Below are 62,879 nucleotides of genomic sequence, written 5' to 3'. Positions count from 1 at the left end.
TACTCCCCGACATTAATAGCTTGGATCCAGATAAATGAGCCATGGGCAAAGCAAGAAGTGGAATCTTAAGGTTTCAAAAGCTTCCAATTATATAACACTTGTGTATCTTCTCTATGGAAACAGAGGACAGGAACCGCACCTTGTTGAACACAAACTGAATTAGCCTTGTTTTTGTGCAATTAACAGTGACAACATAGGCCACTTGATGCAGCTGGACCAAGCAAGCCGGATTCATAGAGGCCAAAGTGGGAAATGTTTAAATTGATGTCTGGGGCAGTGTGAGATTAAGATGGGGGATGTTCAAAGGCCACATTTAATATTGGAAGGAGGTCGAGGGGTTTTTTTTTCTCTTCCCTCTGGCAGCATTCAATGGTTGTCTTGTGTTTCAAGCTCTTATTCTTAGAGAAGATTTGCATGATAATGTCAATGCATTTGCACCCCAACATGGCAGCAAACTGTCAGTGAAGACTCCAAGACCCCAACCAAAGTAGAGGGCTAAAGTTTGCTCCAGAAGTTCCTAGTTTATACTTTTGTCTTGGGCGATCCTGAGCAGGCGGCCTTAACCTGATCTACATGTCTATGGAGATTCTCAGTCCTCTAGGTCATGGTTGTCCCAAAGGTGCTTTTTCAAGAGGCAACTGGACTTTCTGGGGGTTTTTTTTGAAGATATTTTGCTTCTCCTCCAAGAAGCTTCTTCAGCTCTGACTGGATGGTGGGGGAATGGAAGGATTTAGACTCTTTGCAGATAGCTGGTCATTTACATTCTTTTTAGTGAGGCCACTTGGAGGTTTGTCTGTGTCCTCAGATAAATGGGTCCTTCCACACTTATTTACACTCCTCAGGTGACCCTGAGGACACAGATAAACCTCCAAGTGGCCTCAACGACCCTCTAAAAGGATGCAAATGACCAGCTGTCTGCAAGGAATATCAATCCTTCTATTCCCACCATCCTGTCAGAGTTGAGGAAGCTTCTTGGATGAGGAGCGAAATGTCTTTAAAGAAAAACCAGAAAGTCCAGTTGCCTCTTGAAAAAGCATCTTTGGGTTGACCGAATCTACTTCACAATGTTGCTGTGATGGAGAAAGCAGTTGGGTCCATTATCATTCTAACTCCCTGGGAAGAAAACCGGAAACAAAATGAAGCATGCAAACGCAGGATGGAACACAGACTGATGTCAATCTTCTCCAAATCTTTCTTACAATCTCACGAATTAGGGATGCTTTATTCCACCCTGCAGATTTGCAGCCTAGAAGGAAAGGCAACAATGGTTTACAAGCAGAGGTCTCCAAAACGTGACTAACTTTACGACTCGTGGCCTTCAACTCCCAGAATTCTGCTGCCTGGGGAATTCTGGGATTTGAAGTCCACGTGTCTTCAAGTTGCTTTACAGGGTTTTCTGGCAGTGCTACCATTTGGTTATCCATGTAAACAGTTCTCAGATCTAGGTGACCATAACACTGGGGAACAACACAGAGCAGGGGAGGAAATTAATGCCTTTTTAAAAAATTCCTTCCAGGTGATAAACAACCATTCTCTGTTAGCAAATCACTGGCTAATGAAAAATGTTGTGGGATATCGCTGCTAAGGAAGGAGAGCCTTTATCTAAACTTTAATAACTCATGGTGCTTAATTGTGCCAATGATGTCAAAGAAAGTCTGGAGTATGCAAACATAAGCTCTGAGCAATTACCCGTTGAGTCCGTTTTATTGTCCCTTGATTATGTTTGCCCTTACAAAAACAAGCTTATGGAGGAGTGAACGATGGCTGAAAAAAACACAAAAGGAGGAATATTAGCGAAAGAGCCGGAGCCGGGGAGGGGGCGTGGGAATCGAGCTGAAATGCCAGTCATCTTATCGACAGCAGTTGGGTGTGTTGTCCCAAAAGCGTGACAAAGATGTCTGTCCAACTCCAGTGTGGGTGGAGACTGTTGTGACTGGGAAAACTTCCAGTGCCAATTCTGCAAACCGCTTCCGATGGACCAAGGAAGTCGAGAGGGATCATTCCAACTCTATACATTTGCTAGATTATGGTGACCGGTATTGTGGAGATCCTGGGTTATGCACGGAACTGTCACACACGTTTCTGCTTGCTTGAAGGGCTGAAGAATCCATCAGGCTGAAGCCCTGTTCTCTTTTCTTTCATCGTAGTAACACCCCCCGCCCCGCCTCCCCAGGGACATGCTGCATGGCTATTTTTATTGCCCACTGTGTTGTCCTGCACCTGTTGCAGCTGAATTGCATGGTCAGGGATTCGTTGTCTTTTGCTAGTGACATCTCTTTCCGTAACCGTGACTTGCATAGCCACGATTCTAAAAAGCTACTTTTATCTGCTCAATGCTAAATGGTGATGGGAAATGTAAGGTTCTTTGTAGGAAAGGAGCCACGTTGGTTGATTGTAGCCAAAAATAATAATAATAATAAATCAGGCTTAGGTTCCAGTAGCATCCACTAACTGATTTTATTAAAAGGCACAAGCTTTTAGGAGCTGCTAAAATTCAGGCTCTTTCTGATTTTTTTTTGTTATCAGGCGTGTTTTCCTGCAGTTAACCAGAAACTTACAATTCACTGGATGAATTTTGACGATTACCCAGGTGGATCCTTTCTCTGGATTTGAACTGGTTTGCAACAGTACCAGATCAGGATTCTGGGATATTAATTTAAGCCTGGCGGGTGTATACATCACATAGCTGGACAGGCAGTTCTAATTTCCTCCTTTGAAAAAGAGACCCATTTAAACAGGCAGCCGCCTGCCGTCACTGAAGAAAACTTTAATATTTGCAGAAATACAAAAGGCACACGCACCACAGGATTGGGTTCCAATAAATAGTTTAATGGGGTTTTTATGGCAATGAAAGGAGGCCTGCAGCAGCACCCTTCTTTCCCGCTTTCCTCTGGCACGGGCCAAAGGGGGAAGAGGAATTGCCTGCTGCAAAAGCCACATGGCAACGAAAAGGGTTTTTAACTCACAGCTCTCTTCATGGAAGATACAAACACAGACCTAAGTGCTCTCCCTCCGTGTTCCACCGTCTCCCTTGCGGGGCGGGGAAAAGCACGCGCACCAGGCTCTGAATACTGTATTTGTGGACCCATCCTCCCCTTCCCCCCTTAAGCCGCCCTCCCAATACTGAGCACTCAGCACATGGGAGGGCGAAACGAAGTCCATGGAGACCAAAATAAAAATAAAAATACATGAAGATGCAGGAACGGAGGGGGACGGGAAGGGCAGCTGGATGACCAATCCAAACCGGCATCTTAAAAAGGGAGCCTCTTCAGCTGCTCGTAGGTGATAAAAAACTGCCCTTCGGTTAAAGAAACAACTTTCAAAGGAGGAATTTCTAATCTTTCCCTCCCTCCTCCGGGTCTCATTCCCAGCTAAGTAACATGCCTAGATTTGCATTTCAGCAATCCTAAGAGCCCAAGCAGACTTAAAGGGTTAGAACTGCAGAAATCAAGGGAATACATTAGCGTGAAAAGAAGGCAAAAATTAAAAGCAATAAACAAATCCCGCCCCACACACACACAATTTGGAATTATAATGGCTAATCATCACCTATGATACTAATCCTGGAGAACCATGATAGGAAAAGAGGGGATATTTTATATAGCTTCCATAGAAGGAACAGCTCTGGATAGCTACCCAAAGATGAGCTACAAACCCAAGTGCATCATGAATATCAAATTTGGCAGGGTTCTCCTGTCACTTGAACAGGTGTCTTTCTCAGGCCTTAATGATCCAGCAACCAGATCGGATAAGGATAGAATCTATTCAGTAGCTCGTCTCTGCTCCCCGAAGTATGTAGAATTATTCAGCTCCCAAATACATCAGCACACCTTGAACAAAATGCACTGTTCAGATGTCTCTGCAGAACAAATCGCTTGGGAAAACTAAATTGCTCCTTCATCATATCAGTTAAAAATTCAGAAACTCCCTTTGCACAGCAGTTCAAGGGTGCCTCAAGTTGGCCCTAGCTTTCTTCGTTTTTGTGATTCAGCTAGTGGTGTGAATCAAACACGATCGATTAACCACTCAAAACACTGTCTAAACCCGTGAGTTGATACAGCAATCCAAATTAAGTGCATAGAGCAAATGTTGTTTAACATGCAAGGCTCACCTAGCTCAGTAAAAAATGAGTCATTGTTCTGGTATATAATAACAAACAGGTCCACACAACACACTAAATTAGATCAGAATAGGTTTGGGTAACTTCAGCCTTTGCAGGAAACTTGCCACATCTACAAAACTCTTGGCTGTGATGGATAATTGCTTCAAAAACCTTCCCCAGCTTTCCCTGCACGATGGGGCCTTTGCCCGGCGTACAAAAGGATACAATGATATTCCAGGGACCAAGTCTCAACCAATTTGGCCAGAAGCCTTTGTAAAGTGCAAAGAAACCCTCACTCTTCCAAGTCTGTACAGGCGATAAGAAACCACATTCAAAATACATCCTGATTTACACCTTCTGTGTTGCCCCAACATTTCTTAGTTTTACATCCTGCTTTTGTTTAGGAGCTTGGAGCACCCCATCAGGGGATTCCCATTTCACCCCCATATACTGCTCCCACCACAGCAAGAAAAGTAGGCTGTAGAGAAGGAGATAGGGACCAAGTCGACCAAGGCATTTCCATCGCTTAGGGTGGGAATGAACCAGGTGCCCCTACTATTTAGTCCAGCATCCCTGAATCGCTCCCCTCCACTCCCTCAAGATGGTTACCCCGTAGTTCTTACCTTTACCAGGCCATCTACTGTTCCCCTATACAGCTCCACGCTTCCCACTATGGCCCGCTGGTTCATCATCCGGGTTCGAACCACGTCCACCGGATTCGAAGCTATGGCACCAGCTAATCCACAGGTAAAACTGGAACTGGACAGACAAGCATAGAAGAAACCTGTTTAAAAGCATCTCACAGAGTAACTAGAGACTGAATTCCTTCCTTCTAATGTGGCACTGATTTCAGGAACAGGCTCAGGGTAATTCTTGGAAGAAAATGTGCGAAGGGAACCACAAGTTTTAATTGCGTGTGGCAGAACGACCGATTCGTCCTCTTGAGTTTTCCACAATTCACGTAAATTTTTAAGAACAGTAATGCCAGTGCTTCCCTAGAAGATGGCTTTGATCGAGGTGTTAAATCTCTTTGCTCCTTACAGTTTCTAACATGCATTCACGTTTGTTCTTGCTATATTTAAATGCTACAAGCTCTAGATTATGCATAATACTGAACCATAAACCTTGGTTTATAGAGCTGGGTTCACATGTCACACTGAATCAGAACTAAACTAGTCCATAATGTGGCTTAGTGGAACGCCAGTAGCCACCCACTGGAAGGATGTATGATTTCCAGAAGTCACAGGGAAAACTCCACAATGCCAAAATGGGAGCTCTTGACTACTTACTCCATGCCCATAATCCATGCTTCGTTTCACAGCCCACAGAACTTGAGAAAAATATATTTAGATTAACTGCCAGTACAGTGGCAGGTACTCACATAAAATGGGTCAGAATTGTGTCTCCCATGAGTCCTGAAAGTATTAAGTGTTTCTTAGTGATGTCATAGACTGGTAACTCAACTCCTACCACAATAGCAGCTCGCTGAGCAGTGGGAACCACACCCTAGCCAAAGAAAAGAAGTTAGAATGGCTTCAACCACGACATCTCAATCAATAACCCACTATCATATAACTTCCATTTTTATCCCATTCTTAACTGTTTTGAAAATTTGGGGGTTGCTTCATTTTTCAGAGGGAAAATAACAGTCCACTGGCTCTTAGATCTGATCTCAAGACAATACTCCTTTAAAAAGACAGATCTGTACACCTGATTGATCAACTTCTCTTTGGGCAAAACCCTGATTTCATATCCAAAATTAAAATCTATTATTTGCTATGCATTATTCTGGGTTACGTTATTTTGCTTGCTTGCTTGCTTTGCCATTCTTGTTCCTCTAGAGAATTAGACTCTTACTGGCAGGTCCCTGAAAATCAAAAATAAGGGGCCCTGATGAAGAAGGACAACACTTCAATTGAGGGAAAGTATTAAAATTATTCCACTATTAGAGATCTCTCTTCCCAAAATTTTTTTTAAATTTTTTGCAATTGCTACCACCACGTTTATAAATTTCTTTCATACAGAACTGTGATTCTAAAAATTCTAGAATCAGCCACATCTGCCTAAGGACCGAATCTTACATTCAACATGTTTAAGCTGATGGACAGCAGGTTCAAGTCTACTGAATAGCCCTTAGATTTATATACTGCTTCCTAGTGCTTTACAGCCCTCTCTAAGCAGTTTACAGAGTCAGCCTCTTGCTCCCAACAATCTGGGTCCTCATTTTACCCACCTCGGAAGGATGGAAGGCTGAGTCAACCTTGAGCCAGTCAGGACCGAACTGCTGGCAGTGAGTTGAATTTAGCCTGCAATGCTGCACTCTAACCACTGTGCCACCCTGGCTCATAAGTTTGAGCCAGTAATACTCTTTTTTTTAGAACTACCAAACTCACAGCATTATGTGACAATGAAATGAGGGGTGATTCTTTTGAGCACTGTCATATGTACTCAGAGGAAAATCAGAGCACTGCTGATGTTACCTAATTGGATAATGAAACACCCATGCAAGAACACAACTAAGCACAGAAACTTCCAAAGACCCCAGAGTCCTCCTCCTCCATTCCACAAACCCCAGCCCCTTCTAGCATTGATGGAGTTATCTAGTTTGGTAATGAAACGCCTGCAAAAAAAACAACAACCCCAATCGCATTCAGAGAGTATTGACACCTGAGCAGAGTCAGAATGTAAACATGATAAAAACCATCTTAAGACAAGCCTTCTCCCCATTTTCCTTTGGAAGCAACAACAAAAGACATGGAGAGTGGGAGGGGATACAAGAAGCCCTTACCCTCCAGAGGCCCCGTGTGCCTTCTTGCTGGTAGATGTCTATGAAGCTTCCGATCATCCCTCCCTGGAACAGGCTGCCCTGAGCTTGCATTCGAATCTGAAAAGGAAGAGAGCAGGGAAGTCGCTGGAAATAGGGGAGCCACCTGTGACCCAACTTTTATTGCTTGGAGTCCAAGGTATTAAGCATGAATATTCATTCCCAGCCTTGCAGGGTAACTCAAACTTTTACAGCTGCTTCCCACTTTCTCTATAACCATTTACTTTACACCAGCCTTCCTCCACCTGGTGCTCTCTAGGTGGATAGAGATCAGAGGTTCTAGAATCCCAGGCTAGCGTAGATTGGGAAAGGCCAGATACCGAATACAAAATAACGGATCTGGAAAAGATATTAGATGAATAGAATAGAATAGAATAGAATAGAATAGAATAGAATAGAATAGAATAGAACGGAATAGGAGTTGGAAGGGACTTTGGAGGTCTTCTAGTCCAGCCCCTGCTCAAGCAGAGAACCTATAACCATCTTAGATAAGTGACTGTCTAGACTCTTAAAAACCTCCAGTGATGGAGCGCCCACGATTTCTGGTGGCAAGCTGTTCCACTGGTTCATTTGTAGGTCATACAAACCCCTTGCTCAAATAGGAGACACTACACCATTGCTGAGAGCTGGCTGTCCAGTCTCTTCATGAAAGCCTCCATTGATGAAGCTCCCACAACTTCTGAAGGCAAATTCTGTTCCATGGGTTGCTTGTTCTCGCTGTCAGAAAATTTCCCCTTATTTCCAGGTTGAATCTCTCCTTGTTCAGTTCCCCTCCATTATTCCTTTTCTGGCTTTTGGGTGCTTTAAAAAATAGCTTGACGCCCCCCTTCCTCTCTGTGGCAGGCCCCTAAATATTGGGACACTGCTATCTTGTCTCCCCTGGTCCTTCTCTTCACTAGGTTAGACATACCCATTGCTAGTCTAGTGAAGAGAAGTGAAGACTTGCCCATTGCTAGTCTTCGATAGCTGGATCCAGTCTGCAAATCAGGCTCTAAAAGTTTTACTAGGCAGATTCCTCAGGATATAGCAAAAGTCCTTGCTAGTCACTTAGCAACGGTTTGAAGTTAGAAAAGATCCCCCCAAAATGGCACGCAGCACACAAACCCCATGGCAACATAGCCACATTTCAGATGTTTGGCAGTCATCTCACCTTTTACAGCTGGTTTCAGCATTGCGTGGTCACATGATATGATTTATGACATTTTTGGCCAGAAACTACCAGCAAAAAATATCCATAGGAGTGCATTGGCTCACTTAACAACTGCTGCATAAAAGGTCATAAAATCGGGTTAGTTATATAGGTGCCTTAATTTATGACATCGTGACTGACGAAGGAAATTCTGTCCTGTTTTAGTCATAAGTCGAGGACTATCTGCAATCTACAGGTAGCCCTCCACATACGACCACAATTGAGCACCAGAATGCCCATTGCTAAGCGAAACATTTGTTCAGTGAATTTTGCCCCGATGTTATCACTTTTCTTGCCCCAGTTGTTAAGTGAATCATTGCAGTTAGTAAATTAGTAGCAGAGTTAAGTGAAACCAGTTTCCCAATTGATTTTGTCTTGTCAGACAGTCACAGTAGGGGAATCACGGGACTGCTGGACACTGCAACCTTCATAAATATGAGTCCGTAGCCAAGCAGATGAATTTTGACCACGTGACCACGGGGATGCTGGGATGGCCATTGAGTGTGAAAACGGCCATAAGTCATTTCTTTCAGGGATGTTGTAACTTTGGACGGTTACTAAATGAACTGTTGTAAGCAGGGGTGGAATTCAAATTTCCTAACAACCGGTTCTGTGGCCATGGTCTAATTTGTGGGTGTCGCTTGGTGGTCATGTGTCTGGCTGGGCATGGCTTGTATGTAAATACTATAAATATTTATGTAAATATTGAATTTTTTATTAAAAAAGAGCAACTTTCACCCAAAAACAGGCAAAGCAGGCAGGCAGATTGAGTTGCTTGCAGAATCACAGATTCACTCAGAGATCTACCTTTCTGCAATCTGCTGCCTGAGTCTGCACTGAAAAATAGAAGCTTCAGTCCTAAGGAAGCTGCTTTTAGATTAGCTCGAAAGCAAGAAACCCAACTATTTCCTGATTTCTAGCTAATCTAAATCTCCCGGCATAGCAGCACAGCTGATGGTCGGGGGAAAAAAATAGCAACTTACGCAGACAAGTTTGATGGCACGCATGCCAGGTAAGGAGTGAGTGGGCGGGATGGGGAGGGGCGGATCCACTACTGATGTAATTTGCTGGTTCTCCGAACTGCACAGAATTGTAACAACCGGTTCTATAGAACTGGTCCAACCAGGTAGAATCCCACCCCTGGTTGTAAGTCGAGAACTACCTGTATTGATAGAGCAAGGCTGCTAAATGTAACCAGACACCGGGTACATACTATCACATGTGGTGGACATGTGTGAAAGCGAAGAAATGTTGGACAAAAATACATACGTGGTTAGAAAAAATGTAAAAGCTACATATAGATTATAAGCCAGAAATATTTTTGCTAGGTATGCCAGAAAAGTACAATAAGGGGAATTTGTATTTAATACTACATGTTGTGACAGCAGCAAGTATTGTATTTGCACAGCACTGGAAAAATGAGGAAATACCGAGAGACGAAGATGTAATTTAAAAAATATTAGATTGTGCCAAAATGGACAGACTGACATTAAAGATAAAAGAAAAAGAAGATAGAATGTTTTCGAACATGGGACTTGTTTCATAAATGGCTGGATAACAGAGGTAGAAATTAGGAGCTGGGAAAGCATTATTATGTAAGCAAATTGACCCAGACAATACACTGTTCCCAAAGCACTTAGGTATGTTAAACCAAAATGTATAAATAAACTGTTAAAAAAAAAGATAGAGCAGGGCTGCTAGAATCATAGTTATAGAATTTTGAAAAATGCCAGGAAGTAAAAAATAAAAAGCATAAACAGACCAGGGATGAGCCCAGAAGCAACCGGTACCCAGCAAGGAAGACTCCTCTTACCTTTAATACATCTGTCGGGTTAGCCAAAGCAGAGGAGATCACCCCTGAAATCACTCCACATATGACATTGATTAATAACGTTTCATCTGCAATTAGGAAGAACATGGTATAGCCCAAAACTCGTCTCAAGAAGAAAAAGCAACAGAGGTAGATTTCAGGAAGGAAAAGTGAAGGTGAACAAGAATATACACACACATAAATTTATTTATTTTTAGGGAAAGACCAGGTGCTCAGATTTTCTAACCATCTCTTTTCTTGTACCTAAAGATATTGCAAATCTTCAGGATTCCATTCAAGCCATTCTTTTTCCAGACCGTTAAAGTCTAAAGCAAGAAGTAGATGAACCAAATTTCCTTGCTTTTTTCCAGAATTGTTCAGATTCTAAAAAAAAGGAATGCCACCCAATCCTTTAAGGTTCCCGGGAGGGTGTATACGCAGAAAGAATTTTGGATAGCAAGCCTGTAGAGATTCTCAGTCATCCAGGTCCTGGTTGTCCCAAAGATGCTTTTTTCAAGAGGCAATTGGACTTTCTTGTTTTTTCTTTTGAAGACGTTTCGCTTCTCATCCAAGAAGCTTCTTCAGCTCTGACCGGATGGTAAGGAATGGAAAGATTTACCAGTATATTCCTTGCAAACAGCTGGTCATTTGCATCCTTTTAGAAGGTCGTTGAGGCCACTTGGAGGTTTGTCTGTGTCCTCAGGGTCATCTGACTAGCGCTCCTGGTTCCTATAGTCTGCCATTTTCCCTCCGTTCCTACTCTCACACCATTCCACGAGAGTGTTCATACCAAATTGTATAGCTAAAAGTCTGTCCCTGAAGACACAGATCATCTTTCCATTCCCCACTCTCCTGTTCAGAGCGGAAGAAGCTTCTTGAAGGAGAAGCAAAACGTCTTCCAAAGAACAAATCAGAAAGTCCAGCTGCCTCCTGAAAAAAAAACACCTTTGGGACAATTTTTCATAGAGATTCAGTAGAATCTGAGAACCAGAACTAAAAAAAAAAGCACACACACAAAAAAACCCAGCCAACATGATTAGAGAATTAGTTCAGAAAGGAAGAGCCAAGAGTTAGAGCGGAGTTAGGCTGGGGAGGGCAGGTACTGACCGCAGCACTCTCCAAAGAGACCGGGTCACTCTTTGCCCAGGGCCTGCAGGAAAACAAACATTTAAGACATAGTTCCCATAAGCAGAGACCACAACACAGCACATTGTGATAAGTGTCAGGCAGAGGCAATTCGGTGGGTGATGAAAAGGCAGGCAGGGCAGCAAAACACTTGGGATTTTTATCAGTATGACATTCCCGTTTTGAATTTTGGAACGAGTGTCAAAATGACAACATTCAGAGGTGTGTGTTTTTTTAAGAAAAGCCCTGGATTCTAAGGTCTACGGAGATTCCTCATCATCCAGGTTTTTTTCAAGAGGCTCCTGGAACTTTCTGTTGTTGTTTTTTTTCCTTTGAAGATGTTTGTTTTGCTTCTCTTCCAAGAAGCTTCTTCAGTTCTTCGAGAAGCTTCTTGGGATGAGAAGCGAAACGTCTTCAAAGAAAAAAAAAGCAGGAAGTTCCAGGTGCCTCTTGAAAAAAAAAGCACCTTTGGGACTGGATTCTAGTCTTCATCAAGGAAAACAGAACTGTGCTGCATCGGGGACTTGATCCTGATTTATGAAAATGTCAAAAAAAAAAAGGGGGGGGGAATCAAGAGGAAATCAAGTATAGGTAATCCTCGACTTATGTCCAAAATTTATGTTGCCAAGTGAGACCCCCTGTTAAGTGATTTTTTTTCCTACGTTTTACGATCTTTCTTGCCACACTTGTTAAGTGAACCACTGTGGCTGTTTAGTTAGTAACATGGTTTTTAAGTGAAATCTGGCCACTCTGTTGACTCTGGGTCACAAAAGGCAATCAGATGATCCTGGGACCTGGCACCCGTCATAAATGGGAATCACTTGCCAAGCAGTTGAATTTTGATCAGGTGACCACGGGGATACTGCAACAGTAGTAAGGGTGAAAAATGGTCACAAGTCACTCTTTTCAGCAGCTTTGTAACCTCAAATGGTCACTAAATGAAGTGTTGTGAGTCGAGGACAACCTGTAGAAACAAGTGAGGGGAATGAAGGCCTGAACTTTGCTTGTTGCAGCAACCTTCCTGCTCCATGAACAAGCAGTTTCCCTTCGTCCCCTCTGTTTCATCTAGAAAAGAGACCAGGTTGTCTCGGATAAAAACATCTGTACAGGATATTTGCTTCAATACAGCTATTGATGAATAGCAATAGCACATAGACTTATATACCACTTTACAGTGCTTTACAGCCCTCTCTAACTGGTTTACAAAATCAGCCTATCACCCCCAACAATCTGGGTCCTCATTTTACCCACCTCAGAAGGATGGAAGGCTGAGTTAACGTTGTGCCTGGTGAGATTCGAACTACCGAACTGCAGGCAGCTGGCAGTCAGCAGTAGTAGCCTGCAGTATTGCACTCTAACCACTGTGCCACCGCAGCTCTTATGATTGACAATGAACACCTTTTGGGGTCTGAGTTCAATGCAACAAGAGAAAATCATCCCAAAAATGATGTAGGAAGAAGAATCAGAAGTATAGATTGAGGAGAGAAAAGCCTAATTCAGTCTCAGGGTTAAAAAAAAAAACAAAAACTAATGAAAGCACGTAAAGATATGGAACGTAGGTGATTTCCCACTTTTATGTTTGAATTTCCAGCACTCGCTTTGCCCATCTTGGGAATTTGAAAGTCCAGCAGCTCAGGTGAGCCACAGCCAGATTGATTATCAATTAATAGATCTGACATTTTATAGCTTTGTGAAGGGGCTGGGGGGAGAAGAACCCACAAGGTTTCCTTAGTATACTAACCTTCTAAACGGTTCACAAAGAGTCGTTTCAAACTCTGGTATATACCAATCTTTATGGTGCCGTAAGATGCTTGTCTTAATAATGCCGGTGCAATGCTGCAACACACAAAGAACAACGATGATCCGGCTAGGAAAACAGCAGCACTCCCACACTTCATTTTGCCGAGCCCCCAAACTAGCAACCCTGAACTGTCTAACTCATGGGTTAGTCTTTCGTGTGAACCCAACAATATGGCTGTACACGTAGTACAAGTCCTCGACATACAACCACAACTGACCCCAAAATTTAGGTTGCTAAGTTCAGAAATTGGTTAAGTGAGTTTTGCCCCATTTTATGACGTTTCTTGTCACATTTGTTAACTGAAATCACTGCAGTTGTTAAGTTAATACCACAACTCTTACACAAATAGCAATATCAATAGCACTTAGACTATATACCGCTTGACAGTGCTTTTACAGCCCGCTCTAAGCGGTTTACAGAGTCAGTCTCTTGCACCCAACGATTTGGGTCCCTATTTTTTCCACCTCGGAAGGGAAGAAGGCTGAGAGTCAACCTTGAGCCTGGTGAGATTCGATCTGCCAAATTGCAGGCAGCCAGCAGTCGGCAGAAGTAGCCTGCAGTACTGCGCTCTAACCACTGCGCCACCGCAACTCAATCTGGTTTCCCCATCGACTTTGCTTGTCAGAAGGTTGCAAAAGGGAATTAACTGTCAAGCATCCCAACATAAATCATGTGACCCTGGGGATTCTGCATGAAAAAATGGCCATAAGTCCCTTTTTTCAGTGCTGTTGTAACTTGGGTCACTAACTGAACTGTGGTAAGTCGAGGACTACCTTTGTGTGGTAGGAAAGAAGCTGCGCATAGAGGAAATGGAAACTGTACTTACCCAGAGTACAATGCTAGAATGCCTTCTTCTCTGGAGATGCGGAACAAGGCATGGAACATGCCCCGATACTTGATCTCTCGGAAACGGGAATCAATGCTTTGTCCTTGGACTTGAAGCCGTGTTTTGGTGAGATCCACAGGGAAGGTCCCTAGGATAGAAGAAGTCACATAGCAGAAATGATCTAATAACTGCTCAAACATGTTACCTGTTCTGCAATTTGTAGAATTGACTAAAGCACAGTCACAGATCTGCCTTTTTTTCCTAGAGCCAAAGGGGGTTTGAAGGTAGCCAAACTATTAATCTTGATCTAATAAAATTCTTCATAGTACAAGCGCCCCAAGAGCTGTAAAGAATTAACAAGGGGATTCTGCAATGGTCTTTGTGGTGAAATGTAGTCCAGATTCCCAGCAGGGAGGGAGTGCATTGCAAAAGAATAAGAGACAGTAAGTAGTTTTTGGTTGGGAAGAAGAGAGACAAGACTCTTCCTAGACCTCCTCAGAGTATATATTTAATGATGCAAGTAATTGCTTTACTTTGGCAAGATTCTGTCTAGAGGTGAGGAACAATAAAGGAATCTGCTTCAAAGTCTCTTTGCACGTCTTTCTTGATTTTGGTCTTTGAGTCTTCCATCTTACGCTTTGTGCAGACTGACTGATTCTCAGAAGGGCAACTCTAGTGGGTATAATTCTTATTAAAATTTATTAAGAAAATGTCTATGGCTGCCCAATTCAGTGACCCCGAAGTTTACAGAAATAAAATCCCCAAATACAAAACCTAATAAATCTCAGCTGCCAGGCGACAACAATCAAATCAATCGCTTGATGGGCTCCGTATCTCCCTGGTCTCCAGGTCCATTGGCAGAACCATGTCTTCCTGGATTGCCTTTTAAAACAGTATCAAGGTGGGAAAAAATCTTATTTTTCCAGGGATGATGTAGCAAAGAAAAGGAGCCATCATGGAGCAGGCCTTTCTTCTTGATCCCACTAGATGGACCTCCTTCATGGGAGAAGACCTGTAACATACCTTGCTTTCCTGTTTCTACTTAGCAAAGGTAAGTTAACATTTTAACAAAATGACAAGAGTTGGAAAGGACCTTGGAGGTCTTCTAGTCCAACCCCCTGCTCAGACAAATGGTTGTCCAATCTCTTCTTAAAAACCTCCAGCCAAGTTGGAGCACCCACAATTTCTGGTGGGAAGTCTTTCCACTGACTACAGGTAGTCCTCGCCTTACAACACATCACTTAGTGATGGTTCAAAATTATAACACCACTGAAAAAAGTGACTTATGACCATTTTTTACACTTACGACCACGGCGGCTTTCCTAGGTGGTCAAAATTCAGATACTTGGCAACTGATTCATATTTATGATGGTTGCAGAGTCCCAGGATCGCATGATCCTCCTTTTCCAATCTTCTGACAAGCCAAGTCAACAGGGAAGACCGAGTCACTCAGCCCCAGGGTCGCTAGCTGAACAATTGTGGCGATTCACTTAACAACTCTAGCAAGAAATGGAGCAAAACTCACAAAGCCAATTTCTGACTTAGCAACCTAAATTTTGGGGTCCATTGTGGTTGTTAAGTCAAGGATTACCTGTACAGCAATATTGTTGGGATCGTTATGAAAGACTAACCCATGAGTTACCATAGTTCAAGGTTGTTTCTTGTGGGGCTTGCCTAGCAAAACAAAAATTGGGGGCTCAATTATGGTCATAAGTTGAGGACCACCTGTACTCAATCCTGTCAGGTGAAAATTTGAGGAGGAAAGTTTCCACAGGCTTCACATCAGCTCCTGTGACAATAAGTGTCACACCTGCATGTCTCAGTCATCCAGGTGAGGGTGGTCCCAAAGGTGCTTTTTTCAAGAGGCAAATGGACTTTCTGGTTTTTTTCTTTGTTTTTTTTTTGAAGACATTTTGCTTCTCATCCCAGAAGCTTCTTCAGCTCTGATTGGGTGGCGACTCCTTCCATTCCCCACCATCCAGCCAGAGCTGAAGAACCTTCTCGGATGAGAAGCGAAACGTCTTCAAAGATAAAAACCAGAAAGTCCAGTTGCCTCTTTGAAAAAAACAGCACCTTTGAGGTGTCACACTTGTTTACACAGCAACAACTCTGGCATTGTGATGCTCTCTCCAAAATAAAGACTGGGCAGCTAAGGTCAACTGTTGGACAGTGACTTGGGGTGGGGGAAAAGAGCTGGGCCAAAACCTGTCCGCCCAACCGATTTTCCTGCCTTGCTTCGCCCAGTCTCCGCGGACCAAGGCGGAACAACTAGGCCGCAGAGGAGCAGGGCTGGGGCGTTGCTAGGCGCCGGGGGGAAAGGGCGTGGCCTACAGCCCAGAAACTCGAAAGGGGAGGCGTCCGAGAAACCGCGCATGCGTGCGCGGCCCAGACTTTCTTCTCCATCTCTCTCACCCACCGAATTCAGCCACCAGCGAGGCCAATCCCCCGTAGACGAACGGCTTCCAGCTGAGGACGGACATCGCGGCGGCGGAGGAAGAGAGCCGGCGGGCCCCCTCCCCCCTTTCCCGGTGCAGCTTCGTTCTTCCCGATCGCCAAGCCGGGCTCCCTCGTTTCTTTCGCCCGCCGGAGAGGATTCGCGCTTGGTCCGGACGGCAGCCGGCAAAGGCCAAAAGTATTACAAAGGAGGGTGGGGAAGAAAAAAAAAGGGTTCGGTCTCAGCGGCCTGGGAGAAATGCGGAGAAGAATCTCGAGCCTTGCGATTGGACGAGCTGGTGGGCTGGGGCTAAAAGCAGCCAATAGCAGAGCAAAAGTCTCGCCGAGGCAAGAAGTACCTGCCCCACCACCCTCCTTCTCTGGTAAGGTGTCCGCAAGATCGCGGGAGGTGTGGCTAAACCAACAAGGGGCGGAGCCAGAGGAGAAGAGAAGGCTTTGATCTTGCCAAGGGCACCTTTCCATCATCTGCAAACTGGGGAACAAACCAGCAGGAAGGATGCATAGGAGCCATCTTGGCTGGTCCCATGGCCAGAGTTTACAAATTTAGAGTTGGAAGGGACCTTGTAGGTCATCTAGTCCAACCCCCCCCCAGCAGAAGATCCTACCCCATTTCTAACAGATCAAGGATCCCAAGAGCCCAAGCAGACTTAAATTAAGGGAATATGTTAACACGAAAAGAAGGCAAAAATTAAAAGCAATAAACAATAAATAAATTAATATTTTGCCTGCACACACAACACACACATACAATTTGGAATTATAATGGCTAATCATCTATGATGCTATTGGAAGAGCAGGCAACTGCAGTTCCATCTATAATAGGGAAAATCTTGCTTAAAGTTCCCGCTGGTAGGGCATTCACCAATGGAAGGAGAGTTTTAATAATAGGATGGAGGGTTGGCCGCATTCACACCTGCTAAAAGGTCAGGCAAGATGTGTACATGCAGCAGGCAAAGCCCGGCTAGTTTTTTAGTTTTTGTGGCTTTGCACATGAAGCCCGTTATATTTAGGGTTCAGTGTAGTGTGCAGCCTCAGAAAACAAATTATGCCAACCATCATTTGCAAACGCATTTTGGATTGTCACACTTTATGGCTTTCTCACTTTCATCAGCACTTGCCGCCCCTTTGCAAAATGTCTGAAGTACAGTGTTTTTAGTTGAAAGTCAGAAGAAATGCACCTTTTCTTCGGTCAATTAAAAAAAAAAGAATATTTGTAGCTTCGGATTGACGTTGCATTACCCAACCCGGTAACGTCAACATTAGAAGGAGTTTGCAAATTCTTACATCAGAATATCCTAGAATTCTTAACAAAATATTAATCTCTTCTCTGCAGGGGAAAAAAAGGGATTCAAAGATTACAAAGATATCTGTATCCAAAACATATTAGCTTCTGTGTTGATTACACATATCAGATCTTCATTCAGTGCTGCTTGTTGTATTTCTACTTTATGTATTTCCCCACTCCGAAAAAGGGTGGGAAAGCCAAGGCAAATTCACGGATCTCTTTTCCATTATTTTTAAATTAAACATAAAATGAATACAATAATACATCTTAGGCGTGTTTAAAAACGTCCTGCTGATATATACAAAATTACAATTTGATCATTTGGAGCTCCTTAAAACTTGTAACAGGCCTTTTGGGGGCTAAACACAGTTCAAGGCTCATGCACTTTTACTCTGATGCCCCACTGGCAGTTCACATCCTGAGTATGTCCTCTGCTCGGCTGTTTATGTATTGCCAAGTCAGACCAGCTCTTGACAATTTAGCAGCAGGGAAACCAAATGTATTACAAAGAAGCAATGTTCATTGATCAATGAACAATAACCCTCACCATTGTCATCCCCAATGTGCATAGCAAGCATTCTTGAAAGTGTAGAAAAGTTCTGACGCACTGCCTGCAATACTGCAAGGGTGCCAAGCTGAATAACAACCAAGCCACTTGGGGGGATGCTGTTCTGCAAGGCGAGAAGCCCCTCCCACCCAAAACACAGTATTGGTGAGTTCCCACCTCACCTCACCTTTGCATCTCCACTTGGGAGAAAGGTCCAGAACAAGGGAATTTCTGTTCTGTTCTATTCTATTCTAGTATTAAATAGCATATGTATCTAAAATGTACTCAGTGGCCCAGTTGGTGGTGATAAGGGCCTAAGTCACACTCCCTGGGGCCTTTTGCTCCTGATAAGGCTGCAAAATGCACATTTCCCTTATCAGGGGAAAAAAATAAAACCAGCTGCTGCTACCAATAGAAACAGCACATGTTCTACCAGTGCTAGTAAAAAAAAGGAAGTGCCTGAAAGGAAAAAGGTAAGAAATGAGCCAGGAAACATGACAGGGTGAGAGAATACAAGCTGGCAAACACACACACACAGGTGCATCTGTTAGAATGTGGGTGCATGTGTATGTGAGAAGATGAATGGATGAATCCACGGGATGAGAGAGGACATGAACCAAACTTTCTGCTTTGCTCCAATCAACGCCAGGTGCGCGTATCCCAATTGCTTAGCTAAGGGAATGCAGTCTCCGTCTTGAAAAGACTGCTCATCCCTTGCCATGCAGTTATATTGCAACAAAGCAAAGGTAAAGGTGTTCCTGCGAGTTTTACTTCGCTAGTCGTAGCAGACTTTAGGAGGCGGTGGTCATATCTGTTTCTTCAAGCCACTGAGCCCGTGCTGCCCAATGTTTCTGCAGTCGTGGTCAGCATGACATCCTCTTTTAATGACCCCATACTCCCTTGTGCGGGGTGGAATCTGGGCAACTGAATGGAGCTGAGTGTTTACTGGCCGGATGCCCTTCCTGTCGCCAATGCGGAGTTTTATTCACTAGATATATTCTCATTGTGCCCAGAGAAATATCTGACTCTACCTAGGATTGACCTCACAGCCTCCTGAACATGAGGCGAGAGCTCCACCTCTAGGCCATCGTACCACTCTTCAGCATGATATCATGCTGCAGTGCAAAACACAGAACGCTGTTTGCCTTCCTACGGGAGTGGTACCCATTTATCTACTTGCACTTACATGCTTTCGATCTGCTAGGTTGGCAGGAGCAAAGGCAAATGACGGGACCTCATCCCATCATACGGTAGTAGGACTCTAAACTGCCAGAGCACAGACCTTCTCGAGCTCCTTTGAAACCATCACGCCTCTGTAACGCCACTTAAGGAGGATAAATGAGTTTGGCATAGGAAGCTGCAGACATGGCAACACGGTTCAAAACTGGATTTATTAAAGCTTAGATTTTTGAAGTGGGGGAAAGGAAGGCTCATACTGCTGCTTTGCACCTGGAATTCAGGCCTTTACTGCAACTGGGAGGCAAAGTAGCACCTGGGTTTTTGTTTTGTGTGTGTAGTTTTCCTTTCTGGAAAGACAAACCGCTGCTCCAAAGAGCACACCAGAGTTTCCCCTTGCATTTTCAAATTTTAACATTGTGCTGTCTGCCCTGTCTACTACATTTCATAGAGCCAATGTTCTGAGCACACAGCCTACAGCAGCCTTTCCTCGTGTGTGCAGAGAGAGAACATACACAGCAGTTGAATTAATAACGATTTGAGGATTTCTCCCGGGGAGGCTTGTCTCTATTTTCTGAACGATCACGCAATTTGCTTCCTGATGAGCAGTGCCTATCTTTCATGCCCTCTGTTTTCTTGTGCTTTTCCTCGTTTAAGAGTGTTCTGCGTTCGTGCCTGTCTCTTTCTGACCCTCTTTCTTGAGGTCGCTCTGTCCCGCTCTCGTATCTGAGCTCTTGTCCTTGTGGCATCCTACTTTGCTGGCGGTGCCCAGATGCGCTGCCCCAGGTTTCCTGGTTTGTCCCAGCGTAACGTTCATAGTCCGGGTCCTCTTTTTCCACTTTAATCTTGGATTTGGGGAAAAGCACACCTGTAGCAGGCTCCTCTTTCAGATGTTTCCGGTGCTCTTGCTTTTCTTTCTTCTTCTTCTTTTTCTCTGAAAGTACAGGAAATGTAGTCAAAAAGACTTCCACAAATCTCTCTTTCAGATGCTTTTCTAAGCCTCCTTTTTATATTTCCTGGTATTCCAACTTTCCAGAAACTCTTTCCTAGCTTTCAAATCGCAGGCAACTTTCTTTCAAAGAGATTTGAATCTATTGACTCTTTTTTTCCCTTTAATGTTGTATTTCTCCTGCTTACCCCGAAATGTTAACCCTAATGTTTATTGTACCTCAACTAAACAAAAATGACCAGCACTTTCTATTTCGTTTTTGCTCAGTCTCAACAACTTTTCAAATGTGTGAATTTCAATTCCCCAAATTTTAGCTGGGAAAGTGCGTGAGCCAAAATACAGGCAACTTACAGTGGCTCAGAATGAGAAACAATGTTCAATTTTATTTTATATTGCAACAAATTTTTTAAAAATAGGAAATTAGCCTTTTCTCCTTCATCCCAAGATTTTTTGTTTTGTTTTCTAAAAGCCCTCCAGTTAATAGAGGCTGAAACACCACATGTATATTGATGCAGGTATAATTCACACTAATCAGATATAATTCAAAAGCCAGAAAATTAACAGGATTCTGGATCTCCAGGTCATTCTTCTTCACTGAAATGTATATTCCTACATCTGGAAGCTTCCTATAGTTTTAAAGTTGAGGTTTGCACACAGCATAGAAACACACAACACAGCCTAGTTCAAATAAGGCACGTTGTAGCACAGCACATTGTGTGAATCAAGTCAGTTGTGACTTAATCAAATGTGATTAAACGAACTACTAGCTTTTTCAGATTATATAATTCTGGCCAAAGAAAGACATCTCACCTTTCTTGTGCCTTTTTACTTGCACTTCCTCATCTTCTGAGGATTCAGCTGAACTTGGAGGAGGGGTTTTAATACCGCATCCTTTCTCTCGGAGAGCCTTTGTAATCTCATCAATGTCCTCAGAATCTTTGGGTGGGCGGTAGTTGGCCACGTGGTCCACACGAATTGTCCTTCCTTTTATCTGCAAACATGAAATTACAAACATTGTGAAACTACTCAGCAATATACTCATTTTAACTGTAGCCATCCTTCCTATCAATGATAGTTTCATTTTTTTCCAATTTTCCAAATCTGTTTTAATTTGTTGTATCAATTTTTGATAATTATCTTCCTTAATCATTACACATCTTACTGTCAAATTCCTAAATATTTATTTTCTTAGCAATCTGAACATCTATTCTCTTCATTAACTCTTTTTTATGCTTATCTGTAATGTTTTTCACTAAAATTTTGATTTTCTCTTTATTTTCAGTCCTGCTACTTCCCCATATTTTTCTATTGTTAAAATTAATTTAGGCCGTTTCTTGTGGGTCTTCCAAAATAAATACTACGTCATTGCAAATGCCTGTAGTTTATACTGTTCTTTTTTATTTCCATACCTTTTATCTCTAGAGATTAGTGAAATAAAGAATATATGTTGAGATAGAGATGTAAACAATACGATGATTATTAAATATGATTGTTAAGGTGACCATACTCAATACAATATTATATTTTTATTAGAAGGTATGTTAAGAGGGAGAAATGAATAGAGTTATAATGCTGATTATTAATATTGTAAGATTAGAGAATTATTATCAATGTAATGAATATTGTAAACTTTGACTGTAATGGCACAGAGACATTTGAACCTAGATGACATGCTGTTTAATGGAAGGTATGTTCAAGTTTAAAAAAAAACTTAAAAAAACATTGTGAAACTATTGTTTTTCTCATGGAATCTATAAGGACTCTCAATAGCGCAATGGTTAGAGTGCAGTACTGCAAGCTACTCCTACTGCAAATTTCCATCCTTCCGAGGTAGGTAAAATGAGGACCCAAATTGTTGGGGGCAACAGGCTGACTCTGTAAACTGCTTTGAGAGGGCTGTAAAGCACTATAAAGCAGTATCTAAGTGCTTATTGCTATTACTATATGAGCAGGTAACCATCAAATATAAGCAATTAAGATTTTGGCTTAAGACACACTGAAGCCTGAGATAATCTTTGGATTATTATGAAAGAGGCTTTATTTTTGCTGATTTAAAAAGAGGATTTCCAGCCTGCTGTTCCCTTTCTGTTACGTCCATGAAACCCTGCATAAATTCACTGCATCCTTTCTTAAAGAAGTGTTTCTAAATATATATTTTGCGTGAAACTGTATCACAGCCCAATCTGAGCAGCAAAATACCCAGAGGATCTCTGGCGGTGAAACTAACCTTTATCCCATTCAAGTTATCAACTGCAAGGATAGTGCTTCGCTGATCTTCGTAGCATATGAAGCAGAAACCTTTGGATTTCCCCGTCTTTTTATCACGTACCAGGTTTATATTCACAATTTCTCCATACCTGAACAGAAAAAAGGAACTTGTCAAAACAAGGACAAATAGGCTGAAAAACAGCTTCTATCCCAGGGCAGTAGCTCCTTTTGAATTCTGCTGTATAGTGCAGTGTTGGTGTGGTGTCGGGGGTTTTCGGTTCAATGTGTGGAGGGTGAAGGATGTGTGTTTGTGTTTATTTTCATGATCATGATGTGCACTGAAGATGGTGTTTGATTTCGTTGTACAAAGTGCAATGACAATAAAGTAAACTATTTAGTCTTGGGTCTAAAGAACAAAAAAAAAGCATGGGAGGATTTTGAGAAAATACAAGTGTTGATGTAGGGCTTAAAGACTGTAGCCCTGTTCCATATGCTGAGATTAAGAGCTATTTTACTAGATTATACCTCATCCAGCATTTTCAATCAACTAAGCCTTTCAGAAGCAATATAAGAATATTACTTATTTTCTAAACTTCTGCTTTAACAAATAATCTCAGAAAAAAACCTGCCCTGGAATAGATGCTGTTCCAGAAGACCTGGCTTTTCTCCAACAAAACACTTAATATTATTTTTCAGATTTGTTTCAGCTAAACTGATGTTTTAAGTAAAAAATAAAGGCATCAGTTTAGCTAAATAAAATATTTTTTTATTGTTCAGAGCTTTTTTAAAAAAATAAAAAAATGGTGTCCATGTGGATTTTCCCAACAGAGGGAATTCCACATTTACACTGTAAAGCCTATAATAGCAGCATCTCCCTGGCAGTAGGTAAAGACAAGAGCTGGCAAAATCACTGGTAAAACTACAAGGCTACACTGCACTATTTTGAAGCAAGCACTATTCAGTTCAATAACTGCTGCCTCCAAATAGATGCGATTTCACTAAAGCTAATTTCGCCAATTACCCTTTTCATTCCCGTTCACTGATGTTATTTGCATTATAGTTTGGTTTTAATTGAAAAGCAACATTTAAAGCAATCTCAAACAAACAGCTTCTCATTTTCTGGAGTTAAGTTTTCCTTCTTCTTACTTACTGTGAAAATACACAGATAGTGTCCCCTTCAGTCAGTTCATATGGCAACCCCCCTAAAAGGAGAACAGAAGGGAAGTGATGGTTAAACGTTTAGCCAATTTTCCTGTATGACTAATCATAGTTTACAAGGCCGCAGGGGCTTGACAGGGGAAGATGCCTCTAGGCACAACTACGCACCCACAAACACCCAGGCGCTGTCACTATACTCTGCGTGCCAAGAGACCTTGTCCTTCACTCCCAGCTCTGCTTCACGCTCATTCAGTTTGTTGATCAGCTTCACTTTGGTTAATGGGCTGGAGAAGGAAAGAAGAATAAACAACCACGAGTCTTAATCTACAGCTCACAATCCTTTTAAACCCCTGCCTCCCAGGAAGAGGTGGTGATCCCAAGAAACTGCTTACTCATTTTATCCCAACTTCACCCCAGAGATCAGAGTTACATGCACACATTTTATCCCTCCACCTCTACTGCCCACATCACACAGGCCAGCAGAAAGAGGGGGCCTGGATGGGCAGACGTATTTGACCCCAGGCATCCTCGTTTTCTAGCCACTGATAGTCCCAAAGGTGCTTTTTTCAGGAGGCAATTGGACTTTCTTTTTTTCTTTTGAAGAGGTTTCACTTCTCGTCCAAGAAGCTACTGCAACAGACAGCGGGTCATTTGCATCCTTTTAGAGGGTCGTTGAGGCACTTGGAGGTTTATCTGTATACTCAGGGTCAGCTGAGTGGTACTCTTGGTTCCTGAAGTTTGCAATTTTTTCCTCTGGAAACCCATTCCTACTTCCACACCCTTCAAAGGGTTTCGATCCCAAATTGTATAGCTAAAAGTCCGTAGAGATTCTCAGCCATCCAGGTCATGGTTGTCCCAAAGGTGCTTTTTCAGGAGGCAACTGGACTTGCTTGTTTTTATTTTTCAAAATCCAGTTTCTCCTGAAAAAGCACCTTTGGGGGCAACCATGACCTGGATGGCTGAGAATCTCTACAGACTTTTAGCCCACTGATACTCTATTTGCCTCTACCCTATATACATTATATGTGGTATACTTATCCTACTAGTTAGTTAGTTAAGTTAGTTTACTTTATTGTCATGCACCTCGTGCAAGGAAATTAAATGCCCCCTTCCGTGTACATTATAACCATAAAAAATAAAACACAAACACACATCCTTCGCATTCTGTACAATGGAAAACCCCTGATACTGCATTAAAATTGCACTATGCAGCAGAATTCAATTCAATTCTGGGATAGAAGCTGTTTTTCAGCCTATTTGTCTTTGTTTTTATTGTCCTGTACCACTTGCCAGATGGTAATAGTTTAAAAAAAAGGTGAGATGAATCTTTAAGCTCAAAGATAGACTTAACTAGAGCAAAAAAAAAAAAAGGCAACTACTACTACTGCCTGAGCAGAGGGTTGGACCAGACCAGCTCCAGGATCCCTTCCAACTCTGTCGTTCTATTACTGCTAGATGAAAACACACTCTGTGTATGCCCAGAAACTCTCTTCCGCATTAATATTGCATCGATTCCACTTCCGCTATATTCCCCATGGAGTTCCAAAGTTGAACATGTATCTCCCCCAAAAGCCCTGCTCCCACTTTCCCTTTTCCATAAAAATATTCTTATTTTTTGTCATTATCCAATTGCCACTTACTTCATCCTGAAAGCGTCCACCCGGATTTGTACATACGTCCTACAGCCCGCTGCACTGCGCAAGCGTGAGCCCGCCTCTCCCTCTCTCCGATAGGCTACGCCTCCTGGGCTGGTAATGAATGATTTTTTTCTTCCTTCCGTTTCATCTCCTATTGATCTCTCTTCCTCCGGAGTTCAGCAGGAAACCATAGAGATAGAAATGGTAGGATAACACAAAGCTTCAATTCCGCGCAGGAGGAGAGATCGGTTTTCAGACGTCGCCGGTCTAGCACTTCGCTTATCGATGGTGAAAATTCTGCATTTTTGGCCTGGAAACTTATAAACGAATTGTACTTGCGGTGAAATGCTAAAATCACTTGTGGCTGTAATTGCACGTCACGTGTGCATATCAATTCATTGCTTATCCTGTATCATTCCTGCTTAAAATTCTTCCTGAACAATGTGAATGTGGCCCTGATATTTTTCAAATAGTTTTTATACTTATGATCAATGCAATGTAAGAAAATAACCAGACGTTGGCATTAAAAAAAAGCATGGGCAAGATCCAAATAAATCTGAGTTAGAATAACAGGTTGCTTACCTAACCAGACCAGCTGTGGCATTTGAATTGGCCAATAAAATAAATAAACTATATCAGATCTACTGATGTATTAGTGAAGACAGAATGGGTCTGGATGGCTTGAATACTGGAGCTTGATAAGCAATCCATATAAGATGAACCAAGGTCTTAAGTCTCCTGGTACTCTAAGGACAGCTTATGTTTCCATTGCAGAGAATACAAAATTTCTCCTCCCAATTACTGTTGGTAAACCAATAAAGCAAACTTTGATAAGCATTCTTAGACCATCCTTAACCATCATGATTAAAAAAGGGACAGAGTGGTGAATTGTTAAGACATATAAACACTCATAGTCTGATGCCCTTCAGATATTGGGTGGCCACAAATCTAAGAATGTATCTTACATGAGGATAACACCTCTAAGTGTCACCTTCTCATCTATGAATGAGAACATATTTTTCAAACGTTAAAAGATGCCATTCAGACCTCTTAAGAGGTTTGGTGTAAGGAGGAGCGCAAAGCCACACAACTTATCTGTTTTACACTGCAGACGCCCTTATTGCCAGTCACATGCTGTGTGAGAACTTTTGCAAGATTGTTTGCAAGCGAAACAAGGAGCTGAACCAGTCAGGAAAATGTGCCTTAAATTGTTCTTGCTGCCTCAATTCATAGGCTATGAATGTGTTTTCACTGATAAGCTACATCTTGTCCAGTTGAACGTGGTTCATTCAATAAACCAACAATAAGATTTGGCAACAAGCATCATTGTCAGGTGAATCCAGCCAGGGAAATTGAGCAGCCCAGACAACACATATTGATGATCCTTGACTTATGACTGGTTACTTGGCAACCCTTCAAAGTTACAACGGACCCCCAAAATAGGACTTACAACCTGGTTTAAAAGTTACAACCTCCATCCCCCTGCGACAGCATTTGGACCACCCCAGAGCAAACAATTTTAGCAAAAGCCATAGCACTTCGACTTATACCGCTTCAGAGTGCTTTACAGCTCTCTCTAAGTGGTTTACAGAGTCAGTGTATGTCCCTCAACGATCTGGGTCTTCATTTTACTAACCTCGGAAGGATGGAAGGCTGAGTCAACCTTGCGCCAGTCAGGATCGAAGTCCTAGCAGTGAGCAGAATCAGCCTGCAATACTGCATTCTAACCACTGCGCTGCCACTGTTCTTTTTAGTTAATGAATTTTATACTTCATGACCCCCACATTTGCTTAATGACTGCCACAAGCAAGTCACAAAATGGGGCACAGTCCCATGTTGTCCACTTTATGATTGTCACAGCTTGGTTGTTTTCCTGAAGGTGTTTCAATTACCCAATCATCAGTGCTATCAGGGAGTATGGTTTTTGGAGAGGAGGAGGAGGAGGAGGAGGAGGACAGGGTCCTGGGTGCTCTCTGAGCTTGGTTGTTTTCTTGAAGGTGTTTCATTACCCAACTAGGTAACCTCATCAGTGCTAGCAGGGAGTATGGTTTGTGGAATGGAGGAGGAATAGGAGGAATAGGAGGAAGGAGAGGACGAGGAGGTCTACAGAATCCTGGGTGCTCTCTGAGATTGGTTGTTTTCTTGCAGACATTTCATTACTCAAACTACTGGTAGTTTTGAGTACTGATGATGTTACCTAGTTTGGGTCATGAAACATCTGCAAGTAAACAGCCAAGTTCAGAGAGCCCCCCCCCCCCCAAGGACTCCTCAATTACAGCCAATGGATTTCAACGGAGGGCAGAGAAAAAGCTAAACCCCAAAAACCAAGTGTGAAACGTTTATTCTTAATTTAACATGGAATTCATTGGAGATGAGCCACGTTGATTCCGTTTATTGAGGCACCACACCAAACCATCTGCCCGGCCCTTCCGGTTCAATGGTCAAGGCAGCTCTTCAGCAAGGACAGGTGTTCCTATTGCCAGAGGCCGGGGCCAACTCTATTTTGTGTCCCTTCCCTTGCCTCTCCATGTCCCGATAGAGCAGAGACTTATGAGCCTTCAGCCGGCAGGCCAGGCACATAAAAATAGACTCCACGTTCTGACTCTCTTTGGGGTCCTTGGCGGAGGTTTCAAACAAAAGCATATTGTGGGCATCGGCAAACTTCAGGGCCATGCTTGACGGGACCTGGATTTGATCCCGCAAGTCACACTTGTTTCCCACAAGCACTTTGGGGACGAGAGCCGGGACCGCGTGGCCGTTGCACTCCTCAATCCAGTTTTTCAAGTTGAGGAAGGAGGCCATTTTTGTGACGTCGTAGACGAACACCACAGCGTGGACGTTGCGGTAATAATGCTCCACCATGCTCTTCCGGAACCTCTCTTGGCCTGCTGTGTCCCACACCTGGACCTGTAAAAGAGAGCACAACAACTTGGCAAAACCTACCGATAATGGCGTTCCTGCCTCCGTTGCGGGAATCCCGAGCTCCGTATTGCTTTTTTAAATTTCCCCTTGCTATGTCCCAAAGGTACTTTTTTCCCACCATCCCCACCCAAGAGGCTCAGTGCTGTTGTAATTTTGAATGGTCACGAAACGAATGGTTTTAACCCCAGGACTATCTACCTACTCGATGTCCTTCTTGCAAGGGTAACGCAAATGTTTTTCTTCCTTCATTTTATTCTCCTAACAACCCTGTCTTGGCCGAGAGGGGTTCACCCTGATTTCAGGACCTCCACAGCAGATTTGCACATGGATATTTGCACGCTCTGGAGACAGCATTGATCCCAGCTTCCTTAACTCAGCACACAGCATGATAGACCCGTTGTCTGGCTCAGCAAATAGAGGCTGCCACTCCCCTCATCTCATTCCTTCCACAGCACAAGCTGGCCTTTGTATTCTGGTCTCAGCAGCTCCTTGGGGCTAGAAAGCTATCGTTTGTCCCCAGAGGGTGTATAAGATTGCACTGACACATAGAGCAAAACAAGGTGATAAAATAGCTTCGAGAATTTCAGACGAGGGGGCAGAAAGTCACTTTGGACCATCAAACAAAGGAACAGTAAACATCCTGGAAGGACACAGGGATTCATCAGACAGAAAATATTCAGCCTTTTGCATTTTTCTTCTTCTTTACTTCTTCTATTTTTCTCAGCTTGCATTATTCATTTCTCTTTGCATTTTTGAGCTGTAATAAAATTATCATCTTTTTTTAAAAAAAAGGCAGCCTCATGCCTGCTCCTTAAAGTCTATTCCCATCTCCTGAACATCCTTTTATCCTTTCTTTACTTAAAAGACATTTTAAAGTAATGTTGCCCCACAGCTACAACTGGATGATGGATGCAGACCATTAAATAATTCTCTGTTCAAAATTCCTCCTTTTGCAAAATAAATAGGGGGGAAAAAAATCAAAGGTTTTTTTTTCTTTCTGGCTGGGATGGTTCCTGGCTACTTAAAAGGTTAAAAGCAGCATTGCTCCATAGAACCTCCTCCTCCTGCAGGAATAAACTCAGGTCATCTTACTCTCATCCACATCTGGGCAAGGCAGAGAGAAAAAGGAAGAAAATAGGAATAGAATGGGTTTCCACATATGCTAGAGTAGAAGGCTAAGATCACATTTTGCAAATTCTGTATATCATAGATAGACCCGAACTCCGGCCTCAATATGATCTCTAAACCATGCCTTCTGACCAAACCAGAATATGGTGGATTTCAGTGGTGGGATTCAATTTTTTTTTACTAGTGGTTCTGTGGGTGTGGCCTGGTGGGTGTGGTGTGGCTTGGTGGGCGTGACGGCGGGAGGATACTGCAAAATCCCCAATTCCTTCCCCACCCCACTAACCTGCTTTCCAGCTCCATTCTCCTGTGCAGGGCAACCAAAGAAGACCCAGCTGATCAGCTGGGACTCAGTGTGAGGCAGAGAATAGATGGGGACGGGGACAGTAAGAAGTGGTATTTACCGGTTCTCCAAACTACTCAAAATGTCCGCTACTGGTTCTCCAGAACTGGTCAGAACCTGCTGAATACCACCTCTGGTGGATTTGCTTATGTGCTTCCATAACCCAAGTTTAAAATATATGAATACAGGTTTTGAGTAACATTTGGGTCTTATAGTACAAATAGGAACTAAAAGTGGGCAGTCCGCTAGCAAAAAGTTATGGAAGTTTTGTTTTTCTGTATAATAGAAGTGAAATTGTTAGATGTTCAGAAGTGGAAAGGTTTGACACCACCCACAATGGAGGAATGGTTGGGGAAGATGAAAGAGCTTGCAAAGGTGGCTATCTTTGATTAGAGAAAAGAAAATATCCACATTTATAACTGACTGGAAACCCTGTGTGAACTTTTTTGCATGAAACAGGGGGGGAAATGCATTTAAAAGTTGTGGTTACAATGATTGGGAAAAAATGGGATAATAGAAAGAGTTAGCTTTTTTGTAATCATATAGTAAGAGATAGTTTTGTATTTGCTGCAAAGGAAATCGGATGTTTTTATTTCTTTTTATATTTTCTTTCTGCAGTTTTTAAAAAAATTCTCTCTCTTTGTTCTTTTGTTCTCCTTATTTGTATCAGTTTCTGTTCGTTTAATGTTCTCTTTTTTTAAAAAAATATTTTTTTTAAAAAAAAAACAGGAACTAAAGATTATTGCTACTTTTAAAGAATCGAAGAATACAGAGCCTGTGTTTTTCTTCCAGAATTCAGGGTAATTCAAAAACCTGAACCCTTCTGCAGTTATTCCAATAAAAGTATCTTTCTAACTTTTCCAGACTCCTATTTATACATTCACCTTTATTAACACTAGAATTCTGACTGGCTATCCGGGATATAGCAGATATGATCAAAGGGTTTACAGTTTACAGATGACCTCTCTAATGTGCCAAGTGAAAGAAAAAGAAAAAGCTACTCCTAAGCATCTCATCCTGTTTTCTTCCACATAGAAATAACAGAAGGATGCTCAGCAGTACCTGCGTTCAAACAGATGGGTTTGTAATCTTGGTGTTCTCACATCTCTCTTCCTTTTTGCCAAGATCCACACCCACATTTTTATCAGATTTTTGCCAATGGGATAAACAAAGCCCTCATCATGAGTGCATCCAAACATTACCAAATCGGTTCATCCATGCATCGTCATCTGATCTGGCAAAACAGCAATCTATGAATGAAGCATGACAGCTCAAACATCGATTCCTCTATGGATAAAGTCCTTTAATGCCTTCAACTTGGCTTCACTGTTTAATTGTTCACAGTGAAGGAGTAAACTATTTTCAAAATAACATTTCAAAGGAAAGGAACACAGTTCAAATTCAAAGAGCTGATCACGAAGCAAAAACCCAGAACAAACCGCACTGAATAAAGTTCCACGACAGACCAGGATAGATAATTGCCAACTTCAGGAAGATAACCAGGTACAGTCCGTTGGAAGAATGCCAACCAAGATACACCTTCTTTAGGAATGAAACACTAATTTGTCTCCAGCGTCTGTCAGCACGCAGGTCCAAACTCTTATGCAAATCTCACACCTACAACCTATGAAGAGGATCATGGCCCTCTCCTCCCAAGTAGACTATGTTTTACTTTGATCCTCTCCTCCCTGCGTGCCCTAGGATGGAGAGGGGATGGGCCTGGGTCCTCCTCTGACTGTTCAGCCGGCCTCTGCCCTTCCCCAGCCTCCTCAACCACCTCTGGAGCCACACCTCCACTCCCTGTCGGCTGTTCCTCCTCTTCCTCAGAGTCAGTCTCCACCAGGGGCATGAAGACCCTCGCCCCAGACTAACACCACTCACATCTGCCAACTCACATTGGACCAGCATCCCAGATTATAGTCTATTATTCCTTCAACATGTCAGTGCAACCTCAAAAAAATTCATATATAGTATAAAAGAAAGAGCCACTTAGGTTGAGTGGTTAAGGCATCATGCTCGAAGCTGTGAGACTGGGAATTCTAACATCCACTTTAGGCACAAAGCCAGCTGGGTGATCTTAGGCCAGTCACTTTCTCTTAGCCCTAGGAAAGAAGGAATGGCCAACCACTTTCTGAAAACCCTCTCCAAGAAAATGGCAGGAATCAATCCAGTCAATTGGTCAAGATGGATGACAAAAATATTGTATGTATTAACATGATTTTATATACCAATTTATAATGCACACAAAACACGTATACACAGATTTATTGAGTTTTCTCAGTGGAAAATAGTGATTTGGATCCCTTGGCAACTGGGGTGTGGTGAAACAATTCCAAAAATATTATACTGGGCAAGTCATTGTTTAAGAGTACCAAACCAGGAAAATCAAATCTGAATATCCTAATTAGTCACACCATTCAGTAGATGACTTCAGGCCAGTGGTTTTCACACTCCCCCTTCCCACTTGACAGGGCTATGGGGAGGAAATGGGGGAGGGGGGGAGGAGAAGGCATCAATTATTTAAATGCAAAACAGACTAGAGCCAGGCATTGCATTAACCACACATTGCATTAGAAGGATTCGTTCAATGGCTCATTTTCTGAACAATGGGCTGTTTTATGCAAGATCCTGGTTCTGAAAACTGGTGTGAATAATGTTTTTTTTTTAAAGTTGCTCTTCTAAATTCAACTCCAAGCTCAACAGGTAAACTTTGGGCTCGTCACTTTCCCAGGTTGACCTACCTCACAAGGTTGGGGGCGGGGGCGGGGGGGGGGGAACAAGAGGATTTCTGGAACAAGACATATACATCTAAGCTAGGTACAAACACATACACCGATAACTCAGAAACTTTGTTTACAGGGAGAGTGGCCAGGTTTCACACAGCAGGTAACTCAAATCCCAGCCAGGACACGAACCAATCCATCTCCTTGACTGACCCTTCCAGCCGTTTAGAGAATGAGATCACGCGCTCTCCCAGTCTGTTTCAAATTCCCTTATTTCAAATTCAAATAAGTTACTGTTAGAATAGAATGGAGCTGGAAGGGACCTTGGAGGTCTTCTAGTCCAGCTCAAGCAAGAAACCCTACACGATTTGAGTCAAGTGGCTATCCAGTCTCTTCTTAAAAGCCTCCAGTGATGGAGCGCCCACAATTTCTGGTGGCAGGCTGTTCCACTGGTTCATTGTCCCCACTGTTAGAAAATTTCTCCTTCCTTCCAGGTTGCTTCTCTCTTTGATCAGTTTCCAATCATTGTTTCCTATCCTGGTGCTTTGGAGAATAATTTGACCCCTTTCTTCTTTGTGTCAGCCTTTCTAACACTGCTATCATGTCACTGCTATCTGGCTGCATTCACACGACCCTCTGTAACCCAAACCCCAGGGGCCTTGCTGGCTATATAGACACACATCCCCGGTTTATGGACAATCCAGAGATAATGTCACAGGAAGGCTTCAGTAGGATGGGTGGAAGGAAGAAGCCCTGGCTTAGAGACGCTTATAGATTTGACAGAGTTGGAAGGGATCTTGTAGGTCATCTAGTCCAACCCCGCCTCTCCCCCCCAAGCAGCAGACTCTACCTACACCATTTGTGACAGATGGCAGTCTCTTTCTTCTTGTGGTGGGGTTGCTTATCAGAAATGGGGGCCTCCTGCTTGGGCAGGGGAGGGTTGGACTAGATGACCTACAAGGTCCCTTCTGTTAAATCTGTAAGTGTAAACGGCAGCCCAATCTCTTCTTGTGGTAGGGTTGCTTATCAGAAATGGGGGCCTCCTGCTTGGGCAGAGGGGGGTTGGACTAGATGACCTACAAGATCCCTTCCATTAAATCCATAAGTGTAAACGGCAGCCCAATCTCTTCTTGCTGGTGTTGCTTATCACCAATGGGGGGCCTCCGGCTTGGGCGGGAGGGGGGGTTGGACTAGATGACCTCCAAGGTCCCTTCCAAGCCTGTTAAATCCGTAAGCATCCAGGGCAATCCAATCTCTTCTTGTGGTGGGGTTGGTTAAAGAAGGGGAGGGGGCTGCCCCTGATCAGGGAAGGGCCTTCCTCCCAGCCTGAAGCCCTCCCGGTGGATTCGGTCCAAAGGCAGGGATGCCAAAGGGAGGAAGGAGGAGGAGGAAAGGGTCTCCAAGGAAACCGGGGCACCGAGCATCTCTCCGCCGGGGAAGATGCTCCCGCGGGACCCGGTGTCTCCCCACCCCTCACACGCCCCGCTTTGGCCGCCCCTCCGTCCCCGCCTTACCTTGATGTGCTCGCCGGCGATCTCCACCGCCTTCTCCCTGAAATCCACGCCGATGGTGGCCTCGGTGTTGGCGGGGAAGGTGCCGCCGCAGAAGCGGACGGTCAGGCAGGTCTTGCCCACGTTGGAGTCGCCGATGACGATGATCTTGAAGATGCGCGCCTGGACCGACTGCTCCAGGGAGGCTTCCAGCTCCATCCCGGCGGCGGGGGAGGGGGGGGAGGACAAGAGGAGGAGGAGGAGGAGGATGCAACAGCAGCCGCCGCCGCCGCAGCAGCAGCAGCCGCGCGGGGTGGGCAACGGGACCAGCGGGGCTCAGCAGCAGCTCCGCTGCACCGGCAGCACCAACCTGACCAGGGACGACGGCCGCCCGAGCCGCAGCCGCCCGAGCAAGCTCGCTTCGCCGGCCGGGAGCCGCCCCTGGGGCCGCTCGGCCATTGGCTGCCGGGCTTCCAGGCGGTTTCCCAGCGCCCAGCCCGGCTTAAGGCGGAGCCTACGGTGGGGGCCCGCACGCAGCTGGGACCGGCAGGCAGGCAAGCAGGCTCGGCCCCGGGGGTGGGGGCGGGCGGCTGCCTCTTGGCCGGCTCTGCCTTCCCTTCCCACCCCAGCCTCTCCGCCGGGTCTCGAACTCACCAACCGGGCTGCTGCTTCGCTAAGCCTTAGTGTAAAGGAAGAGCCAGGCGGGGCGTTGCGCAAGCCGGGCTTTTCATTCTCTCCGGCGCTCTCGAGATGGGCGGTGGGCAGGGCTTGGGCTATTGGACCCACAAGAGCGCTTCATGCTTACAGATTTGAACAAGAGTTGGAAGGGACCTTGGAGGTCATCTAGTCCAACCCCGCCTCCCCCCCCCCGCCCAAGCAGGAGCCCCCCCCCCATTTCTGATAAGCAACACCAAGGCAAGAAGAGATTGGACTGCCGTATATCAGAAAATGGGAGCTTCTTGCTTGGCTGGTGGTGGGGGATTGGGTTTGGACTAGATGGCCTCCAAAGCCCCTTCCAAATCTTAAATCTGCAGGCGTAAACGGCAGTCCAATCTCTTCCTGCGGTGGCGTTGCTTATCAGAAATGGGGGCCTCCTGCTTGGGCCGGGGTGGGGGTTGAACTGGATGACCTTTTCAAGTCTTAAATTTGTCAGCGTAAAGGGCAGTCCAATATCTTCTTGTGGTGGTCTTGCTTAAAGAAGGGGAGGGGACTGCAGCTGGTTAGGGAAGGGCCATCCACCACTATGGGCCATCATGTCCTTAAAATAAGATAAGCCTTCATTGTCATTTTTTTTCCCCCCCTGTGAGCACTTTAACAAATAAATTCAAAAGAAAGGGCAGGCAATCCTCAGATTACGACCGCGATTCGAACCCCACCTTCCTGATGGCCAGCCAGATGTCGGTTAAGAGCTGGGCAGCCACTGTACACCGCCTTGCTTGCCCCGGGTTTGTGAAGGAGATTGTGGCAGCGGTGGGTTAAGCCGTTTAACTCAGTTGTGGAGCGAATCTGGCTTGCGACCACGTTGGCTTGGCTTGTTGTAGGGTTTCAAAAGAGGATCGCGTGACCTTGAGGCTCAGCAACGGTCATAAATAGGAACCCATTGCCTAGCCTTTGAATTTTGATCCCAGGATCGTGGGGATGAGGCAAAGGTCGTAACTTTGAAAAACTGTCAGAAGTCGCGTTTTTCAGTGCCGTTGTAACTTTGAACGGTCACTGAACAAACTGAGAACTACCTTTATAGATCTACCCATATACATAGCACACATACATACCATGTACCTATACACACACCATCTTCTCTACCTGCCATCTACTTACCTACCGTATCTACCTACCGTATAACTACCTACCTACCTAATCCCTCCCTCCTTCCCTCCCTAAGCAAGGTAGGTGCTCTGTGAGTCAGGCCAAATTTGACCCTTTCTGCCACCGTTTTTAAGCAAACAACTGCAGTTGCTAAGTGAATCATGCAGTTAAGCAAATCAAGATTCTCACATTGACTGTGTTTGTTGGAAGCAGGCTGGGAAAGTCACAAATGATGATTACGTGACCCCAGGCATGGCGCAACTGTTATCAATGCATGCCAGTTGCCAAGCGCCAAACTTTTGATCATGAGGATGTTGTAATAGTCGTAAGTGTGAGGGCCTGTCATGAGTCACTTTCTTCGGTGCTGCTGTAACTTCACTATCTAAAATGAAAGGTGGTAAATCAAGGATGACCTGTGTTGGCTCTTAAAATCTAGGAGAGAAGAGGATACTAGTTAGGGGTTCCCATCATCCTGCATTGAACAGGTATGAGCAGAAGTATGGAATTTTATTTAAGAGACGGCTCAGTGTCTAATAATAAAATGGAGGCATGCTTGCTTTCCTAATCGTAATTTTCAATTTTTAGGCACAGCTTTAAGAGATCTTGTCTCTGAACTGTGAGAATTGCACCATGAAAATAACACTTAGGTGATATCCCGTTAGAAATGAACCAACACTTGATCTCTGATGTAACACTAGGAAGAAAGAAAAATCACACTAACATGTTAAAAAAAATGTATTAGTTACACCTTAGAGTAGAATAACAGAGTTGGAAGGGGCCTTGGAGATCTTCTAGTCCAACCCCCTGCTTAGGCAGGAAACCCTATAGCATTTCAGACAAAGCTAATATGGTGACTGGCTGCCAAATTCATATATTTTCGCCTTCTGACACACTGAAAAATTAATGTTTTGGAAAGATTCTGGAGAAATCATCGCCAAGGATTAAAGAGAGGAAACGTATCATTTTGGGGCCTTAGTGTCTCCGTTAGGTTAATTCTCAATTCTTTGAGCTTCCTTTAGGCTTTTGGAGCTGTTTTGCTCCATTGAAACTGCATTAACCTCGGTTTTATTTTTTGAGTAAAAGGGGGTTCACTTGTAAGATTTCAACCTGCAGTTTTAAAGACCTACGTACCAATATACTTCCCGTTTTTAAGAACTTGGAATAAACGTGGTTAGGCTTGCACCGTTCGATGCTTATTTGCATGCCAATGTTTAATTACACCAGCGCCAACAAACTGCCTTTTGGAGAAAAAGCTGCTTATAGCTTCCAGAATTAGCTGCTATAAAGACTTTTATAGCACCCATAAATTGAATGCACACATGTAAAAATGGCATTCCATCACTCAATAAGAAGGCAGTAGAAATCACTCTTTCTGGTTTCAGGTTTTTAAATTCAGGTCTTTAAATCTTCTTACAGGAGTTTCAACAGCACAACAGGAATATATCACCTCAAACTGCATCTGATAACGTTGGTCTCCCCCGGCTCTTCAAAGTGGTACATAAATCAAGCAATTAATATGGGGTTTTTAAAACTCCAGAACGGAGAAGGCAAGAGGGTGAAGTAATAACGCATGTGTAGAAAGAATAAATATCTGTGGAAACAACAAAGGACTGTGCAGTTTGTTGCCATGTCGGAAGGTTTTGGCAATGCATGGTGAAATACAAACTCTGATATTTTCAATCTTTAACATTGTGCTCAACATAAAAGTTGTTTTCCTTCAACACGGTTATTTCGATTGAGTAGAACGCTCATTCTTTACTTAATCTTCTTAATTCCATACATCTTGAGAAGACACATATTGTCGAAATTCAAGTGAATTACACTAGAATATAAAAAAAAGGTAACCCCACAAGGCACGGAAAGCTAAAAATAACAACTCAGACATCTGAGTTAGTTGCATATTATATGAATCCTTTCCCCCCTTATTTTAGTTCACCCTGACTGCACATTCTCAGAAGTTTTAGTTCCCCGTTCTTCTCTTTTTTTAAAAAAAACAACAACTTAAGAATCTGCACCAGGAGACAAGTTCCTTGTGTATCCAATGAAGTATTCTAAAAGTAGAGGTAAAATAGAGGGGTATGTGCCCCTTCCACATACGTGCTAGACGTTTCCGGCTCTAGGGGGCAGTGCTCATCTCCGTTACAAAGCCAAAGAGCCAGCGCTGTCCGAAGACGTCTCTGTGGTCATGTGGCCAGCAGGACTAAACCCCAGAAGGAGCACGGAAGGCTGTTACCGTCCCACCAAAGTGGTCCTTATTTCTCTACTTGCATTTTTTACATGCTTTCGAACCACTAGCTTGGCAGAAGCTGGGACAAGTAACGGGAGTTCACTCCGTTATGCGGCGCTAGGGCTTCGAACCGCCAAATTGCTGACCTTTCTGATCGACAAGCTCAGCAACTTAGCCCCTGAACCGCCAAAGAACAGAACCAAGGTGGAGAACCTATGGCACGCATAGGTAGCACGGAGAGCCATTTGTGCAGGTACGCGAGCCCCAGCCAAACCTACTTGCACTGCGCATGCACGCATCTCCCAGCTGATTTTCGGCCTGTTTGAGGCCATTTTCGCTCTCCCGGGGGCTTGAGGGAAGCCTCTGGAGGCCAAAAGAACAGGCCTTCCGGAAATACCAGAAGTGCCAAAACGGGCCCATTTTCAGCCTCCCGAGGCTTCTCTCGAGCCCCTGAGAGGACGAAAACGGTCTGGGAGGTGCATGCTGGGAGGTGCACGCATGCGCAGTACAGGTAAAGGGGTGGGGGTGTTGTGCGTGCATGTGCAGGGGGCGCATTGCATTGTGGGTGCGAGCACACGTGCCTTATCGGCACACCACAACAAAAAGGTTCGCCATCACTGGAATAGAAATATTCTATTCTATTCTATTCTATTCTATTCTATTCTATTCTATTCTATTCTATTCGCCGGCTTCAGGTTTTTCTCAAGCCTGGGAAAGAGGAGGCCAGGATCCGGCCCCAGCTTCCTGCCTTCAAAGGGGCATCTTCTGCCATGATAGCGGGGGAGGAAGTCCAAATCTTTTAGAGATCTTTCCGTAGGAGAAACGCCCAACCGTGAGAGAAGTTTGTCAGCCATGGCCGGGACCACCGGTTGCAGCAGGAGCCCGTATACCCGAAGGCATTCCAGAGCCACGTGGAGAATGGTTTCTTGCCACTCTCTCTCTGCGGGATCCTCCCGGCGTAGCTTCCACGGCCTGTGCCTCTGGACGAAGCCGTTGGTCTGCCTCACGCACTCCGTGATGGATTCCAGAGCCTTGTAGATCTGGAAGCGATCGAAAAAGGCGCTCACTGTCACGGGCAGGCTCTCGACCGACGACACCAGCTTGTAGTCCTCTGTTAGGGCCTTGCCAGATCTGTTTGGAATCTCCACATCCCTAGGGAAGCAGGTCTCGGAGAAGAGGGGGTAAGCCCCCCTGGGATTCAGGGCAGAGGCCGTGCACCTGTTCAGGAGGCCCCCTAAGGCGTCGGCCAGCTCCGAATTGAGCAGCTTAACCACCTTCTCGTCGTAGTAATCACAATCCCGCTCCGGAACCCCCTGTCTCAGCAGGAAGTACCGAAAACCATCGACCGTGTACTGCCGGAAGCACTCCTTTGGATCAACCACATTGCCCAGGCTCTTGGACATCTTCTGGCCTTCTGCCGTCCAATGAGAGTGGACCCAAATCCGCTGGGGGGGCTCCAGGCCTGCAGCCATCAGCAAAGCAGGCCAATAGACGGCGTGGAACTTGAGAATGTCCTTGCCCACGATGTGGCAAACGGCGGGCCACCAGGCCCCATGCTTCTCAGGGTAACCTACCACCGTCAGGTAGTTCACCAGGGCATCCACCCAGACATAGATGGTTTGGGTCGAGTCCCCAGGGACAGAGATGCCCCAGTGCAGCCGGGTTCGGTCACGGGATACAGAGAGATCTGGGAGATCCCCTTCCAGACCCTGGAGGACCTGCTGATAGTAGGGCTCGGGGGTGATGGCGCCCTTATTCTCGCACAGCCATCGCTGCAATGGCTCCTGGAACTTGGACAGCTGGAACATGTAGTTTTTCTCCCTGGTCCAGTGCACCTAAGATGCAGGAGGGAAGTTATCACAAGGTTTTTCCTGGTTTCATCAGCCTCTCCCATACAGTATGTATTTACCCAAGCATTTATATCAGAGGTCTCCAAACTTGGCCATTTTAAGAATTGTGGACTTCGGCAACTCCCAGAAATCTGGGACAAGTCTTAAAGTGGCCAAGTTTGGGGACTCCTGATTTATATTAATGTCTATTTTTCCTTCTTTAGAGGTGAAGGCCGCACGCATGCACCAGAAAGCTTGCCTCTCACCAAGGATCTTGTCTTCCTAGCTTCAAAAAGCTAGCAGCTCCAGCGCCTCCAGTCTGCTTTTTCACAGCTTTCTTGGGCCACATCTTTTCTTCACACTATCCCACTTTTCTATTCTGTTAATCTTTGTTTATCCGTCTGATGTAACGCCGAAGGTGTCGGCTTAGATACCAGGGGACAGTGAGTTCTAGGCCTCCCTCAGGCACGAAAGCCAACTGGGCGATTTTGAGCCCGTTGTTCTCTCAGTCCAACCTCCCTCAGATTGTTGTGGGGGGAAAAGGTAGTGAAAGGAGTATGAGGTATATTCACCGCCTTGACATATATAACACACACACACACACACATATATGGAGTAATCAAATAATAATAATAATAATAATAATAATAATAATAATAATAACTGTAGATTATATAGATATGGGTTCTCCAATATAGACATGGGACACATTATTATTACGGACAGTTTGGTGCAGTGCTCGAAGGGCTGGCCTAGAACCCAGGAGACAGTGAGTTCTAGTCCTGCCTTAGGCACGAAGCCAGTTTGGTGACTTTGGGCCAGTCTCTCTCTGAGCCCCACCACTTTTGTGAGATAAATAGAAAGAGGAAGGTGCATTAGGCATGAATTACCTAAAAAGTAATACAGGCGGGAGAAACATATAATAAATAGATAAAATATTATGCTATGTGGTACTTGTGCGTTATTGGCTGGCTATGTGAAGAAAGCACCACACAGAGTAACTGGATTCACACAACTCTACGACTAAACCATGTGCATGAAGGCAAAGCAAGCTGAGTAAAGGCACTAAGAGAACTTGCCAGGGTACATTGTACCATACCTGGTGCCCACTCTCTATGGAAACCATCTGCTTGCTCCCTTGGGCATCAACAGACTCTGTCACCTGAGAGGCTGCCAAAAAGCTCTCTTCTGCTGTGCAATACCACCCTTCGTAGTCAGCTTGATAGAGCCAGCCACCATCCTGCAAGGCAGCCCAGAAGCACTCCACAGCCTGCCGGTGCCGTAGTTCCGTAGTGCGGATAAAATCGGTGTAGGAGATGTCCGCCTGTGCAAAGAGCTCCCGGAATTTGGCCGATACACGGTCACAGAACTCTTCCGGAGAAATGCCGGCAGCTGCCGCTGCTGTCTGAATTTTCAAGCCATGTTCATCCGTTCCTGGCAAAGGAAACAGGACAGGTTAAGAAGCCAAGAGGCAGCCTTCCCCATCCTGGGCTGGGAGGGCTACTACTTCAAGAGTCATACCAACGAGATGAGCAGCTATATAAATTTGAATAATACATAAATGCTTTCATTCCCAGCAAGCAAGGCCAAACCTGCAAACAGGGCTCCCAGAATCTTTATAGAGGCTGTGGAAGCTTATACAATGAACAAAAAGTTTGAGACTTTCTCACACATAAATGCATGGTTTATTGAAGAAATGCTACTAACTTTATTCACATCTAATGCCATCAGCCAGGATGGAAAAACTCATCAGAAAAGTGAGGTTACCAAAAGGGATGTTTGCCAATTTTCTGAGGGGAAACAAGACACTCTGGAAAAACAAGGTTGTTTTGTATTCTATTTAAAAAGTCATTCCCACCAGTAAAAATTCACTCCTAAAGAGATGAGTGTGAGGTAGCAAGTCCCCCCACTAGTAAAAAATCAGAGATGCAATGTTAGGGCAAGGGTCTTCAAACTTGGCCAGTTTAAGACGTGTGGACTTCAATTCCCAGAATTCCTAAGCTAACATGACCAGAAGAGGAATTCTGGGAGTGGAAGTCCACACGTCTTAAACTGGCCAAGTTTGAAGACCCCTGTGTTAGGGTGTCATGTATGAGTTTCCATCAACCTAGCCTTCAACTACAACAAGACTATTGCAAAGGACTGGAGCATGATAATATGCGGCCCACTTTTCTTTGCACCAATATTCATCACGCCAACACTCCAACACTGTGCATAATATATTGTACTGCAATAAGGCTAATGCAGTAGTTTTTCAACCTAGGCAATTCAGCTGAGTGGACTTCAACTCCCAGAAGTCCCCAGGCCATACATCTTAAAAGTTGGCCAGCTTGAAAAACTCCGCCTAGTCCTACCTAGACCAAACGTTGCTGGAAATGCAAATAGAAAAGAAAGACGAAGGACTTGCTTCTCCCTTTATAGCGCTTTTTATGCATCCTTGCTAGAAGGAAACCTATTTTTGAACTCGTGATTCCCTAAAGCTTCCTCCAGGTTTATTTTAGTTTCATCCAGGAGTTTCTGGCCGACTCCCTTGCTTTGCAAAACAGACTACTACTCCATTCATAGTATATCTTTTGCATCCTGGTTAGAAATAAACCTATTTTTTGGAAGCCCCCGTGCCTCCACACGTGAAAGCAAACACGCGGGTTCCCTAAAGCTTCCTCCACGTTGATCTAAGTTTCACCCAGGAGTTCCTAGCCGACGCCCTCGCTTGCAAAGCAGACCGGCGGCTTCAAAAACCCCTTGCACAAGGCTCCGCAAACCTGTAGCCAGCCGCCCTCCCTCGCAGCCCAGCAACTCCCGATGCCGGTGCAGAGCATCAGCCAGGACGGCCGAGTAGAGATGCCCGATGTGGGGCGGCCCGTTCACATAGAAGATGGGCGTGGAGAGCAGCAGCAACCGCCGCCGGGACCCGCAAGAACTCCGCCGGAGACCGCCGCCCGGCTGCTCCGCCAAGCGCCGAAGGAGCCCCGGGCGGAGAAAGCAGCGCGCGGCGCGAGCGTGGAACACCTGCATCGCCGGCATTTGCCCGGGACGGCCCCGCCCCTCCTTCGCTCCTCCGGCCACGCCCACCGTCCCCCCGCTCGAGGAGCAAAGGATAGAGTGCCGGATACCTAGAGCGGCGCGCCCGCGCGCCCCCGCAAGGACAAAGCGGGCGAGCGCTGGCGCGCCTGCGCACGAGAGGGCCGTTCTTGGGAGCGGACGGAAGGACAGCCGCTGAGGAGCTTGTCAAGGTCCGCCGCTTGCAGCCGACCCCGCCGCCGTCATGTCCCGCTTGGGAGCCCCCCTGCTGCGGGCGGCGGGCCCAAGGGCGCGTTTCCTGGAGGGCCCAGGTGAGCGGGGCATCGCCGTGAGGGGCGACAACTTGAAAAGGTGTCGGGGAGGCGGGGCTTATCGAGGGGGCGGGGCTTGTGCGGAAGCAGTGGAAACCCTCCCCCCCCCCGCATAGTCCTTTCGTCCCTAACGGTGGGGGGGTGGGATCGTCTGGACCGTGGGGGGAGGATTTCTCTTGCTTGGGGGCTTCTTTAGTGGTCCTCATTTGCTCATCCCAGCCCGCTCCCCAAAGCCCCCGCCGGGACCCCCCCCCACTCCCACCTCCCGAGCGAAATCCAGTGGCCGCGAGTTCCGCAGGATCCGCTAAACGCCCTGGCTGCCCGTCCGCTCGACGCCAAGGTCGCGTGACAGGCGCAGGGCGGAAGTGGGTGCCCTTAAATTTACACAGAGGCATATATTAATGTAATGCAATTAATATAATATAATATATAATATAATGTTATGTTATATATTGTAATGTAATATATATTATATATAATATGTATATTATGTAATATATAATATATATAATATATAATTATAATATATAATATAGTGTGTGTTATGTTATACCTGGTTAATGTTTATTATATGTTTATGTTTATTATATTTATTATATATTAATTAAGGCGAGTACTCCTTCTGAGGAACATTACAACAGCCGCCTTCCAATGCTTGATTAAAGAGCTATGTTTTCACTCAATTTCTGAGGATTGCGAAGAAGGGACATGGGAATGCTGTCCCAGAGGAGGGGAGACGGCACCTTAAAAAAAAAAAAAGCATGTTTCTAGGACCCCATGGGTGACACTCTCTAATCAAGGGGATGAATGAAGAGCCAGGCCTATTAGATTTAACTGGTGGGCAGATATTTATTGACCAAATGTATTTGCCTCCCATTTCGTGGTTCTGGCAACCCTGAGCGGCTTAGATCAGGATAAAAAGATGTACAACAATGATTGTAAATATAAAAATGAATTAAAATGACAAGCAAGCTAAAATAACAAGGGCTTGGAGGGGGAGCTGCAGGGTGCTTCCTCTATTAGTGTATCAATTCCCCTCCAGCCAGCAGCTTCTCCTTCAGGGTCCCATGTAAGCTTGCAGAATCATGGGAGATACTGCCACAAATGTTCTCGTTTTCTGACCTGGTGCCTACCCAACCATTGTATGATGTCAACCAGTCATCTTCAGCCTACTAACTGGTTGTAATGGGAGCAGAGCCTGCTTGTGGGAGACTTGGCCTTGTTTTCATCCATGCCTTATGAAAGTGCATCATTGACAATCTTCCTTCTTAATAAATTGTGTTTCCAGGCCTCTTTCAGCAATGGAAGGCTCCCTCAAAAGCACCACCCTGCAGACAAATGGCCACCTCTAGCTTTGCATGGCGGCACAACAAAACACTCTATACTGTCATAGCAACGGGCCTCTTTGGAATTGGAAATGTGTTCTATGTAAGTAGAGAAGCTTCCTTAGAGCAGGAGTCCAGGCTCTTCTAATATAGTGGTTACTGTCTGTTTCCCATGGGTCTCCCCCCTCTCCTCCATATGGCTTTCTCTGCAGAATCTTAAGAGGAAGCTTAAACCTAAGGAGTCCGTGGTGGGCTTGGCTGAGCCTTGCCCTTTCTCCTCTCATTGTTTCAGTTAATTTCCTAGAAGGTCCCTCGGAAGACACAGAGAAATGAAATAAATGCCTTCTCGCTATCTGATGTATAAAAGTCAACACCTGCAGTCCTAGATGCTGCAGAAACCAGACAGTTTCCGTTTTTTAAAGAACCTGGTGTTGTACACTTTGGAAAAGTTGGTTGGATGCGGCCCTGACATCGGTAATGAGAATGCAAGGGCACTACTTCGTTATTCAGGAAATGTTTGTTGAGGCAGCCACTTAGAGAATGTCACTGATTTGAGTTTGGAAGGGTGATGGCAGGTGGCCTTTTCCTGTCCACCAAGGAAAAGATATTCCCTTCATCCAACTCAAATCTCATGTTGAAACAGACTTTCAAAGGATTGCTGTAGGCTTATGGCAAGCTTCTTTATCCCAGCTCAGTTTATTTGGCTGTTGACCTTCAAACTTTAGCATGCAAAACTGTTTTTAATTTGGAGATGTATGTACGGATTGGCAAACACCAAGTGAACATTACTTTGCTTTTTAAAACTGTCCATCACAGTCTCTACTTATCAGGCATAGGCAAGGGAATGGAGGGCGAATAGTTTTAAAGAAGTGTTCACACAACCACACTGGAAAGTTTTCTACCTTTCAGAACATAAATTTGCCATCGGTTTGAAACAGCTTAAGAACAGTTTGCATATTTTATTTATAGAAATTACTGTGCTTTCTTCTCCGTCTGATGATGCCAGCTTATTTGTTAGAGATTAAAATACTTTTATTTCTAAAATAGAGCTTTTTTAGTTATAGCAAAATACAAACTGGGAAAAGTTGGAGTTTCCCCCCTGCCCCCTATAGTATTATGTTAAATATTACTTTTTTGGTTGCACAGGGATATGAAATTATGAGCAGGGCTCGACAGCGCGATGTGGACCGTGCAGAGAGGTTCGCACGCATGGAGGCCCAATTGAGGGCTCATAACTATTAAGGTAGGAGTGAAGTTGTAACAAATTGGCTTTTTATAACTTGGATTTGTAGGCTTTCTACTCAGAGGAGGAACTCTTAAGTGGCCTTTTGTAGACTAAGCATGAACATTTCCATGGACTGCTGGTCTCCAACAATAATAAGTAAAGGACCAATCTTGAAGTGATTCTGGAGTAATTACACCCAGGGATTTAGGGATGAAACATTTAGTGCTTTGGAGCTTTGTCAAACTACATTCTCCCTTTATTGAGCTCTGTATGATCAAAGATGTCCAACACTTAGAGGCCAAGTGCCTCATCCGAATCTTTCTTTTTCTTTTTAAATAATTTTTATTAAAGTTTTACCAACCCCCCCCCACACAAATCATGTTTACAATTTTTGCAATTTATCATAGCATTGGTTTTCCCCATCTTCCCTTATTCATACCTACATATCTACATTATTTGTATTTACCTTATACTTTATTATTCCTGTTGTCTATTCAAACATACAATTTCTCCCAGACCGTATAAAATACTTTTTTTTCTTTCTCTTGTAACTCCATCATAGGCATATTGATTTCTGCACAATCCATAGTTTTTGTAATCAACATAGTGTCTGTGGGATTATCCTCTGATTTCCAATTTTGAGCATAGGCTAATCTCGCTGCTGTTAGAATATGTATTATAAGATATTCAATTTCTTTTTTATATTCGCTTCTAGTTATTCCTAATAAAAACATTTCCGGTTTGAGTTCTATTTTTTCATTTGTTATTTCTTCTAGCCAAATTCTAATTTTGTTCCAAAATTTTTTAACTTTGGGGCACAACCTCCACATATGAAAGAAGGTACCAGTTGTTGATTTACACTTCCAACATGTTGACTCATCCAAATCTTTCATTGGCAAAGTATTGTTTTCTTTCTCTGTTATTACTCCTGTGGAAGTTCATGTAGAATTATTTAATTCCTGCATGGTATGTTACAGATTAATTTACAATCATATTTTTTGAATGTAGTATGTTTATCTTTTTTTTTAATCCCACTGCCAGAACATGGGTCCCAGTTTCTACATTAAGTAAGGACCAATCTTCTCCAACCTATCACACTCTAAAAGTGTTGAATGGTCGCTCTCAAATCCAGCCAAGCAAAAAATAAATAAAAAATCCAAGAGCCAAGAATTTTATAGCATTCATAAAGCTAAAAGGAACATAAGCAAAATTGCCATTTGATCAGCCAATAAGAAATCTGTAGAAATTATGTTCTCTTACTACTAGTTGCAGCTTTGTTGACTTCCTATTCTTTTTCCAGGAGCTTGACAGCACCAGAAAGCTACATCCCCCCTGGTTCTTCAAAGTGGTAAATAATTAATATGGGGATTGTAACTCCAGAATACAGAAACAGCCATGAAGATCAGTTGAACACTGCAGTCAAAGATTTGGTGGCAGTTTCCTTACTTGAAACACAAAACTTTTCACAGTGACACAGTTGTATTTTGAAGCAGTGTCAAGTAATAAAAACATGTGGAAAGAATACAGAATCCTGTGCTATGTTACACAGCATACACATACACTGCGTTATGCTAGAAGACTTGGGAGTGATTGGGGATTTTTTCTTTTAACCTCTACATTTTGTCATCTATGAAGACAGACATGCATACATATGAATAGAAAGCACAGAAAAGCCTCTTTGTCTGTATAGCAATAGAGAAAAAATGGCTACTTGGCTTTATTCCTGTTGTCAAAACAATAACTTCAGTATCTTCTTTTAGCTCTGTTGTTTCATTCATATGAAATGAATCATCACTAAGATTTTTTCCTCCCCAAACATAATTTTTTAAAATAATTTTCCTGGTAATAAATGCTTCATATATTTGCAAAATATTCTCCACCTACCAGTTTCTTTGGGAGAGTGGGGAAAGGCATAAGAGGAACCATGGCAACAAAATCTGGTTGCTGCATGAAATATTTATGAATCTTGCTACCTTTGAGTGATCAGGATTAAAAAATACCAGAGGAGAATAACCTGAATCCTACAGTACTGATCTAAAACAATTGAGCATCCTGTGATAAAATCCTTGTCTTGGCAAATCAGAGGGCTAAACAGAACAATGGAGTAAATTTTCAATACACGCAACGAGTAGCTTATTTTTCTCGGTTAAAATATACCTGCTAGGTGGGAACAGGAGAGAGCAGTGAGAAGCGGTCTATCCAGTCATAACAAAATCTGCCCAGAGCTACCATACCTGGCTACAGAGCTTTTCTGGAAAAAAAAATGGTTTACTTAAGGGACTAAGCTAGGGTTGGTTTAGCCATTTTTATTGATGCAACATAACAAGATGGGGTCATAGTACATGGTAAACCATAAGCATTCGCACAACACCATAAGCCAAATTCAAATCAAAGCTTAACTCAGTTTCTTCCACATTCTGATCCATTTAATCTAGATTGAGCATTCCTTCTGCCCCCAATCAGCCCTTTCAGGGCCAAATATCAAAAGTAGACTAATCAAGGTGTTCCAAATGGATTTTCAGCAACCAGCCTTGACTTCAACAGGGCTCAGAAGCTGGATGATCTGAAGTCCTCTGTGCAGCCACATTCATCGCCCATGCTCCCATTGCGTTGCAACTGCATTTACTACTATTTCCCATAACACCGTCAAACTATTTAGTAAGACTCTATTACTATTACTATTCTCATCCTTCCTATTCCCTATCTCTTCCAACTTATAGCTATAACTGTGTTGCTTGAATCTTTAGAATAGAATTCTTTATTGGCCAAGTGTGGTTGGACACACAAGGAATTTGTCTTGGTGCAAGTACAATTTATATTGTTTTTTTTTGTTTCCTAGTATGATTTGATTGCTTATTTAGTAACGTATGACTATCATTAAGTGTTGTACCTTATGATTCTTGATGAATGTATTTTATTTTTTCTTTATGTATACAGAGAGCTTATGCACCAAAGACAAATTCCTTGTGTGTCCAATCACACTTGGCCAATAAAGAATTCTATTCTATTTTATTCTATATTCTATTCTATTCTCTTTTATTCCTATTCTGTTCTTCATTCCATTCTATTCTACATTCCATTCCATTCTATTCTTCATTCCATTCTATTCTTCATTCTATTCTATTCTATTTCTATTCTATTCCTATTGTTCATTCCACTATTCTATTTTTTTTATTTTATTCTATTTTATTTTATTCTACTCTTCATTCCATTATTCTATTCTATTCTATTCCATTCCATTCCATTCCATTCCATTCCATTCCATTCCATTCCATTCCATTCCATTCCATTCCATTCCATATTTTCTATTTCCATTCCATTCCATTCCACCAAGTGGACCAAGGAGAAGGAAAGGCTGGCTTCTCCAGCAGATCTTTTGCATTCCTGGTTAGAAAAGGTGCTATTTTTGTAAATCCCCTAACCCCCACCCCCGCACGCTTACACTGGTGAAAGCAAGCACGGATTCCCTAAAAGCTTCCTCTACCTCGATCCAAGCTTCACCCAGGAGTTTCTATCCAACTCCTTGCTTACAAAATGACACTGGGGGCTGCAAAAAAAAAACCTTGGACCCTGATGCCCAAAGACTCTCCAGCAGACCTGTACCAGCCCTCCTCCCTTGCAGTCCAGCTGGTGCTGACTGAGTTAGAGATGTGGGGCAGGTCCATTCACGCAGAAGAAGAGGCTGCTCCCAGAGACCCTGTGCGTGGATCTGCACAACCCTCCCTCCGGCTCTCTCCCCAATGCAGTGCGTATCATTTATTTCTTATTCAATAAATATTTTGAATACAGTGTATTGTCAGGGCATATCATTTGCAGAAAAGCAAAGAACAAAAAGATGTATTAACACAGATGCTAATACCAATTGCAATCGTGTAACAGAATAGTTTCAACTAGATTTATTTATATTAGCTCTTTATATTAACTTATTTATACTGGCGTATTTATCATTATAAACCAGAGGTCTCCAAACTTGGCAAGTTTAAGGCTTGTGGACTTCAACTCCCAGAATTCTCCAGCCAGCTAGACCTCTGTTATAAACCATCTTTATATTCAGTTCATAGTAGCAATAATCTTCATTTAATTTCCACCTCTCCTCTCTAACCTCTCGTAAAACCTATTCCATGTTAAGTAATATTCTGGGTCTTCTTTGTCCTTTATTTTTAATGTCAATCTATCCACCTCCGCCCAGTCTTCACATTTCTAGAATTACAAAACCCGGCTGTAGCCCGAAGCCAGCCACGCCCCCTTCCCCACTCCCTTGCCCCCCCCCACCTCCCCACAGGCATAGAGTACGAATGCCTAGAAAGGCGGGCAGGGTCCAGCTTTCCAGCATGGCGTCGAGAGCGCGCAAGGCCAGGCACCGGCGCGCCTGCGCAGAAAGGAGGGGGGGGGAAACACGGTTCTTCCATAAGGGACGGTGACCGGGAGTCCCGTCCGCGCCCCGCAGGTCGTCATGTTCCGCTACCGTCTAGCCGCGCGAGCGGCTCAGGGCCTCGGGCGGAGGTCGTGTTTTGTGGCGGGGCCAGGTGAGAGGAGCTTTCGCTGGGAGCGGTGGAGGCGGGTCGGACGGAGGGGTGCAGAACCCGTGGAGAGCCCCTCCCCTTACACCCGCTCCCCTCATCCTGCCCTCCCCTCAGAGGGGCTCATCGGGGTAGGGTGGGCTGGGGTCTGTCTCTTGCCGGCCCCCCTTCTTTAAGTGGCCCCTCATTTGCTCCTCAAAGCCCCCTCCCTCCCTCGCCCCGCAGGTACAAGCCCCCCCTCCCAACCCCTAACGAGGGAAATCCAGTGGCCGCGAGTTCCGCAGGACCCGCTGAACGGTCCAAGGTCGTTCTGACAGGCACAGGAAGGAAATGGGTGCAGCTTCTGCTCGAGAGTCCCTTCCCGGGGAGGAAGCTGCTTTGGGCCGGAGAGGTGGGGGGGGGGAATTGAGCAGCCCCGGAGGGCGCCAGGTTGGAGGAGCCTCCTTGCATAACCTGGTGGAATCGGGTGGGGAGGAATATCAGGTGAATCTCCCGATCTGGCTTTGCCCTGAACCTGGGCTGTTTGCTAGAATCGCCCAGGCAGAAATGCATGGCTAAATCTCTATGGAGGTTGTCAATCACCCAGGTTGTCAATCACCCAGGTTGTCAATCACCCAGGACATGGTTGTCCTCCAAAGGTGTTTTTCCAAAAGGCAACTGGACTTTCTTTGGGTTCCCCTCTCCCCTTTGGAAACGTTTTGGCTTCTCCTCCAAGAGCTAAAGAAGCTTCTTTAGTTGAGTTGAGTTTATAGTTTCGTTTATAGTTTAATTTATACTTTAGTTTCTAGTTTAGTTTAGTTTCTAGTTTAGTTTCTAGTTTAGTTGAGTTTATAGTTTAGTTTATAGTTTAGTTTATAGTTTAATTTATAGTTTAGTTTATAGTTTAGTTGAGTTGAGTTTATAGTTTATAGTTTAATTTAGTTTAGTTTCGCTTTAGTTTACCATGGATTTCAGTCCCCAAAAGTGCTTCTCTGAAAGGCAAATGGTCTTTTGGGGTTTTTTTTTTCTCCTTGAAAACATTTCGGCTTCTCCTCCAAGAAGTTTCTTTAGTTCAACTAGAACTTCACGAGTAGCTATATTGAATTCTACTGTACAGTGCCATATTAATGCAATATCAGGGGTTTTCAATTCAATTGTACAGAATGCGAAGGAGGTGTGTTTGTGTTTTATTTGTATAGTTATAATGTACACTGAAGATGGCATTTATTTTCGTTGTACGAGGTGCAATGACAGGTAAAGTAAACTAAGAAGCTTTTCAGCTCTGGGATGTTCTAGTTGAACTAAAGAAGCTTCTTGGAAGAGAAGCAAAATGCTTTCAAGGAGAAAAAGCCTGCTCGCCTTTTAGAAAAGCACCTTTGGGATAGAAATTCCAGTTTTTCCTCTGCCTTGTCTTTGCAAAATGCCACTTTTCCACTGCAGAGAAGCCCAAACTTTTTCCAAAGTTTCAGAACAGGGCTTGTAAAGAGACAATGAAGCTGTCTGTCATTGCAGGGTTGTTGTTTTTTTTTTTTTGGGAAACTTGGCTTATTCCTCAAAGGCTTTCATTGGTATTCGTGAGTTGTATACATTGACTTATAACAGTTCATTTGTTGTGACCGAAGTCTCAATAGCACTGGAAAAAAAGTGACTTTGGGCCATTTTTCACACTTAGGATCGTTGCAGCATTCCCACGGTCACCTGATTTACATTCAGACGCTTGACAATGGACTCACATTTATGACCGTTAGAGTGTTCCGAGGTCACGTGATCCCCTTTTGCGACCTGACGGGCAAAGTCAATGGGGAAACTGGGTTCACTTAACAACCATGTTGCTAATTTAAGAACTGCAGTGATTCGTTTAACAAAAATAGTGAGAAAATTCATAAAACGGGGCAAAACTCACTTTAGCAAATTCCTCACTTAACAACATAAATTTTGAGGTCAATTGTGGTCATAAGTTGAGGACTTCCTGCATTCTATCAGTGCTTGTTCTCCTTGGTTATACTGGGCTTCTTGAATTAAGTCTCAGTGCATAGTGTTGCACAAGTGCGGTCTGTCTACGGGTGTTTCGATTTTACAGGTTAGAACTATTATCTCCAAGATCAATGTGTCTGTTTGCCAAATGTCACCAATTGAGAAAGAAATGGATAAAACTTAATTATTGCATATAAAATTACCCTGATCTTATTTCAATTATTTGCCCTCCATGTCTTATATGGAACAATTTATAATGAAGTTGTTACTTTATTATAAACTACCAAGTCATAATTGTTATTCAGCAAGAAATGGGTGAAATGTGGCATTTAAGACACTATTAAAGAAGCCACATTAAAATAATTAAAATAATAAGAGGATCAAATGCCTCTCCTGTCTAAATTCTATTTCATTAGAACTGTGAACTTGGATCGGAGATTATCACGCATTGCCTTGAACAGTTGTTTAACACACCTCGTGCACATTCCTTTGCCTCTTGCAGGCAACCCAAAAGAATTAAAAGTTCTTTTTCCTGTTTTTAATTTAGCATAATAGACCAGTTAAGATAAACATTGTAAAGTCTAACCATGTGAAAGATAAGGGGGAAAGAGCATGAACCTGAGGTTTTGCTGTGGCATGTTCCCACTTACACATGGCACCCTGGGAACTGTAGCTTAAGCAATCTTGGCCCTCTGGTAGGAGACCATCTGTTTCGTAAGATATTTAATGACTTAATAGATGGTCAAATTAATCAGAAGACAACGAAAATGGATGCATGAGTCCTATTCTGACCATCTGTTTCTGAGAAGAGGGCTATGTCGTGTGAGCCAATGCTTGAGACCAACTTTAAGGGGTGTCCACTACTTTAAGACTTGTGGACTTCAACTCCTAGTATTCCCCAGCCAGCTTGCTGGATGTTGTGATGTCAATCACTGTCATCTTTGGCCAGACAACTGGTTGTCCTGTGAGGAAAGCCTTCTTGTGGGAGGGTTGGCCTTCTTTTCATCCATGGTTTATGAAAGTGCATCACTGACAATCTTCCTAATAAATTGTGGTTCCAGGCCTCTTCCAGCGATGGAAGATTCCCTCAGAAAGACATCCCTGCAGGCAAATGACGACCTCTAATTATTCATGGCAGCACAACAAAACACTCTATACCTCCGTGGCGTTGGGCATCTTCGCAATTGGAAATGCGTTCTATGTAAGTAGACCCTGGATGACCGAAAAAAGGAACCCAATCTAACCAGGTGGCCCTCTTAGCCTGTATTCTGGCTTCCCATGGTTTTTTCCCCCTAAAAATATTGAGGACAGAAATTGGGATGATTGGGGGAAAAAATAATTCTGCTGCCATATCCCATCAAATGGGCAGAGCGGTGGCTCAGTGGTTAAGATGCTGGGCATGTCAGCTGGAAATCCGGCAGCCCAGGTTCGAGACCCAAGTGCCATGTGACAGGGTAAGCTCCCATCTTCACCTCAGCTACTGGCATTCTAGCAGTTCGAAAGCATGCAAGCGCAAGTAGATAAATAGGTATCACTTTGGTGGGAAGGTAACACTACTCCATGACATCATGCTGCCCACATGAATGTGGAAATGTCTTCGGACAGCGCTGGCTCAGTGGCCTTGAAACAGAGATGAACTAAGTACCTCTCACGGTCTCAACCACTCACTGTGTCCTAAGATCACAGCATGAATTTCTTCACTTCCACAAAACTTTTTTGATTCTGGTTTTTTAAACCCGGGTCCTACAAATCAATAGTTAACTGGTGTCCAATTTAGCTATTAACGAAAGAAGCTCTCAGCTTCAACAACAGTTTTAGGAAAGGCTTCCCAGCTGCTGTTCTTGCCACTGGAATCGCAAGCTAAGCTGTAGCAAAATGCAAAGTTGTGTGAGTGGGGGAATGGTGCTCCCCCTGTGCCCCTGTAGGGTTGTGAAAAACGTGCCCTTTTCGTTCTACAGGCCTACGTGATTTTGAAGAGGGCTCGACAACGAGATGTAGACCGTGCAGAGAGGAACGAGCGCATGGCTAGCCAGATGAAATCCCTCTCAGGTAGGCGCCAAGTTGTAGCAAATTGGCTTTTATAGCTCGGTTCTGTAGGTTTTCTGAATTTGAAGTGGGTTTTTAGCACTTGAGGACGCACAAAATTTCCATGGGAATCTAAGGTAGCCTTAGTTGTCCATAAACATAGTTTCAGAAATTGGAGCAATAGACCCTGATTAGACCAACTGGAAGATCAGAGATGACAACTTTTTGAAGACAACATTGCTACTCTTAAATAGTAAACACAGCAACAATAGCAATAGCCCTGAGACTTATATACCACTTTACAGTGCTTTACAGCCCTCTAAGCGGTTTACAGTCAGCATATTATCCCCAACTACCCGGGTCCTCATTTTACCCACCTCGGAAGGATGGGAGGCAGAATCTTGAGCCTCCCATCCTTCCGAGGTGGCTAAAATGAGATTTGAACTGATGCAAGTGGATAGAATTAACCTGCAATTCTGCATTCTAACCACTGAGAAGGAAGGAAAGGAAGGAAGGAAAAGAAGGAAAAGGAAGGAAGGAAGGAAGGAAGGAAGGAAGGGCAATAGCACCTAGACATATACCACTTTACAGTGCTTTACAGCCCTCTCTAAGCACTTTACAGAGTCAGCATATTGCCCCCAACAATCTGGGTCCTGATTTTATCAACCTCAGAAGGTTTGAAAGCTGAGTCAACCTTGAGCTGGTGAGAATCGAACTCCTAGCAGTGGGCAAAGTCAACCTGCAAGACTGCATTCAAGCAATCAAAATAAAAGAGGACTAGAAAAATATTGAAGACCTGGACACTGTATTTACTCGCAGCCTGAGAAAGCATACGAGACAAAGGTTTCGGACACGGTGGTGCAGTTCATCTCAATGCAGTCCTCGAGACTGATTTCCCATTATTTATTAAATTTCTGTGTCACCCACCTCACTACCGAGCGACTCCGGGAGGCTCATGGAATGAAGGAAACTAGTGGAGAGAAACTCTTCATGTCAGCCAGGGAAATGGAATAAACTACCACCATATTAGGACTCAGCGCTTATTAGCTGCACCAGACAACTGTAAATAACAAGCACATTGCATGTTCTGTGACATAAAATTGTACCCTGTGGTCCTGTACTTGATATCCTGCCAGACTCTTTATCTTCTCTCTTTTTAGAAGGAGATTCTTCCTCCCAAGGCACTAAAGGTAAGCAAGAGTTCTTAAAAGCAAGATATGGTTTGTCCCACCACCAGCCCCACTTGAATTTAGCCTTTTCGTCCTATAGCACAACAAAACAATTCTTTTTCCACTCCAGTGAAGAGTCGCACAGCAAAAGCGGACATAAAAACTAGTGCAACTGGGGATTATTACATTTTGCTTCTGCAGAGTTGATAGCTGATCATTTTGGTCGACTTTGGACCCTTTGGGGAACTTGGGAAATGCTTAATACTGCACAAGACCGTTGGTCCTCGCAGCTTAACTGTAGATCGTATAAATTGATCTACAAGGCTTGGCTTTGGTTCCTTCAGAGTCCCTTTAAAAGTTGTTCATAAACTGAGAATGTCATCAAAAGATAGAATCATACACTTATGGCTGAATATGTATGCATGTGTGTGTCTATATATATGAAACAGACATCTTGCGATCTCTGGAACTAAAAATTACATTTATTGTACTTACTAAGCTTTCGTCAGCCTTTGCTGACATCGTCAGAATATTAAGTTACCATTACAGAGATCTCTGCCTTTTTATATTATTAATCAATTTAGCCCTTCCAACCACCTCCCATCTGTAATCGTAACTTTTTTGTTTCAGTCATGTTAGTCACAGGAGGCTTATCTTTTGTGGTTGGTTCCTCCCTTGTCAGTCTCAGCACACACATTTCTCTTTCTCTCTCTCTCTCTCTCTGTCTCTCTCTCTCTCTCCCTCCCTCCCTCCCTCCCTCCCTCCCTCTCTCTCTGTCTCTCTGTCTCTCTCTCCCTTCCTCCCTCCCTCCCTCGGATAAATCACTGTTTTAATGAACTATTTGAAGGGAAGAGATTCTCTTCGTCCAATGTCGGTTAAATCCAAGGGCATTTTTGTAGACATGGAAAAAGTCTGACTGCAGTTTTGTGCATATTGCATTACATATTTTGTGCATATATATGTTGAGCCACTTGCCTGCCTGCCTGCCTCTCATCTTAACCTGGGTTTTGCCACTATTGTTGGCCAATTACTCTGCCGGCCATGCCACTGAACCAGGAAGCAGAAATCTCAGCAGAATGAACTCTTCCCATTATTTCAGAGACATCTAGCCACACATTTTATTCTTTGCATCCAAAGCCTGTTGAAGTGAGGTCTGTTAATTTAAGCATTCACTGGTAGACCTCGACGTATGACCACAATTGAGCCCAAAATGTCTGTTACTAAGCGAGAAATTTGTTAAAGAGTTCTGCCCCGTTTTTTTTTTTTACAACTTCTTCCTGCCCTTGTTAAGCGAATCACTGCAGTTGTTAAGTTCGGGAAACAGTCGTTAAGTGAATCTGGCTTCCCCATTGACTTTCCTCACATGACCCCTGGATACCCGAACCGTCATAAATATGAGTCAGTTGTCAAGCATCCCGTTATGAATCACTTGACCATGTGGGGACGCTGCAGTCGCGGTCATAAATGTAAAAAAACGGTCGTAAGTCACTGTTTCAGTGCCGTTGTAACTTTGGTCACTAAATGAACTGTTTCAAGTCGAGGACTACCTCTACTACATTTTAATCTTGATGGACCATAAATTTGAATTCAGTTTAAACTTGATACTGGGGTCAGGGGATTATTGGTCCTGGCCTTGCTCGGTTTGGCTCCTCACACTTGATGGCAACTCCAGACTCTTAAAAGTTGTCCGTGCTTCTCTTGTGGCAGAGCAACAGATTTTGCTCTTTGCAAAGCTTTCTCAGAGCCCCGCTAGGACACCCCGGGGATCAAACCTGCCTGCAAAAGGTTGCCGTGTTGTGCTGGATGGTTCTCCAGGAAGTGCTGAAATCAGGTTTAGTTGCCAACCCAATCTGTAGCAATACTTGCTCTTTGCCTCGGATTGCAAAAGACCCTAAAACAATGTGTATGCAATGCGGGTGGACTTAGGGATGCGGTTCTTGATGCAGGGGGAACCAGAGCATTAAAGGAGAACATTTGTAGCTCAGGGTTGAGAGGAGGGGTCCTTGGGGCTGCCCGGGCTTGGTGGTTTTCTTGCAGACGGTTCCTTAACCCAAACTAGGTTACCTCAACAGTGCTAGAAGGGAGGAGGGTTTGCGCTGATGAAGTTGCCTAGTTTGGATAAGGAAAAACAAAACAAAAAACCAACCTCAAGAACACTAAGGGGTCCTCAAAACAAAAGCAATTGTAGCTGCTTCCGAAAAAGGAATTCACAGGTATCAGGAAGACAAGAGTAAGGCTAAGAACTCCTGCATTTCAGCTTTCTTTCTTTCTTTCTTTCTTTCTTTCTTTCTTTCTTTCTTTCTTTCTTTCTTTCTTTCTTTCTTTCTTTCTTTCTTTCTTTCTTTCTTTTTCCTTCCTTCCTTCCTTCCTTCCTTCCTTCCTTCCTTCCTTCCTTCCTTCCTTCCTTCCTTCCTCTTTTCTCTCTCCCTCTTCCTCCCTCCCTCCTTCCTTCCTTTCTCTTTCTTTCTTTTCCCCCTCCCTCCCTCTTCCTTTTCTTTTTCTCCCTCCCTCCCTCCCTCCCTCCCTCCCTCCTTCCTTCCTTCCTTCCTTCCTTCCTTCCTTCCTTCCTTCCTTCCTCTTTTCTTTTTCTCTCTCCCTTTCTTCCTCCCTCCCTCTTTCTTTCTTCTTCCTTCCTCCCTTCCTTTTTCATTCTCTTTTTCTCCCTCCCTCCCTTCCTTTTCTTTCTCCCTCCCTCCCTCCCTCCCTCCGGAACTAAGTTCTGTTCATGACATTTTTATTACTTCCTGCAGCCGCACCGGCAGGTCCTCGTCCAGAAGTCCCGCCCCATGTTCCTTTCCTGCTGATCGGGGGAGGCACCACCGCATTTGCTGCTGCCAGATCCATCCGGGCTCGAGATCCTGCAGCTCGCGTAAGCACCCCGAATGTCTCACTCTTACTTGGCGGCTTTTTCTGGGGCCTGTTGAGGTGTTGAATGTTGTGTGTTCCTGTGTTCCCACACCCCAGGTGTTAATTGTGTCTGAAGACCCTGAGCTTCCCTACATGCGCCCTCCTCTCTCCAAGGAGCTTTGGTTTTCTGAAGATGCGGATGTGACGGAAACTCTGCGGTTCAAGCAATGGAATGGCAAGGAGCGGAGGTGGGCTCTGGCTTTTCCCTCCCCTTTCAATCCGAAATGATAAGAGGCAGTCCTCAACTTATAACCATTTGTTCATTGACCGAAGTTACGGGAAAAGTGAACATGATCATTTTTCACACGTATGACCATTGCAGTATCTCCACAGTCATGCGTGATGACGCAAAGGGCGTGGCACAAAGGCAACCCAAGTCAGATAATCGGTAGGAATCCCTTTATGAGCTCCAACTTTGCCCCCAATGTCCTGATTACCTTCTGGGCTGGAGAAAAACTCTCCCAGGAACAGCCTTTGGCTGCAGAGGATCAAGTCCAAAACGTGGTCAACAAAAACTGTAACTATCAGTCCAATCAAGGCAAAATGAGGAAATTAAGTTTGGCAGGGCAGGAGAAGGAATTCCAGATGTGAAGGAACGGCTGTAATTCAACACGGTTGGGAGGATGCCAGGAACGCAGATAACCAAAGTCAACACAAGATAAACTCACGTTTGCTCCCAGCAGCTGCCGCAGTCAACATTCAGTTCTTATAAACTCTCATTCCCAGGTGTGCCTTATGAAGGGAATCAGGGCCCTTTCCTCCCCCGTAAGCCATGCAACCCACTTTGCTCTCTTCTCTGTTCCTCCCTGCGTGCCCTAGGATGAAGAGGGGTTGGGCCTGGGTCTTCCTCTGAACTCCCTTGTTCTACCTCTCCCCTGCTCTGTCCAGCTGGACTTTGCCCTTGTCTAGTTTCCCCCACAGCCAACAGAGCCACACTTGCACTTCCTGTCAGCTGCTCATCTTCTTCCTCAGATTCAGACTCTGACAGGGGCATGACATCAGTGTGATCCAAATCCAGACACTTGGCATCTGACTCCTATTTATGAATGGTTGCGTCGTCCCAGGGTCATGTGATCCCCTTTTGTGACCTTCTGACAAGCAAAGTCAATGAGGAAGCCAGATTCACGTAACAACCGTGCAGGTGTTTTGTCCTAGGCCTCCCCAAAAAGCACTAAGCCCACTCTGAGTCCCGGCAAAACTTCTGTTTATTAAATGAATGTGAATTTATTGCGTTCACATTCAGCCAACGGCCCGGCAAACAGTCTTGCAAAGGTATAATTATTAGCTCAGACCTTCTCTAACTTGGAAAGCTGCCCGGTAAATATTTCCACGCTTAGTGCTGACAGGGAAGGGCTGGGCACACAGTCAGATCTTCATGAGGCTGGAACGAACGAATTGTTTCCTGCAAAAGCTCCCTCCCCTTTCGCTCCTTTTTTAATCCTGATAGGAGGGGGCCATTCATCGTTCACCTGTGGCCTTACTCCCTGAGTTCTTAATTGTTCCTTCCTTTTGGCAGCTCTGCGCATGCGCAGGCTGGGAACCGGTTCCAGAAGCTCCCCTTCCTCACTGCTGTCCGAGCCCGAAGGCAGCTGATGACTGCCAACCTGCCCTGGCTCCACCTCTGCCTCTGATGCAGAGCCCTCATCCGAGCCTTCCTCAGCCTCCAGGACTGGCCCAGGTTCCTCCCCAACCTCCTCATTACTGTCTGACTCCGCTGCCAGCTCCGCCAGCCACAACAGCAGGAAAAGTTGTAAAATGGGACAAAAACTCCTTAGCTGTCTTACTTAGCAATGGATAATTTGCACTCAGTTGTTGTTAGTGGAGGACTGCCACAGTAGTTGTGAGATGCCCAAGTTTAAAGCCTTTATCCAGGAGCCCACAGAGAAGACGTGGCTGCGTCTCGAGTAGTACTCCTCTGCTTCACAGAAAAATAAAATCCTGGCACTTCCTCACAAAGTCTTCGTTTTCTTCCTCCTAACTCACCTTCCTTCTTCTCTCCTCCCTGCAGCGTGTACTTTCAGCCCGCTTCTTTCTACACATCCCCTCGCGACCTGATGTTTGTAGAGAATGGTGGTGTAGCCGTCCTCAGCGGAAGGAAGGTGAGTGGAACAAGGATCAGACCTTGGTTTGCAGCCCATTTTTACTCTGTCCCGTTCATTTTTCTTTCTGCAGGCAAGGGCAGCCAAAACATTCAAAGTGCACCATAAATTCGAAACATAAATACTTTCTGGCCATCCCTAGTAACACGACTCTTCTAGGACAATTGTTCTGGTTTGGTGAAAAGGAGCACAGATGGCACAAAACCAAAATCCCTTGAGCAAGCCGCGGTGGCCCAGCGCTGAACCATGAACTATTCTGTATAAATCTCAGTAGCTGAGTTCACCCAAGACTTTCAGACAAAAGCTAACCCAGCTGTGCGTGAGGGCAACTTTGCCAGCATAAACTTTTTGACAGAGGTGGGGTCGATGCTCTTTATAGCTTTGACTCAGATGCCTAGATTTATTGGACCAGTCCCAGTTACCAGTCTGATGGTGACCTTCTACTACTGCACCATAGAGAATATCTTAATCCTGCACCTCTGTATGGTTTGCCAATTGCATAGGGGCAGATAGGAAAGTGCTCCAAAGGGTTAATGTCATTGCCCAGAAGATCATGGGTTGCCCTCTCCCCTCTTTGGAAGACCTTTATAGCTCCCACACCCTTAAGAAAGTTTAAAACATCCTCAAAGATCCATCTCACCCTGGGCACCCTTTTTTTGAATTGTTACCATCTGACAGATGCTACAGAATAATAAAAACAAGGACAAATAGGCTGAAAACAGCTTCTATCCCAGGGCAGTAACTCTACTGAATTATGCTGTATAGGGCAACACTAATGCAGTATCAGGGGTTTTCAGTTCAGTTGTACAGAATGCGAAGGATGTGTGTTTGTGTTTATTTTCATAGTCATAATGTACACCGAAGATGGTATTTAATTTCGTTGAACGAGGTGCAATGACAAGTAAACTAAAACTAAAACTAGGGATGAGCTCTGTTTCTGCTCCAGAGATGCGAAGAGTCATTCTGAACACAGAGAAAAAGCAGCCTTGTTTGACTTGCAGGTGGTCCACATGGATGTCAGAGGCAACACGGTGAAACTTGACAATGGCCTGCAGATCGCCTACGACAAATGCTTAATTGCTACAGGTGAGGAGGGCCTGCTAGGTTGACTTTATGATCATGGGGGTTTGCGAGGGGCATAACTTTGAGACGGAAGTCACTTTTCCGGAAACTGTCCTCGCTTTGAAACATCCTGAACGGATCGTAAGGCGAAGACTGTCTGTAGTTACATCGGCGGGATGACATCGTTGTGTACTGGTTTCACTGCCATTGGCTACAGACCCTCTTGGGTGATGGCCTGAAGAGCTTTGACCTGAAGTCCTCAGGTGAGCTTATTCTACCTTCCCTCCTTAGGTGGTTCTCCAAGGAGCCTTCCTGTGCTTGAGAGGGGAGGTCCAGAGGTGCAAAAGAGGCTCACGCTCTTCAGGAAGGTAATCTGAGGAAGTGCCTTTGTTGGTTGCGCTCATCTACCTCTTAATTTGAAAAGTGTGCAATGAGCAGAGTTTTAGATTTTTTTAAAAAAAATGCATTAAAATTTCATTGATTCTATTTCATTTGTATGTTACTTGGCTGGTCTCTGTATTTCCATGAGCAGAAGGAGAAAAAAAATACAGTACAGCTATTCTATGAAATGTTCAACCAAAACTTGAGATAAGGAGTAGATTTTTCGGAGATCTCAGTGGGTCTAAGAAGGCAGATTTGTTTCTTTCACCTGTCCTGTGGCATGTTTCTGATCTGACTTTAAAAACAAAAAAAGAGAGAGATAGGAATTTTATTAAACCTGATGATGAAAAAGAAAAACGGATACAAACTCGCACAATTTCATTGCAGATTGAGGATTTCCGTTCACTGGAGAAAATTTCCAGAGAAGTCAAATCAGTCACCATTATTGGTGGTGGGTTCCTAGGGAGCGAGTTGGCCTGTGCTTTGGGGCGAAAAGGTGAGTGTGGTCACCCAGAAAGAGCAGCTGTAAGTGGCTCTTAGGTTTTTTTAATTAAGGTATTGGAACCAGTGACTTCAAATGTATCTAAATCCTTGTTTTCCTTATGAAATTTCATTGCATATATCAGTAAGACATCTATTAATGATATATTCATTGCATATATCAGTAAGACATCTATTAATGAAGACAACTCTTCTTGTTTTCTATGACCTATCAGGAATAATAATAATAATAATAATAATAATAATAATAATAATAATAATAATAATAATATCATGTGTTATCCCAATTGTAATTGGAGCCCTTGGGGCAATACCTAAAGGGCTACCTCTCTATTTGGAAATCCTGAATTTATCAGACTTGAATACCCTGATTCTGCAAAAAACCACACTACTTGGAACAGCCGATATCCTCCGACGCTACCTGAACAGTTCCTAGGTCCTTGGTTGAGCTAGCAACCAACCCCAAAGGCTGTGAATCTCACTAAAGATTAACCAATAATAATAACAACAACAACCAGAACAGCAAAATACTGCGCTACTCGGAACATCGTATATTTTAAGAAAATACTTGGTTGATACCTAGGATGCTGGCAGCAACCCATCAGTGCCAGTTAATAATAATCGTGATATATTTTTAAATGTCCAGTTGACTGCATTTCATGTTTACTGAATAATGTCTATAATTAATAATAATAAAAATCTGGAAAAAAACTGGAAAAAAGTCACGAAATATCGCGACCTGACCATTGAAACTACACGATTATGGATGAAATATGTAACAGTGATACCCATTGTCATCGGGGCACTTTTACCATGTCCAAGAA

At 44.1% G+C, this 62,879-nt stretch overlaps 5 protein-coding genes and 1 long non-coding RNA gene across 7 annotated transcripts in view; 2 read left to right on the top strand and 4 right to left on the bottom strand.

The window, feature by feature from the left end:
- Positions 1-2,808: 2,808 nt before the first annotated feature.
- SLC25A14 (solute carrier family 25 member 14) lies at positions 2,809-18,201 on the bottom strand. 2 transcript variants are annotated; one of them, XM_087941032.1, is made up of 10 exons: positions 16,094-16,497; positions 13,678-13,825; positions 12,792-12,886; positions 11,036-11,075; positions 9,929-10,052; positions 6,891-6,986; positions 5,484-5,608; positions 4,726-4,861; positions 4,328-4,408; positions 2,815-3,293 (listed from the first exon to the last, which is right to left on the bottom strand). In XM_087941032.1, exons 1-10 carry the CDS (start codon positions 16,155-16,157, stop codon positions 3,252-3,254), a joined length of 951 nt encoding a protein of 316 aa, XP_087797158.1. In that variant the 5' UTR covers positions 16,158-16,497; the 3' UTR covers positions 2,815-3,251. The 2 variants fall into 2 exon arrangements, with proteins under 2 accessions (XP_026558754.1, XP_087797158.1); XM_026702969.2 differs by lacking the exon at positions 11,036-11,075 and having other exon boundaries at positions 2,809-3,293; positions 9,929-10,014; positions 16,094-18,201.
- Positions 18,202-19,335: 1,134 nt separating this feature from the next.
- RBMX2 (RNA binding motif protein X-linked 2) lies at positions 19,336-25,181 on the bottom strand. The gene is made up of 6 exons (XM_026702968.2): positions 25,095-25,181; positions 23,623-23,738; positions 23,447-23,498; positions 22,316-22,445; positions 20,899-21,079; positions 19,336-20,073 (listed from the first exon to the last, which is right to left on the bottom strand). Exons 1-6 carry the CDS (start codon positions 25,097-25,099, stop codon positions 19,667-19,669), a joined length of 891 nt encoding a protein of 296 aa, XP_026558753.1. The 5' UTR covers positions 25,100-25,181; the 3' UTR covers positions 19,336-19,666.
- Positions 25,182-27,415: 2,234 nt separating this feature from the next.
- RAB33A (RAB33A, member RAS oncogene family) lies at positions 27,416-34,385 on the bottom strand. Its single transcript, XM_026702973.2, has 2 exons — positions 33,719-34,385; positions 27,416-27,998 (listed from the first exon to the last, which is right to left on the bottom strand). Exons 1-2 carry the CDS (start codon positions 33,911-33,913, stop codon positions 27,546-27,548), a joined length of 648 nt encoding a protein of 215 aa, XP_026558758.1. The 5' UTR covers positions 33,914-34,385; the 3' UTR covers positions 27,416-27,545.
- Positions 34,386-37,105: 2,720 nt separating this feature from the next.
- Positions 37,106-42,650, bottom strand: MARS2 (methionyl-tRNA synthetase 2, mitochondrial). The gene is made up of 3 exons (XM_026702972.2): positions 42,319-42,650; positions 40,656-40,990; positions 37,106-39,562 (listed from the first exon to the last, which is right to left on the bottom strand). The coding sequence occupies exons 1-3, from the start codon at positions 42,578-42,580 to the stop codon at positions 38,396-38,398; spliced, it is 1,764 nt and encodes a 587-aa protein (XP_026558757.1). The 5' UTR covers positions 42,581-42,650; the 3' UTR covers positions 37,106-38,395.
- Positions 42,651-42,730: 80 nt separating this feature from the next.
- On the top strand, positions 42,731-46,960 carry LOC148124785 (uncharacterized). Its single transcript, XR_015745066.1, has 4 exons — positions 42,731-42,888; positions 44,177-44,316; positions 45,360-45,456; positions 46,739-46,960. It is a non-coding gene; the product is annotated as an uncharacterized LOC148124785 (long non-coding RNA).
- Positions 46,961-49,803: 2,843 nt separating this feature from the next.
- The window catches only part of AIFM1 (apoptosis inducing factor mitochondria associated 1), a 21,242-nt gene continuing 8,166 nt past the window's right edge, over positions 49,804-62,879 (top strand). The window contains exons 1-10 of the mRNA XM_026702974.2: positions 49,804-49,964; positions 52,973-53,112; positions 53,870-53,960; positions 55,097-55,126; positions 57,856-57,974; positions 58,070-58,200; positions 60,021-60,111; positions 61,113-61,197; positions 61,465-61,541; positions 61,942-62,050. Coding sequence (XP_026558759.1) covers positions 49,892-49,964; positions 52,973-53,112; positions 53,870-53,960; positions 55,097-55,126; positions 57,856-57,974; positions 58,070-58,200; positions 60,021-60,111; positions 61,113-61,197; positions 61,465-61,541; positions 61,942-62,050 — 946 coding nt within the window. The 5' untranslated portion in view covers positions 49,804-49,891. The remainder of the gene's footprint in view (positions 49,965-52,972; positions 53,113-53,869; positions 53,961-55,096; positions 55,127-57,855; positions 57,975-58,069; positions 58,201-60,020; positions 60,112-61,112; positions 61,198-61,464; positions 61,542-61,941; positions 62,051-62,879) is intronic.

Source organism: Pseudonaja textilis, chromosome 12, assembly GCF_049901715.1.
Source record: "Pseudonaja textilis isolate UNSWEBS1 chromosome 12, rPseTex1.2, whole genome shotgun sequence".
Classification (NCBI taxonomy): Eukaryota; Metazoa; Chordata; class Lepidosauria; order Squamata; family Elapidae; genus Pseudonaja; species Pseudonaja textilis.
The sequence above is the reverse complement of the archived record's forward strand: the minus strand, read 5'-3'. Positions and strand labels throughout refer to the sequence as shown.

Coding starts and splice junctions, on each gene's coding strand:
- RBMX2 (XM_026702968.2), bottom strand. Junction 23,499..23,622: donor CAGCGCCTGGGTGTTTGTGG/GTGCGTAGTTGT, acceptor TTCTCCTTTTAG/GGGGGTTGCCATATGAACTG. Junction 20,074..20,898: donor AGTAAAAAGGCACAAGAAAG/GTGAGATGTCTT, acceptor CTGTACTTTCAG/AGAAAAAGAAGAAGAAGAAA.
- MARS2 (XM_026702972.2), bottom strand. CDS start 42,580: ATGCCGGCGATGCAGGTGTTCCACGCTCGCGCCGCGCGCTGCTTTCTC. Junction 40,991..42,318: donor GGGAGGGCGGCTGGCTACAG/GTTTGCGGAGCC, acceptor TTCCTTTGCCAG/GAACGGATGAACATGGCTTG. Junction 39,563..40,655: donor CCATAGAGAGTGGGCACCAG/GTATGGTACAAT, acceptor CCTGCATCTTAG/GTGCACTGGACCAGGGAGAA.
- SLC25A14 (XM_087941032.1), bottom strand. CDS start 16,157: ATGTCCGTCCTCAGCTGGAAGCCGTTCGTCTACGGGGGATTGGCCTCG. Junction 4,409..4,725: donor CAGTAGATGGCCTGGTAAAG/GTAAGAACTACG, acceptor TCGCCTGTACAG/ACTTGGAAGAGTGAGGGTTT. Junction 3,294..4,327: donor TTGGTCCCTGGAATATCATT/GTATCCTTTTGT, acceptor ACCGAAGGGCAG/TTTTTTATCACCTACGAGCA.
- RAB33A (XM_026702973.2), bottom strand. CDS start 33,913: ATGGAGCTGGAAGCCTCCCTGGAGCAGTCGGTCCAGGCGCGCATCTTC. Junction 27,999..33,718: donor TCGCCGGCGAGCACATCAAG/GTAAGGCGGGGA, acceptor TCTCTTTTACAG/GTCCAGGTGTGGGACACAGC.